The 72089-nt window shown below is 39.5% G+C and overlaps 2 protein-coding genes across 8 annotated transcripts; both read left to right on the forward strand.

Annotated features, from left to right (window-relative positions):
* Positions 1-39118: 39118 nt before the first annotated feature.
* On the forward strand, positions 39119-43097 carry pim3 (Pim-3 proto-oncogene, serine/threonine kinase). The gene is made up of 6 exons (XM_017713628.2): positions 39119-39534; positions 39796-39905; positions 40058-40108; positions 40378-40741; positions 41722-41898; positions 42029-43097. The coding sequence occupies exons 1-6, from the start codon at positions 39447-39449 to the stop codon at positions 42214-42216; spliced, it is 978 nt and encodes a 325-aa protein (XP_017569117.1). The 5' UTR covers positions 39119-39446; the 3' UTR covers positions 42217-43097.
* Positions 43098-43779: 682 nt separating this feature from the next.
* brd1b (bromodomain containing 1b) lies at positions 43780-53047 on the forward strand. 7 transcript variants are annotated; one of them, XM_017713719.2, is made up of 14 exons: positions 43780-44185; positions 45106-45261; positions 45359-46731; positions 46991-47147; positions 47394-47525; positions 47722-47850; positions 48014-48326; positions 48530-48781; positions 48923-49399; positions 49773-49911; positions 50109-50260; positions 51048-51157; positions 51463-51617; positions 52166-53047. In XM_017713719.2, exons 3-14 carry the CDS (start codon positions 45377-45379, stop codon positions 52332-52334), a joined length of 3540 nt encoding a protein of 1179 aa, XP_017569208.1. In that variant the 5' UTR covers positions 43780-44185; positions 45106-45261; positions 45359-45376; the 3' UTR covers positions 52335-53047. The 7 variants fall into 7 exon arrangements, with proteins under 7 accessions (XP_017569208.1, XP_017569207.1, XP_017569210.1 ...); XM_017713718.2 differs by lacking the exon at positions 45106-45261 and having other exon boundaries at positions 43781-44185; XM_017713721.2 differs by lacking the exon at positions 45106-45261 and having other exon boundaries at positions 43781-44185; positions 50130-50260.
* The last annotated feature ends 19042 nt before the right edge of the window (positions 53048-72089 follow it).

The following is a 72089-nucleotide window of genomic DNA, read 5'->3' on the forward strand; positions in this document are numbered from 1 at the left end:
TCCAGTGCCTGTGATAAGTCACATCTGCAGCATCTGGCAGCGGGTGGGCAGCCTTATCATGCTGACTCCCTAAATGGTCAGCTGGTGCTGCTGACCACAAGGCTTCATGTGCTGCTTGTGCTTGAGGGAGAGTGAGGGGAAACATGCCCTTTTTTAGGGTTGAGGAGGACTGTAGACGTGGCCTCAGACATGGGCTAAATGTCATAGAAGCTGCTGGGAAGAGTTGGCTCGTCAGAGAGTGTGCAGCTCTGGTGACTAAACATGCTGGAACGCAAGACAGGATAAAAGAGAAAGGAGAGTAGAGAAGCTTGCTGCCTTGACATGCTCATTTTTGGCTGTGAGGATACTTTAACATTCTTCAGCTACAGCGGAAACTTATATGGCGTATATACTCACCGACTGCTTAATTAGCTACCTTTTATCTACATTCATTGTCCACTTACACACTCATTGACCACTTTCGTAGCTATTTCTTATCTACAACCATTGTCCACTTTATCAAGTCCACTTACCATACATGTGCACTGTGAAGTTTTGCAATTCCAGATTGTGCTCCATCTGTTTCACTGCATAATTAGCCTATATGAGTGGTGGCTCATTCACAGCACTGCAGTGACCCTGACTGGAGTTTAAACAGCTTAATGTCACTACTGGACTAAGAATAATCCACCAACAAAAACACTCAGCCAATAGCACCCTGTGTCCAGAAACTGACCACTATTGACTAACACACACTCTGCAGCAACAGATGAGCTATAATCTCTAACTTTAGATTAATGACTATGTTTTTTGCACCACTGAACTCTCAAATGTACAGCTGTGTTTATAATATGGGGTTTATGCACTATGACTCTATTATAACATCCTTGCTGACACAGTTCTTGCTGACACAGTCTGATCACATCCTGCACTGGCATACTCACATCACGTGAGCAACATTTGCTCTTCTGGTTTTCCTTACTTATTACACTAATGTATGCTTTTGACCACAATTTCCAGCCTTTTTACTGATGTCTTCACCATAGACCTAATCGACATGGCATCAGGTGTCAGGAGTACAGCTAGGACATCTGGGCCCCCGAAATAATACTGTTATTTGACCAGGGGTGGCAAAACTTTTGCTTAGAACTGTATAAACAATAGTACTGTACAAAAGTCTTAGGCCACTTAAGAAAAAACATTACACAAAGCCATGTGTTTGGGCAGGTAATTAGGTACATTTCAGTTTGAGTTTCATTCATACAGCAGCTGTACAGAAAATCCAGGTCTAAACACCAAAAGAGCAAGTCAAGCCAATGGTGGCAAGAAAAACTGTTTAAGAGCAAGATAACAATAACAAACCAATAATAAAACAAGAGTGATACAATTAAAGAATAAATGTGACAGTAGATATGCAGTAACGAACGTGGAATGAAGAAAATAAATGAACCTGTCATTGGAGAGAAGTTTACTTGTGAAGTGTTTATTTGCTCAGAAAAACCCAGTTAGCTTGACCATTTCTGCAGCTCTCCTCAAGGACGCTCTCTAAGATGAATAAGTTGTGCTGGTGGAGGAAGTAAACATATCCATGCAATGGCTGAGCTCCACTAAGCAAAAGAGGAGCCAAGCCTGCATTCTTACATGCAGCTCATAAGATATTGATAATGTTTTGGAAACAAAAAAGTTTTTTTTTCTAGTTTGGTCTTGTTGATCTCCTTTCTCAAGCACTCCGGATTCATCTCATCAGTATAATTACTAGCTTTAATAGGTATGTTAGAGCAGGGAAAAGCCCATATGCTCTGGACTTTGGCCATCCACTGACTTCAACTTTAGACTAAAATCCTTTTGCTTTGATTTTATACTTTGTGTTTTTAAAATGTTAACAAATAATGGAACACTCAGTTTTATGTAGCTGATGTATTAGCACTGTTATGGTGCTCTGTTATCTAGCTACCACTCTCATGAATGATGCTAATCTCTAGGATCCAGCAACAGGTGGCTAATGCAAGTACCAATTCAATAATGTTTATATAGTGACAAATGTTTCAGTGGTGACTCTTTCTGTAGTGACCATTTGCTAAACCTGAGCAGAGCTAAAAACTGCTAGCCAGCACATGACTAGCACATTGACTAGCAAACTAGCAAATAGTGAGCTACCTGCTCACTATGTGGCTATTAGGAGCAGGGATGCAGCCTTACTTCCTTATGATAAGTCTAAACACACACACAGACACACACACACACACACACATATTCATATTTATGTATGAAGGCAGCAGACATATTCATTATGGTGCAGTAATTAAAAAAAAACATGATATATCTTTTTATTTAAAGTTGTGCTCTACCATGTTGTGTGACACTGTGATCTAAAATATTTTTAGATCTTTAGATGTGAAGCACCTCAGAGACCTGGCATGTATGTCACATGGGTGTTGATCACTCAGGTGCTGATGAATCTTTATGTCATGCTAAGATTTGATTTAAATGAATGTTTTCTACTCTACAGGGAAACCACCAGCAATGCCTTCAGTACTTGTACGAAAGAGGCATTCCTCTCAGCAGTAACGTGGGAAGAGCTCAAGCCATCCATCAGGAATTCCAGCTGAGCGCTGCCAGCTGTTGCCATAGAGACCCTGGCAAGTGTGCTAGTGCATGTCCTCTTTTTTAAAATGAGTTCTGAGGAGGCAGTGCCTCCAGAGAGCCAATCAGTGTCTAACTCTGTGAGTTAATGTTCCTTAAAAACTCCTGAATTAAGCAGGTTGCACAACACTTTCTCAAACTACTTAGTGGACCACAGCATGTGCACCAAGACACCACATCACCAGCAAAAGGAAAGCCACCTTTTCCAGTCATCAGCGACAGAATATAGCACTGTGGGTTGAATGAAGGCATAAATGGAGAAGAAAGAGCTCTGAGAACAAGTTAACGTCCATAGGCATTAATAGAACCACAGACATGCAGAGATAATGTCAGAAGCCCTTCTCCCCCACTGTGTGTCTGTTTTGAAGTCAGAGAACACTGTGCACTGGAATGGTATACTGGCATTAGAACAGACAAGCTGCTGTCATTGATGTAGTGTGACATTCACAGCATTTAAATCTACAAGCAAGCTGCAGTTTTATCACTCTAGTGAAGATTAAACACAGCAAAAGTGTCCTATTATTCAATAACTCTGCAATGTTAAAATCCAGCCAAACAAATGACATCAAACAATAGAAACCATCCTTCCCTCTTCTTGAATGTCACCTCAATCTTTTAACATTTCAACAAAAGCAGTTCACTCAGTGCATGATTAACAAGTTCCACGTTCACTCAACAGACAATACGTCCTCAATAGAAATTGTTTTCTACACCAACAAATAAAATCTCCTTTGTGCATAATCATTCATGCATGTTGTGTTTGTTTTTTTGTTTTTTTTTGGTGAAGAACCCATTTTGGCCCTCAGTTCTGACTTCTGTGATCACATCTGGGCCACTGGAGGCTGAAGCCTGTCAATCATCTCCTTTACATTTACATCCAATACAACTGTCATGCTGCTTGTCAATCAAATGTCAAGCAGCTTTTATCAGGCTTCATGTCTCGCTTTCAGTTGTTCATAGGCATGAACATGAACTTAGAGTTCAGTGATGAAACAGTATAATTTATTTAAACACAACAGAAAAAGATGCCAATAAACTGTAACCCACTTTATTTGCAGTGAAATCTACCTGTATATCTGGTTGCACTCTTAAAAATAAAGGGCTGTTTGGAGTGATGCTATTGAAGTGATGCCATAAAGAATCTTTCAGTGGATGCTTCATTAAAACAACGTTTCTGTAAACGAGATGTGTGGAGACATTTTAAAGCTAAAGAACCTCAACATAACATAAAGATTCTATACCAAATGTTTTTTTTTTCCTAAAACTGTTTGCTCAAGCAAAAACCATTTAAAACCTTTTTTTAAGAGATGAGGGAGATTTTACTGTGAGATACTGAATGTAATAATATCTAATTGGTTACACTGAATAACATCTCACACAAAGTGCTATAGTAGTCACAGACAGTAGCATATATTGCCATTGCAAAGAGGGGCCATAGGGGCATCACCAACCTTTTTAAAATCTACAATAAATCATAATACATGAATAATAATAATCATAATAATAAAATAACACTGCCTCCCATGTTCTATTGTTTAATATTTTCCCAGTCATATGAAAGTATTTTTGAATGGCAATTTCCCAAAAACCGAGATTTTTGGATGCTGTAAATTTTAACTGGCTAATTCAGGTGATGAGGGTGAGAAATAAGGAGTGTACACCAGTTAAAGAGTTAACTGGTCTACACTCCACATTCTCCATAACTGAAATATATTTTGCCCTCATTGTCTGAATGCCAGAATAAATGCCATAAAATGTGAAGATACACCAGGGAATCCCAAAGGATCTCTAGCATTGCTGTCAATTAGCATTTGATAGTAGTGGTAATTTGATAAAAAAGGCAATTTAAAAGTAAATAGTATATGTTGATTTTATGCTTAATATTGTCTGGTGTACACAAAATGAAAAGAAAAATACTTTAAACTTTTATTAAACAGTTAAAATATATAATTTATGTAGTGAAAAATGATTAAGTTGTCAATAAACCGGGTTGGATGGTCCAAAACAACAAGAGGTAAAACCACATTATGGCATCATTAAAAGACACATTTGAGACTATCCCTGTGCTTGAATCTGAAATATTTTAAATTCATTTGATAGACTCAATGTTAGAGGTTTGTCATCTTTCTTTAAGATTACCAAACAAGGTGTGCTTGACATGTTTACTAATGCCAGCTGGTTCTGCTAAAAGCTTGAGACTCTCAATGTGGTTATGAGCAACTGGTTGTCCTCTGGGGAGCCATTTACCAGCTGCATATGAATCACTGTTTGTTTCTCTGCCAACCGTACCCTGTGTGAATGTGATATGTTAGAAAGAATCAACTGATATTCCTAGATGTATTTTTTGCTGCATCCAGCAGAGCCCATTTTTTCTGGAGCAAGCTTCACTAGGCCTAAGTTACCCTACAGTGTTAATGTCTTTAGTTACCTTTGATTATGGGTGATGGGTAAATAGCTTGGAGGTGAAGACAGTGACGTTTAATAAGTATTGAGAGATGAGTGGTTGCACACCAGGGTTTGGTAAATTAGCTGATAGCACTGAAATTCTGCCATGTATGTTTTGGTAATTTTGGTCTAAAACATATTTAAAAATCCATTCAAGTTGGAGAGGTTCCACAGCTCTCGTAAGGCAAAATAGGCAAAATAGAATACACAGACATTATAGAAATTTAACAAGATGGTTATATTCATAGGCCCTACACGACTGAGCCTCCCCTCCATCGAAAAACAGACCACATCGCTCTTCTTGACTGCTCTCTGAATGGTGATTAAAAAGTTTAAAAATTTAAAAATTGGAGAACACGCTGTTTCTAATGGTCATTTTAGAGGTCACATGTTGCATATGATGCGGAGAACTCCTTCTTTCATTTTATGACTGGTGGATCATTTATGATAAACATATATGGTATAGTAACCTACAGCTAGCTAGGTTATCTAACTGACCATGCTTCTGAAATTGAGATCACACTGGCTCCCTTCATCATTCGGCATTGTCATACTTGCAGACACGGTGGAGAAATTTCTGTGAGCAGCACATCTGTACAATAGTACAATAGTGGGGAGCTCCTGTCAGTTTTGATGTCAGGAAAGTAGCTGATGTATTAGCACTGTTATGGTGCTCTGTTATCTAGCTACCACTCTCATGAATGATGCTAATCTCTAGGATCCAGCAACAGGTGGCTAATGCAAGTAGAAAGCAGCGTCTGGCTTCAACGATGTATTAAACCTTCATGATAAGCACCGTTAACACATTTAGAAAAGCTCAAATGACCTTCTAGCTGGGAGTTCTGTCTGGGACCCAAAGCAGTGGGAGGCCAGTCACTGTATGAGAGGGAGAGGAAGGCGAAGCACTGACGTTACATATGGACAAATCTGATTGGTAGATCTGACAGATCTGACGTCCCCTGCGATCCAAACTCAACACAATAAAACTTCAGTAAAAGTAATTTCGGAAATCTCTCAGCAGAAAAACATTCTTTCACTGCTCATCTTAAAATCATCACAAGAACGACAGACGATTATATAAAATCAATAAAATGAGTAGACAGGGGCTGTAAACTTTGTTTTTGCTGACTATCTAGGCTGTACTGATTTGCAATGTACACAGTATACAATGAGAACTGCAGACAGAATCATGGCCGCAGCTCCTGTTTTGTCCAGCAGGGGACCTGGCTCTGTCTCCTCGTTGCTGCGTTTAGCGTGTGTCTGGTGTGGAGGGAAGGCGTGTCTGGGACGGTTCAGGGAGTTCGTTTGGTCATGGGGAATGCAGCTCCTGCAGCACCGCCCAGACGCTCCGTTAACTCATTCCACAGCACGCGTACACACGCAGTCTGCTCTTCCACAGAACCCTGAAGGACAGCGGAAAGAGAGAGAAAGGATTTCATCATTAAACCAGACCTCCAGGCTATAATATGTCACCAATTTAAAACATGTCACTTTAGATGGGAAAGGATTTTCCGTGATTGATTAGTCCTATATTACACAAAAATATCACAGTGGACAAAATATGGACAGGAAAATTCCCACAACCATCTTTAGTGTTGCTGAATGCGTTAACAAAGCGATGGCGCTACCATACGAAGACTGCTTATTATAGCAGTCATTTGAGGTGTATCTGCAGCCAACTGTGGAGCGTGTGGGCGGCAGTGGAAGCGTGGCTGTGTGAGAGACTGAGTGTGAGTGTAGTAGAGAGCGTGACTGCATCTGAAAAGCGTGTGGAGGGAGGAGGCAGCCGGAGTGGAGAGTGCTCCTTTAAGACGGAGTGCTGCAGTACGGCACTCAGGTGAAGTGAGGACATGCTGGCACTGGATCAGCGCGAGATGAGAGAGAGAGAGAGAGAGAGAGAGAGAGAGAGAATGTTGCACCCCCTCATTTTAAGACACTCCAGTAAAACCACATAAATGCTGAGAGAGGAGGAGGAAAGAGAAGACTGGGATTCTCCATTAGTCAGCCGCTTCACACACCAAACACACTCAAGCTGCACAACTAACTCCGCTTAGTATAAACCCTTCACAAGGCGAGCTGCTCAGAACTGCTGGTACAGTGACACTAATACTTAAGGGTCTTCTGTAGAAGACTTCATCATCATCATCATCATCATCATCATCATCATCATCATGTCATCTTTTTCTTCTTCAGTCTTCTCTTATTTCTTCTTATTCTTCTTTGTTATCAAAGTAGTCTTACTCATCTTCATCTTCTTTTTCTTTTTTTAGTGTTCTCTTTGTTCTTTGTCATTAGCCTTCTATCTTAGTCTTTTCTTTTTCAATATCACGGCAGTTTTCTTTTTCGTCTTCTTTTATCCTTTTAGTTCTTTATTACCTCCGACACTCTGGCATGCTTTTATTTAGGCTTTGCTGTCAGTTCTCTGTGCTCCTGCCGTGAGTGTGGAGTCATTCAGTAACATTCAGCCTTGCCATATCCACATATCACAGCCTGTGCACTGTGCTCTTCTTTTCCTGTGATAGATATGAATGCGTGATAAATACTTATGTTGGCCAGGCTGTCATTTTTACTGATAATTCAAATAAGACATGTCTTATTTTGTACTTTTGTTTAATACACAGTGATATTTGATGACACAGCACCCTTTTTGAGCTGATGAGAAACTACTTTGTCTGAAGTTTGGAGAAGCATCAAGCAAAAAGTGGCAGTATATAACAGAGTGAGACATCTCGGCTATTCTCACTCACTACACTATACTGTAGTAAATGTTTAATATACTTCAGGAACAAAGAAACGACAGCAGTCTGATGCTCCTCATTCTCAAACAGTATCACGTGATAAGTCATTGCAGTCTACTTTGAAATATTTTCCAAAAATGTGCTGATGTGTTCATAAAAGCATATCCCCCTTCAGGAAGTTAAAGTACCTGTGTTCATCAGGAATTCTGCTAATATCCTTTACAGTATGTGAGCTTTTCTTTGTAATTAAATCTGGTAACAAAACAAAGAAAAACAAGACAAGCAAAAAACTGTCCGCAAAATAGGAATAATTTGGGCTGTTGTTCATTGTCTCTTCCCATCTAATGTGTTTAACTGTGTGAGTGCCCTTTGTCTGGTATCATATTTCCTCTGTGAAGCAAACCATTCATTTGAAGTTAGGAGTTCATGCTTTGTGAATATTTGCACGGGAACTACATTGTTAAAACCTTTTGTTTAATGCTTAATGTGCTTTTCTGTCCTTGTTATTCCATGTTGTTCAGATGAAGGATGGGGGAAGTGAAATCCTGATCCTGTTATTCCACTCTGACATGCCCCCTGTGTGTGTGCCATGGCTTTGGATTCCTCAGGCATTATGTCATAGTGTTAACATGAATAACAGGGATTGGCCAGTGTTGCTCCCAATAGCATTTTAGGTTTTGTAGTGCATTAACTGATTCCAAGCACTGCTATCAAACCAAAGAGAAATTATAAAGGTCAGATAGAGCAAACAGACTGAGCGTTATTTTCTCTGTAATACAAATTATTTAGTCACACACACACACACACACATGCACGCACGCACGCATGATGGAATTTACAGCAGCACTACAAAAGCTTTTGTTTGCTTTTGTTGAAAGAAGTAGCTTTACTAAGTCAGGAGAAAAAAATCAACACGTTAAAATAAGGTGTCTGTTTATGGGGTTTTCACGGGAGCTTCATATTAACTTCATATGCAGAAACTCAAAAGAAAGTCTGAGTTGATGTTTAGGTCTTAAATTTAAAGTTAACTTTATACTGATGAAGATATGATGACGATAGTAGATAATTCACTTACATCCTCGGAAGACTCATTCAGTACTCTTCATCCACTTGTTTTGATCTAAAGCACAACCTTACAAAATGTTCTTCTCCATGTTACATGCAATTACACAATTACACCAAAGAAGTCTCCAAATCTTCATGTTACACAATGCAGCTTTAACAAAGTGATGGGATGATCGGGGTGTCTGACTAGGAGAAATCTGTAATCTAGCTCATTAGATATCTTAAATTAGTAAATTTTTAAGTAAGAAGTTTGTGTTATTCTGTGCTGTGTTTATTTTTATTTGCATTTATGCAAAAACACTTATTGCCACCATAAATCCTTGTAAATAATGTATGTATGTATGTGTGTGTGTGTGTGTGTGTGTGTGTGTGTGTGTATGTATGTACATTCATGTCATCAAGTCTGTCCTGATATTATTAGTAGTAATTATGAGTTGTGGTGCAAAAAACTCCTTGTTACAAAGACAAATCCTTCATCCTTCACCGTAGTCTTTAAAATGTGAGCAACTATATGTGCAGGGTACATCATGTGTACAGGTCTGAGTGCTTGACCCCTGCAGTGAGGGAGTCCAGTGGCTCTATTAGGCTGTGAGGGGCTTTTTGCTGGCATGCTTTGGGGTCTACTTGGCCATTTAGAACACACAGACAGGTTTCATGAGCATGAAAATTATTTTTTTTAATTATTCTAAATTCCTGTGGACTTTGCAATCCTTAGATCCCAACCTAATTGAACATGAATGAGAGATTTGTATCTATGTGCCAGACAATGCTTTCCACCAGCATCAACAAAACACCAACCAAGGGAATATCTTTTGGAAGAACAGTGTTTCATCCCTCCAGTACGATTCCAGAGACTTTCAGAATCTGTGCCAAAGTGCATGGAAACTCTTCTGGTGTAATATATATTACAGAGATTATATATTTACCAAAGAAGCTAGTATGTCAATTTCCATGGGCCACATTGCTGAGGCTGGGAGGTGACTGAGTTCTTTGTGCAACTGAAATCATTGGCTTAATATCATAAAGCTTCACAAGCTGTCCTGCTACAGAGCTGTAAAACTGATCCATTTTCAAAAGGCGTGAAAGAGATGACTGCTGCTTGAGTTCTCCATCAGCCTCTCTTCTCATCTTTCCTCTGTGGAGCAGATCAAACAGACACTGACTGCAGCATCTTAATACTACATTTGTTTAAGGCAAACACATTTCCTATTACCCCAGGGAACTCCTTTAAATAAAGCTTTTTTGTGAGAGAAGCCGAGGCATTGCTAGCAAGAACACTTTGCACATTGTTTAGGAGGGTACTTGTGAACAACACACAGCTTGTCTGAGGCTGCTCACAGCTCAGAAGAAGTTGATGGATGAGGGTTTTGTTTCTAAACCTGACAGGATCTGTTGGGTTTAAACTGCCTCTTGTTGCTTGGTGGAACTTGCCAGACTTGCTGGCTCCAAAGAGGTGGCTTTGTGCCTGGCTCCCTCTATACCTTTAGGACTTAAGAAAAAACACTGCATAAAGTGGAAATTTAAAAATGTACACCGACACCCACCATGTAAGAAGTGAAGTCATTGCTGCTGCCTCAGAGCAACCTTTGTTTGGATTACATCTGGAAAGAGGAAAGCATTCCTGGAAACTTGCCTGAATCCAGTTACTGCTCCTCTTATGGGAACCAATAGGTCTCACCATAAAATCCCTTACATTTTCATTTAGTTTACATAGCATTTATATGGAGGATGATTTCGCCACCCTGTGTGTTTATATAACAAGATTTAACATGAAAAAAACATAAATTTAGTAACATGCATTGTTAGTACAAAGTTGGCAAATGAGCATCAACCATCTACATGCAAATTAGGGACAAATAAAATTTTTATGACTCTAGTAGCTTATGATCCTCCCAATCTTACTCCACCACTCCACAAGTGTCCCAATCTTACTCCACCACTCCCTCCTCCCTCTTTCTCTCACTCTTCTTTTATTCATTCCTCTCGCGCTCACTGTGGTTGCTTGGCTGGGTGAGAAAATCTCTGGGCTGTTTGTTGAGGGGCCCTCTGTGCTCAGGAACAAAAGGCCTCCTCTCTCAGGGAGGCAGAATGCTGAGCTTCCGGCATGAGATCATTTTGTTGGAGAGCAGACGAAGGGATGTCACTGGGGGCATGAACTACAGATTTTGCTGGTGGTCTGGGATAGCAGGAAGTAGAGTAGAACAGTAGTGTATACATTTGTTTGTGCATGGCGTGTGTATGTTGTGTGTGAAAGGCTGGCTCAGGGTTGTTGTGTGCCACAACTACACCCCCTTTCAGTGAGATCTAAATAACAGGCCACTGTTCTCAGAACATGGGCTGCTCTTCATAAAGGGTTTGATTATGCAAGCTCTTAAAGACGCAAGATGGTTACTGTCTCCTCAGAGATCTTCTGGATATTCAGCAATGAACCAACTTTTTGACATAAGTGTTCTCTAATATAAAAGTGTTCTAATATATCTCTGAAATAGTAACTTGATTGAAGAAGGATACATTTAGCTTTTCTTCTATGATTTTTTGGTACCATTTTCATGTTGCAGTTTTTAAACTAGAACAATGAAACTACAACTGTGAAACTGGATCCTAAAGAATAGTGTGCTTGTGCTTTTGGGATTGATTGCACGTAACATTTTTATACAGCATTTATTCAAACACTATTTTTTTCCAGATAGTGACTGAAAGGTGAAATTCAAATCTGGATTTCATAGACATTACATAAAGGCTTGCATACTAGCACACATATACACTGCAAAAATGGTAGCTTAAGAAGAGAAAGCATCTTAAATCTAGTCTGTATATTTATCATTTTGAGGTATTGTATGGATATTAAAAGATTATTCAGTTTATTTGTAGATTTTGTTTACTCATTTAAAGTCATTTTATTGAGAAAATGATCTCGCTATACTGGCAGATAATTTTGTTTGCACATTTCTTAAAGTAAGCAAAATAATTTTTTATAAGAATTGTACTCAATAAAAATACTCAAAACACCAATAACATGTAAAGAAATGATTACAACACTTGCCAAGATATTATTTTTTGCAATGTACACACACACCTTAGCAACCACCTGGGATAACATAACAATGGTCTAGCAACACCAAAGCAACCATGTGGGATTCCCAGCAATGGCTTTGTCAAGCCAACTTAAAGTTCTCTCACAAACTTTCCCCTCTTAGTTCTATTTTCATTGAGGACCAGTTTGTGTGTCGATTAATCATGGAATGTTTGCACAATATATAGATCAGCTGGTTCTTTGTATTGTTGAATTTGAAGGTGATCACCATGCGCAAAATTTTCAAAGATCTCTCAACAGAAATCTTCCAGCTGCATTTTTCTCTCCCAGCTCACTGTAAATATGCCACAAAATCTAAATATAACAGTTAGAAGAAAATCATGACAATATATAGAGAGGGGCTTTAAGAAAATAATGTGTTAATATGTCTTGTATTCTGCAATGGACTGTCCAGGGTGTATACTGCCTTCCGCCCCGATGACCGCTGGGATAGGCTGCAGCATCCCCCCCGCGACCCTGATGGAGAAGCGGCTTAGAAATTGGATGGATGGGTGGATGTCTTGTATTGTTATTCACTGTATTATTACAGCAGTTGTTTACAGTGCATGCTGAATGTACATGTTGTGTATCTGCAATACTCAGTATAGCAGATGTAAGCCTGGCATATAGGCTCAAATGCCTGGAACTGGTGTCATTGGATCTCTGCTCTTGTCTCAGGGATACAGATGAATGAATGGAAGTGCAGACGGGTGAGGGAGTTTAGGGCAGTCTATCACTGTCACTTGCTGCCTGGTGGTGCCAGGCTGAGTCAGGCAAATCCATTCTCTTTCTCTCTCTCTCTCTCTCTCTCTCTCTCTCTCTGAAGATCTGGCACTAAGATCACCACTGCTTTACTTTTCAGTGTATAGTACTGAGTAAGAAAGGAGCAGGGCTTTAGAGTCATATTGGTCTAATTAACAAAACTACTGAGTTACTGAGTTTGATTTCCTACTGTAAGAGACTTCAGTCTGTCTTCAGTCTATAATCTTTATCCCACTAAGCTCTAGGCTTATCATTCAGGTGTTATTCTTGAGGCATATTACTCACAACTTTAAATATTTCAGTATGTATCATGAAACAGCCACGGTATGTGATGTGAGGAATTAACGGCTGGACTCACAAACAAGCTTTACAGTCAAAAAAAAGATACTTTTGCAGGAATATTATGAGATTAACATTCCTACGCATTTTTACTTCTATAAAGTGATCTTATCAAGTGTAACTATTTTACTTCATGAGCTGTAAGTGTACTAATAATTTTATGTCCTTCAAACACTGTTTCTTAAAAAGTTATCAGGACATTTACCCAGATTTTACATGATGATGGTGAAAATATTGAAATAAAGGTTAATATATTGTATTAAATTATTACAACTGTGACATAATGTTCAATTCATAATGTGTTGCCTACATTGAAATATATGTTAGATAGTGTCAATTGCCAGGATATCTTTTTTTGTAGTGTAGACTTTAAGCTGCCTCCTGTGGGTGTGTGAGGGAGGTTACAGGGTTCATGGTGAAACAGCTTATTTACGTTCGAAGATGCGTCATTGGACCACCTTCTTGGATTTCTCTGCAATATCCATGTCACATTAATCTAAGCTGAACCATTCATTACAAAAGGAAGCAAGACTTTCCAAAGCAATAATTTCTAAGTGAAGATCAGTGAGAGAGGAGTTATAGTTAGTACTCAGAATGGTGCTGAAAATAGAGCCAGCAGTGAAGCAGATCAATGAAATAGTTCTTAAGCATCCACGAATAGCATCCCCTTTGAGGTGTTAATAAAGCATCTGCTGAGAACACAGTGGTAGGCAATGATTAGCTCGCCAGTGGATGATGAGAGATGGTGAGGGGTCTAGTGATGCTGTACTGTAAGGCTACTACTGGAGAGTCAGTGAGGTTGGGGTGGCATCATTAGTGACAGTTGCTGATGATTTGATGTTCATTTGGGGTTCTAATAAGTCACAGTTTAAAGTACAGATAACTTTCTCAGCTTTCTTGATCTAGGTATCTGTCTTACTAAGCAGCATTTCTTTCTTACACAGTTGGCCACTCGTGGCAAACAGCATTGCTTTTTACTATTACAAATGCTTTACTGTCCACATATTTAGCTAGAACAATTGTAACAATACAATTAAGTATAACAATAATTTTTTACTTAATTGGTTTCTTGTCAAAAGTGTCATTTTTTCATGCAGATGCAAGTTGTTATATACATATATATACACTATTGTGAAATGAGTTAACGCCTTAACAGGTCAGGGCCCAGTGTTTTATTACACAATTCTATAACCTAAGAATAGCTCCAGCAGTTTGCATTGAAGTCCTTGTAATTACTAAGTAATAAGTCTTAGTATGTAATAAGCCTTGGATTTTAAGGGGTTAACTGTGCCTGTGTTTGTTAGGTTTAGTGAAGTTGAGACGTAATCAGAAAGCCTAGCTAAGTTGAACTTGCTTTCTTAGACACTACTTGTTGTTGTACTGCAATCCAAAACAAATTACATCATGCTAACACAACAACAAATAGAACATACATGTATCTTTAAGCTTTTTCTTCTCATCTTTTTATGTCCTTTTCCAATTTTTTTGTACATACAGTTCTTGATGCATGATTAATCAGTTATTTTTTTCCCTTCACTCAAGCTTCTTAGACTAGATAATGATACAAATCAGAAGTTGTTAGGAGGCCCCTGGTGGCTTATTAGTAGTTATAATTAGTACTACTACTGTTATCTCATATCTGTTTACTCTTTATGGCTACAATGTACCTGCATACGGCATTTCCCTCTAAGCACTCCTGTTATCAGTCCTATTTCTCTTAAACAGCTTAATCTCTTTGGCCTGGGTATTATAATCTCAGCTAGACTATTTGAAACTCTTAGCAAACATATAGGTCAAACATAGAACTCATAGCATTTTCAATAATCTCAACCACCGGATCGGACTAAGACATAAACTCTGCTGGTTCAAATAATATGGATCTATTTTTGATGTCAGGATAGTGTCACGTGGAGAGGCTAGCCTATGGCAACTTTTGGGGTCAGTGTAACACAAGCCAGCATGACAGTGTGGCTAGTATGACCTATACTGCAGTAACATCAGCTTTATTTAGAATGGCCTAATTCCCTACTTTCCTTTCCCCCACACCAAGGCAGTGGGCTTACTACATGCTAGTTAGCATCACTTCCGGTGATGCTTGTCCCTAGCACCTCTAATGTAAACAAACACAGAGTGAATCTGTGCATCGTTACAGCTGTTGATCCAATAGGTTGCACTAAAACAAAGCAAAGACCTTATTGATGACCCATGTTAACAATATTAAGTAGATGTAGAGATTATTTATATGAAATAGATGCACTACTCTAGATGCAATTATATATAATTATACATTTCTAGGGCATAAAGGCAGAGATCTCTGACAGTTAGGATGGTCATTGTTCTTGAATAGCCCACACAAGGCAGACCGAACCTAATGACCCATCAAAAACACAGCAGCTACAACAACCACCACCCCACCCCCCACCCCCCAACACTTCCTGTAGTGAAACAGGCCCCTAAATCCCTCTGTTGATCAGCACTTCTTCCTGTTTTCCACACGCCTGATAGGAGTTTGTTTTTATCATCTGCTACAGCTGGACTCTGATAGGGCAGATTGACCGGACACACATGTACATACACACACAGCCGAATAAACACATTCACACTCCATTCATCTCTCTTAACACCAGATGTGTATGTTTGGGGAAAGAGAGGTCACTGTGTCACGCTAATTTTCCCATCCTCTTCCGTTGCTAATAGGAAACTAATTTGACAGCAAGTGAAGAGGATGTTTAAAATTAGCAGCATCTGGATCTGCACCATGGAAAGAGGTCATAGTACACACTTTTTCTACTTTGATTTTGCACATAAAACAGGAGTCCTGTTCACAACATATCTTTGTATTCTTGCTTTTTGTGATTATATTAACAGCTCTTAATCCTGACCACTGACCAGCACTTCCTGCTTGCCTGAGGGCAGTTGACATCACTCACATCCACTAACATGTCTTGACAGCACAATAGTCAATAAACAGAAAATTATATTGTGATATATTGTCTATGGTGAAAAAATATATTTACATTAAGGATATATTTCAGAGCTATATCAGCCATATTATTATTTTTTTAAAGACATTCAGTCATGGTTTAGACATTATAGTTATAGTATTTTGAGTAAATTTCAAGCAGTCATCAATGATGCTGCTCAATGAAATGAGGTTGCCCACTGGGACATCATACGAGAGGACCAGTTTCTCAGCTTAAGCCTTGTTGGTAAATCCTTGTTTTCCATGCACCATATATGCCTTGAGAGGCCATGATTCCAAATATGTTTGTGAAGAGGGATTACACTTGTGTTTATGTGAGGTATGCTGGGCAATTGGATCATAATAATAACAATTTCATTGCCTGAATGCATATCCAGAGAAGTGCAAAACAGTATTTCCACTTGAAGTACTGGTTTGGTTTATATGATTGGCATACTGTGGTTTCTTCCAGACAGTTATTAGGACGTGTGCATCTGTACCGAGTTACACTATATTGCCAAAAGTATTCACTCACCCATCCAAATCATTGAATTCAGGTGTTCCAATCACTTACATAGCCACGGTTGTATAAAGCCAAGCACCTAGGCATGTAGACTGCTTCTACAAACATTTGTGAAAGAATTGGTCACTCTCAGGAGCTCAGTGAGTTCCAGCATGGTACCATGATAGGATGCCACCTGTGCAGTCATGAAATTTCCTTGCTATTAAAGCCAGGAGAACGGTACTTGACTGATTGCATTTTGCCAAGTGTAAAGTTTGGTGGACGAGGTTTATGGTGTGGGGTTGTTTTTCAGGAGTTGGGTTCTGCCCCTTAGTTCCAGTGAAGGGAACTCTTAATGATTCAGCAGACCAAGAGGTTTTGGACAATTTCATGTTGCCAGCTTTGTGGTAACAGTTTGGGGACGGCCCCTTTCTGTTCCAATATGACTGCCCATCAGTGCATAAAGCAAGGTCTGTAGAGGCATGGATGAGTGAGTTTGGTGTGGAAGAACTTGAGTCCTGACCTCAACCCAATGGAACACCTTTGGGATGAATTAAAGTGGAGACTGCGAGCCAGGCCTTCTCGTCCAACATCAGTGTCTGATCTCACAAATGCGCTTCTGGAATAATGGTCAAAAATTCCCATAAACATACTTCTAGACCTTGTGGAAAGCCTTCCCAGAAGAGTTGAAGCTGTTATAGCTGCAAAGGGTGGGGCAACGTCATATTAAACCCTATGGATTAAGAATGGGATGTCACTCAAGTTCATATACGTGTGAAGGCAGACGAGCAAATACTTTTGGCAATATAGTGTATTTATTGCAATAGAGAAACCTTGCTTACTCTGAAATGATAAATCACAAATCATAAATCAAGATAAAAACCCTTAGTATGTTCTTGACCATACAATGGAATAAAGTTTTAAATTTCCAAATTGATTTTAAAATTCCACAGTCCTTTCTACCATGGGTTTTTTTTAAATAAAGGAGTTTAAATTAATTTATAAACACTGTCAAAGTTTCAAAGAGTATCACTTACTACCCTGTCCATAAAGTCCATAAGTGCAAACTATGCTGCAAAAGCAGTTTGTTTTGAATTTATTGTTTCTATGGTGTCACAAGAACTAATCAATCCATATATCCACTTGTTCAGTTTACAGGAGTTTAGCTCCACCCATTGATACTGAAGTTCTTTATGAGCTTTGGTACATAAAACCACACAAATGTTACAAAACTGAGCTGCTATTTATCCCTGGAATTACAGGTCATCAGCACGGTCTTGCTTCTGATTTGAAAACTCCTTGCTTATTCTGTCTGAAGATGCAAGGAACCTTGATATGATCCTGGATCACCAATTATCATTCCCAGCTCATACTGCCAACATGACTTTTCTCTCTTGGGTGGCACCCAGGTGCTAGTCTCTTCTCATCTCAAGCTTTGACTATTGCAATTTACTCCTGGCTGGTCCTCCTGTGCAGGTCATCAGGCTTGTCTTCAGTTTTCCTCAGTTCATGCCACTCTACTGCTGTGTTCCCTTCACTGGCATCCTGTAGCTGCCTGCATCAGATTTAAAAACCTGATGCTTGTCTACAAAGCTAAAATGCACCAGTTTCTCCCTACCTGATGGCAACAGTCAAAATGTAATCTGTAATCAAGTCCTTCAAGCTTTAAGTACAGCTCAGCTTGACCCACCATTCTTTAAGATGCATGAAAAACAAGCATCAAGACTCTTTTCTGTCCAGGCACCTAAGTGATGGAATGAACTTCCACTGGCTGTCCAGACTCACTTGTGCACTTCAACTGCAAAGTGAATACCCATCTCTTTGTGAAGCACTTAAGTGAGCACTAATCTAAGTACTTATTGAACTGCCTAGTATTGTATTGCACTTATGCTATGTTTAATTATGTATCTTTCTTTAGGCTTTAGCACTGGCTTTTGTTTCTGGCAGCCTCTCTCAGTTTGGACATCAATCTATTTGTACTAGCTAGGATACATTCTCCAAGTGGACAACAAAGCACTTTTGTAAGCTGCTCTGGGTAAGATTGTCTGGTAAATGCAAGATTGTCTGGTAAATGCTGTAAATATAATACATTTAATTACACAAGTGTAATTAGACATCAACAGAAACATTGAGTGAGTCTACATGATATTTCTATTCACTAATGACTTCATTCAATGAAAGGATTGCTCCAAATGTTATGAAGCACTTTATGAAGCACATTTTAGGCCCTTCATTCTCAAAATCAATCATCAATCAAGTGTTTTCTATTGACTATAAAAGTTTGTAAAAGGTTTGTAATTTAAACCCCTTTTCCAAAAAAGTTGGTACGCAATGCAGAATGCAAATAAAAGTAGGATGCACACACACACACACACACACACACACACACACACACACACACACACACACACACACACACACACACACTTAGCCACTTATCCTTCTGGGCCTTGGGGAGAGCTGGAGCCCATCCCAGCAATCATTGGGTGGAAGGCAGGATACACCCTGGACAGGTCAGAAGTCAGTCACATGGCAAAATAGGATGCAACGATATGCAAATATACTATATACTATACTATATATACTACAAAACAACACATCAAATGTTGAAACTGAGAAATTTTATTATTTTTTGAAAAATATATGCCAACAACACGTTCCAAAAAAGTTGGGAGAGGGGCACGTTTACCACTGTGTTTCAGCACTTCTTCTTTTAACGACAATCTGTAAGCATTCAGCGTTAATGGTGCCTACAACAGATGTGCCAGTCACCCCTGCCATGTGAACTAACACACTCCCATTTCAGACCAAAGGATGCTTTTCCACTTCACCTCAGTCCATTTTAAATGAGCTCAGGCCCAGACAAGGTGGCAGTGTTTCTGGATCTTGTTTATATATGGTTTATATATGGTTTCTTCTTTGCGTTTTAGTTTTTGTACAGCAATGGAAGCAGACAGATTCAGCAGATGCAGCTGAATGCCCCCCTACAACCCTATTTGTCACCATTAGAGTGATTCTTTTTACCAGTTTAAGAGAGCTACTTCACCTTCATCTACTACTCATGCCCAAGAGTCATAGATGGTGTGTAGCCATAGACTGTATAAGGCAGTGTGTCTTCAGTTAGACTCATGCTCTACTGCGGAGGTGTTTAGAAGAGGCTGACAGTCTGTCACTGCGTTCTAGGCTGACCTACATTGTGCTATTTGAAGTCAGAATGGTAATACTGAGAGCATCATATTCCTTAGTTTACTCACAAGCCTTCTGTGTATATGCATTATACAAATAAGCACAAGGGGATGAACTGTGAACAAACTCACAAACTCTTTTTTTGTTAATGGAGTCTTAACTCCCCAAGGATATTCTGCTCTGTTAAAATTTGCATATTTATTTTACTACTACACTTACTCTCCCAGCGCAGAAGGGCATCTTTGTAGAGCAGTGGTCTTTATTTAATATATTAGGAATGAGAAACATTTGTGTTAATGTCAACATAATTTTTTCCTTCCCCTTTATTTACAACTTTGAAACATTAAAGAACATATATATATTTTAGAACATGTAGGATAATAGGATAAGTAAGATGACGCAAAAATCCTTTAGGAATATTTTAAAATGTATATGTATACTACATGGTATATGAAAATCACATAAGATTATAAGAAAATAATAAATTACAGGCTAAGTTGGCTTAGTTTTTAGGAATGGGGTTGTATTTCTGAGTGGAACAGATTATCTGGGTTGGTCACTAAGCTGCTTTGGAGGTGCTTGGGAATGGGAGGAGAAACATGACATTCTTGATTAATATCATTTCCCTTTGCCTTGTCTTTTGAATGAAATGACATAATGCTTAATATGACCAGGCATATGAACTACTAAGGTAAGTTTTGTTTCACGGTGGCTTTAACGTTATTTCTGGACCTTAAATAATGTGAATGTGAAAAAGGCCTTTAAAGCTAAATTACTTAAAAGGTGATCAAGGCCTGTACTTAATTTCTAACTTAATAACTGATATAACTGCACTGGTATTAAACCCATTTGTCTTATTTTGATTCCTGTATGGAAAAAAAAAACCCAACTGTTTCTCCAAACTGATCCATTGTAATGTTGGCATTCCACAAATGGGAAGTAAGCAAGCCATTTTATAGGGATCTGTCAAGGCTCATAGCTTTCGATGACTTCTGGGGGAAATACCACACGCTCTTCACATAGGCTATTAACCTATGGAGTCAAATTAGGGTCTTTAATGGTGAGGAGAAAAAAATATTATATCGCAAATATAAGATTAGCGTTTTGCATTTTACGTTCCTATTTTGTTTCTGCAATACTTTCCCTCTTTTGCGTTTCTTTCTTTTGTTTCCCCGCCCCCACACAGAGGGTAAAACCGGAGCAAAGAAAAGAGAGAAGCGCGAAAAAAATGATGAACGTAAAATGCGAGACGCAAAGAAAAGCAGTGTGACGCGCAAACAAAAGAAAGAAACGCAAAAGGGAGAAAGTATTGCAGAAACAAAATAGGAACGTAAAATGCAAAATGCTAATCTTATATTTGCGATATATTTTTTTTCTCGTCACCATTAAAGACCCTAATTTGACTCCATATTAACCACAGCACAACTAGTCTGCCACATAAATCTGACTATGATTCTTGTGCTGACCTATCAGATATGGCAAGACCACTTCTGATCCAAGCGCAAAGAGGTTACACTTTCCAGGAACTGTCACACCAAAACCCTGAACACATCCTGTGTCACAGTGTATAGCTGGCATTTCTAAAGCCTCAATGAATCAAATCACAGACTAAAAGCATTTATCAATATCTGAGATCTTGAGCTTTAAATGTGATACAACAGTTTATCTGCTTATGTATTTAAAACAATAAAAAGAGACCCAACAAAAAATGCATTGAATCAGTAACAAACCTGTATGCTTTCAGAACAGCTCTCTGACTGGTGCACTCCAATGTCATGATATGTTTCAGTGTGTACACAGAACCTCCTCTCAACACTCATGTGAATGGAGTTTTTTACTCTTAGAATAGTACACTGGCACAGATTGGACATTGACTACTCGTAACGTAAGCTTGAGGTCAGTGATTTTTCTGACCATTGTGTGGTAGCTAGTTTAATATACTTCCCTGTGCTCGTTGAAAGACATCTTTGATTAGTGGGGATTGGGACACCATAATTCAGCTTTTGTATAGTTTGTTTAACTTGAGCTAGAATTGTTTTTTAGCTTACTATTAGAACTGGGGTACCACAGGGTTTCATTTTGGGGCTCTTGTTGTTCACGATATTCATTATTGACCTTTGAAATAATGTCTGAAATGCTGATATGCACATTTATGCAGATTATATCATTATCTATTGTTCTGCTCCATCACCTGCAGAGGCTAAACTGCTTTTGCTTTACTTAACAGGCACGAAAAAACTAGTGTAAGTTACCTTTTTACCTTATGGTACCTTTTTACTTTACAGTATGGTGGCATATTTCAAAGACAATGTTTCACTCACCCCTGCGATGGGCTGGCAACCTGTCCAGGGTGTAATCTGCTTTCCACCTGATTAAGATGTGTTTCACTCACTGGACTCTGTTTAGCATTCTGTATTAAGATTTATAACAGGTGTTATTCAACATATCACTGTGAATTAAATGATTGGTTGGCTTCCACTTTTTGTGTGCTGCCTTCTTGGTCAGGGCTCACTTGTAAAAGAGATTTTTAATCTCTATTTACCCTGGTTAAAATGGTTTTAAAAGAAAGAAAGAAAAAAAGAAAACGGGTTGCTGAAAAATTTCTACACAGTGAAGTTCAGAAGTATAGTACACTGTGTGATGTATCCACTGTATGGTGGTCTTATGTGTTGGATCCAGAGTCCGACAGCATGAAGGGCCTGCTGGGAATTGCCAACTACCAACCAGAATGAGGCAGGATGTTTCTGAATGGTAAGGGTTTACATTCATCTTCATAGCCCTGTTTTGCTTCACTTGTATCTTGATGACTAAGCAAACACACAGAAATTTTGCATTAACTGTCCTACGTAGAACCATCAGAGACTTCTAGGTAATGTACACTTATCTTAGACGTCTCCCACATATCAGTTCTATTAGTCAGATAAAAGTCAGAAAACACAGTGCTCTGGGTTAAACCATTACCCATGCAGCATAGTAATATTTGTTTTTGTAATAGCTTAGCCAAGAAGTGAGGTCTTCAACTGCAAAGAAGGATGCAAACATTCATCTGGAGGGCAGATTGTGTTAACAGTTCAATTAAATTACAGAAACTAAGCTGTTTACTTTCCTATACAATCTAGGGCCTGAAAACAAGACTGGAAACCTGGCACGTTGATTCTTGTTTATGTCCAAAATATGTTCACTGTGAAGTCATGTTAGAAGCGTGCTGCAAACATAGTGCTGTAAATCAGCATAATAACACTGTTAATTTTGGAAAGTTTTGGGTAATTTATTTTAAAAGTCATCTTTTACAGGCTACTAATTATTTCTCTCAGAATGTAAAGGGATTAAATAATTTATTACTTCCTGGAAAAAGTAATCTCAGTGCTCAATACTTTATTGCTACATTACTGTATAACAAGTTATCTCAATATGCTGTCAGATCATTTTGCTTTTATGTGTTTTTTAGGCATTTTATTGTTTGATGCACATTTCTTAAAATAAGCCAAATTAACTTGCACAACATCTTACATAAGGTCACTGGCCTTGGCAAATATGCACAAGTAAAACATTCAATAGTGTCCTCTCTCCCATTGCAGTCCAAACTTGGTTTCTCATTTCCTACTACAGTCAGCATGATTAAATAAACCCACAGCATTATGTCACCTTTAATTGGTTTAGTGCTTTGAAAAACTGAGAGCTTCTTTGAAATAAAAACTCTGTCTTAGAAATGTCTTACTTGTCTTATGCTTATCCTGACTACATCATTTCTTTGTAACCTGGAGTTTATAGAGCAGGTCTCATTACTTGAATCCATGCTTAGAATGTGTTCCCTTAAAGCACATAAAATGATCATCCTTGAAATTTTTACTGAATACTTTTAGTAACGCAGTCTTCACTCAAGAAATTTTCTTCCTGTGTCAGAAAACAAGACCTGCCACGAACTGTTACTCTCCATAAGACCATTGGTGACCATCAGTCACTGATTTAAGCCTACAGATAGTACAAAGGCTATTTGACAACCATAAAGAAGAAACCACAACAATTGACATGAAGGTGAAATTAGCACTGAATTCTGAATTCTGCGCTTATCTACTGTACATGTTGCTCACAGTATTACCACATACTGTAAGATTCCAATATGTCCTGACTTTTTGGAGATCAATTGGATTTTAAGGCAGAAAACAGAGATGTGATTTTAACTTGATTGCTTTTATCACTGTAGTTTATTATAGTATGTCTACTCCACCTGAGTCTGTTAGGGAAGCACAACTTTAAGAAAGACAGGCAACATTTACCAAGTAGACTAAATATCTAAATTAACCCAACATCCCTCTGATGAGCAAATTAACATATGCTCTGAAAGGCAATTAAGTCTTCTAAAGGGCAAGGTAAAGGGTAATTGAGGGTGAGCGTTTATGCCAAGAGTCATTAACATTGCCTCAAGAAATCAGCCTCCAACCCAGATTGCCCAAATTCATTAACCTTAGTCACGTACACATAAAGGCTCAGTGAGAACCACATGGTCTTACAGTGGAAACCTAATTAAGATGTAACCACGTGCATTCGCAAAGGTCATGAGTCAAACTCATGGTCTGTTTAAGCAGTAACTAGAAATAGAGGCTAGGACTGTTGAACTTATGCACATGACACTTGATATAACCACAGTCACTCACGTGCCTGAATGTTTCTCAGTTGGCAGTAAGACGAATGCTTGAAACACATTCACGTGATGAACAAGGTCCTGGCTTTTATACAGTGTGATCTCTTTGGATGATTTATCTATAATGTCACTAACAGAGACTGCTGTAGGTCGCCTAGACCAGGAGTTCTTACATTTTCCATCTTGGAAGAGGCCTAGGTGTAACATTCCTTGTGTGCTGTGAGCCAAAAAGACAAATTAGCTTGCTAGCTTATTAGCCTTACCTTTTTGGCACTTGGTTAGAATATGTGGAAAAAATAAGAGTTATTGTGCCTTCATACTTTTGATGAATGCTGTATTCTTTAAACACTATGACAGGTTCCTTACATCACAGTCAGACTGTTTTGTCTTTAAACTCCCTGAAAATACATTCTTCACTACAGCGCCTAATTCTCCTCTTAACTGTGTGACTGTTCTGACCACTGTCCATAAATGGGAGCTACATACAGTGGAATGTGATTAGGCACCCTGGTCAAATGACATGTTTTGTAAGTAAGCCGTAAGTTAACACATCCTCTACAGAGAGCACACTACTGCACATTTTGATGCACAATTACTGTTTATTTGCTGAGTTTAACATATTAGAAAAAAACATAAAATGTTGCATGTGCAAAAGTTGTGGTATATTTTATATTTTATGTTTTATTTTTTCTAACATGTTAAACTCAATATAACTCAAATAAACAAAAATGATTCCCCAAAATTGGCAAAGTGTGTTCTCTGTAGAGGGTGTGCTAATTTATTATTTATATAAACACGTCATTTGACGAGAGAAGTGACTGTGTGTGTTAAATCTGAGGTTAGTGATGACTGTGTGGCATTAAGGGTTTTGTTATGAAATGAATTTGAAAAAAAAAAAAACACTGGGAAAATAAATATTCTGTATACTGCTGTATCAAGATCGAGATCAAGAGGAGCTTTATTTGCATGTACAAATATACAGTGGAATGAAACAATGTTCCTCCAGGGCTTCAGAAAAACATAGAGAAGGCCAGACAGGACGAGTTTTAACCCAGGACAAGCGATGAGGACTTAGGCTACAAATAAACAAAACAGTGCAGTACAATACAAATTTACATTATGATAAATGCATAACAGCGTACAAGCCCACCAATAAATACAATAGAATAAATACACAGGACATTTATGGCATACAGTAAAACGTGTAAGAATATGAGTAAATCAGAGCATTTATTGTTGGACAAAAAGGAATCAACAATCCAATGCGGTCAGTGGCCAGTTGTGTGGAGAGAAGTAGATGAATGACCTGCTGTCTAAATATAGGCCCTGGAAGGAGCTTCATGTGTTTACACTGAGCTTGCTGAGTCATGCTGAGCCATGTGGAGGATCATGTGACTGGTTTGTTTTGGTCACGTGACATTAAATCTGGTGGGAATGTGGTTGAGGTCAGAGATATCAAACAGGATTGAGCTCTTGCTGAGTCACGCTGAGCAATGAGCAGAATGAGAGTCGTGACACCTACTTGTTTTGGTCATGTGACATTAAATCCAGTGGCAGTTCAGGTAATGGGCATCAGACGGATTGAACTCTTTGTGACGTAAGTCCATTGTGTAAGGTGGTTGTTACAAAACCTTGTGCTCTACATACCAACCGCGTCCAAGAATATTCTGACTCTTGCTAGAAGTAGTAAAATACATAGGAGAAGTAAGAGGTAATATGTAGAATTACTGGGTTTATTTTTAAATGTAGTGCACTTGTACGTGTTCAGAGCAGACTGAGCGGGCTGCTTATGAAAGAATAAATGCTTTGCAGTGTCAGATTTTTATCCTCAACTCTTTTGCTCTTGCTTCCATTTATATATATAAGACAAAAGAGGAGAGGTAGCTGCGAGAGAGTCTAAAATAGCCTCTGTGTGTGGGTTACAATAGCTGAGTCAGACAGCTTAGTGAAGCCTGTAATTTTCCTAAGAGTGGAGGCAGTGTGTGAGCAAAGGAAGAGAAGTATATTATTATGTTATTGACAAAGAGAGAAAAAAGCTAAAACTCAGTTAGTTGTATGGTTGCTATATAAAATTGAATTTACTGTGCATAAAAATAGTATAATAATAATGTTTCTGTGAAAATATGGGTGCATTTTCTTTCATCTTTTACTCAGTCTTTTCAAAGTATACAAAGTCATCCACAGCTATATTCTACATTCAGCCAAGAAGCCAGCTAGATTTCCGCCACAATGGGAGAATTTGTCTGGTTGACTGGCGTTCTAGTTCTAAATGTGTGCATTCTTATTACTTTTATTGTCTTGTCAACAAGAAGTGGTGAAACTAACAACTAAGAAAAGGAAACATATCACTCTGATCTGAAGAAGGTGTGGGTTTAAAAGATTTTATAATGGACCGTGGATGATAGAGGGAGGCTATAGTCATAGAGGGCCACAGGTCAGCACAGTTTGGTGATCTTCCTCCTCAAATACATCCTTAAATATACCTGATTCAAATCAGCAAGTGAGTCATTAGGTTCTGCAAGTTGTCAGAGAAGGAAAGTCACTAAACTATGGCAAACTCCATCCAACCAGGACCAGAATGTATGTGTGTGTGTTAGAAACAGAGACTGGTCATGCAAGTAATAATGCTTTTATGTGCTTTGCATCAGTCCAAAAGGTAACATATAATAAAACCCCAACATGCAGTGTCTCAGTGAATAGAACTCCAATATACAGTGTCTAAATAAATTGAAACTCAAAATGCAGTGTCTTAATGAATGAAACTATGACACTATGAAGTGTCTACAAACACCAAATACATCCGTGTAAAGAGAGAAGCTGTGTTGCATGTCCAAATGTAATATTTATGCCCTATTATAAATCCTGTACAGGTTACTATTAAAGTCAATGATATGTCAAATGTATATTTGCGTCTTATACTATAAAGTAACTGATGTTATAAATGATGAGTTGAGTTTGAACTGGAATCATAAATCATGAATTATATAATTAAAATGAACATCCAGAAAGCCAAAACTCAAAACACCTCTAATTTTCTTTCTTTCTTTCTTTCTTTCTTTCTTTCTTTCTTTCTTTCTTTCTTTCTTTCTTTCTTTCTTTCTTTCTTTCCAGTGCATTAAAGATTGCAGTCATAATGCTAGCCTTAAAACTGTAATCATTTTATACTTTTATATAATCATTTTTAGATTGCCTTAATTAGAACCACAAAGACCTACTTATAGGATGGTTATTCTAATGAAATCTTGCCTAAATCCTTAATCCCTATAATGAGTTAATTTGTTAGTTGAATAGGAGAGTCTTCTTTTTGATTGCTGTCATCGTGACTGATATGTCAGTGTGACCGGGCTGTCAAATATGCCCTCCAGGTCTTCAAGAAGGTGGCACAACATCTTCCATCATCACACCGACAATCATAAGTGACTTTTTAATTATCAGCAGGGTTCAGAAAGGTCCTATTTACATGATTAATAGCTCATTCAGTCAATATGACATTGATGTATTTGAAAATGATTTGTCTTGTTTTATCCTATTATAATGATATGACTATACTCAAAAAGAACACGTCTATTGTCTCTATTGTTTTCTCTGTTGGCCCATATGTTGAATGCATTAATGATATTGAGATGTCTGTTCTTCTCTGGGTGGTGTGGAAGGGTGGGGGCTGTCTTTGACTGGAAGATAAATGAGATACTCAAACAAAGAAATGTGTGCCTGCCCCACACACGAGAGCATCACAAAAAACCAAACATCTTATGTGAGATGTCAGGCACTTCAGACACATGCTATGGGTCTGAAAGTTGAAATGTGACTGTTATTGCTTATGACAATATTTCTGTTATGATGCATTTACTTAGTGAGTGAAATCATCCTAAATCTACTCAATATATCTAACAGTTCTCGTTATGAGTCTTTCTAAAGTATATACTTAAATTATACTATTACATAAGATGAATGTGCTTGTTTCCAGCATTATGTCTTGAAGCAAGCAAAATAATCTGGCAATGGAAAGCACTTTTATGACAAGAAAAAAATGTCAATAATCTCATATTGAGAAATATTATATATATTAGCTAGATTTTTTAAGATTTTGCATTTTTTGCATTATTATTGTTATTATTGTTATGCTGTTGTTATATTCATATTGTTGTTATATGACACTTGATACTTCTTAATATACAGTTGCATATCAAAAGTTTAAATACCCAGTCGAATTACATGTTTTGTTGATTTTCTAAATGAAAAAAAGCTAGCACATCCTCCAACAGGGGCTTTAATATGACATTTTGTCTGCCAATTTTAGTGCACAAACCTTTGCACAGGCCACATTTATTTATTAATTTATTTGTTTATTTACTTGCCCCTTAGTTAAATTCAGTAAATAAACAGAAATTGTGTATTAATTGTGTGCATCCATGTGTTCTCAGAGATTCTGTTAACTTATTTTGACTTAGAAAATCAACTAAACCTGCCACTTGATTAGGGGCATCCACACTTTTGGATACAAGTGTAAACTATGGAGTGCCTCCATGTGTCCTGTGCATAGCACCTACCATTTATTTCATTTAATCGCTGTCACTCTTTTATGTACCGTGGTATTTTGGAATGTTACGGTCTTGCTGTGTGTCATGAGTGTGTTGTATGATTAAGCCTATCCTGAAATCATAATCATAGATTGGAGAACAAAATTAAGTCATGATTTCCAATAAATGGATGATTCTTTGATGCTTTATTTCTAATCTGAAGTGCCACTATTGCTATATTATCTACTTTCTTATTACGGACTCATGCTACCACACTGCTACAGATACATCTTTGAATGACTGCTCAAGTCTAACTCATGCTGATGTGATTAATGGGAACACCAGCAGTCATGGCAGGGTGGGGAAAATCATGACTCTTCCACAGTACAATTACTGTCTGGTATGCTTATCACTGTAATGATCCTGTCTGCTTTCTAGTATGACTGACTATTTCCATATAGTCAGATAGCTATTTATATGTCTTCTATGATGATTTCCAGTCTTCTGTAAGTTCACCTACATAACTACATTATTAGTTTCATACCAGCTCCAGTAGTTAGTGAATAATATGTTTTAAGATCAATAAATGAAGTTAAATACCACGCTGGCTCTCCCCTCTGTTTCATTTGAATGCCTCCATTTGTAATCCTTTCTGTGCAGATTTCAGCCACATCTCCTTTGTCTGAAACCTCAGTGTGTTTCTCCTGCCACTGTAGGGAATATTTCTTTCTTCCCTCACTCCAGGCTTGATCATTAGATGTCTGGGCACAGATCTCTGTAAAGCTGCGTTTTTGACAATGGCTATTGTTAAGAAGTACTGTACAAATATTTGAACTGAACTGAGTTGAACTGCATATCTTGCCCTAAGCAGTGCACACCCAAAAGTGCTCACTGTGGTCATTGGTGAGTACATACTGTGAGTAATTATTTGTCGGTACAAGCTGTTACAGACGACTTCTATTTCTCTTTCTCTGTTTCTTGTGCTGTCTTTCTCTCTCATTCTCTCTTCCTCCTTCCCTGTTTCCCTCTCTTTCAGCTGATGCATGTGAGAGATGAAGAAAATGCCATTCTTCTCAGGAGTGAAAGAAAAGAGCAGGTCTCAGAGTGGGGCAGTGATTAAAAGAGAAGTTGGGTTTTTCTTATGGATCCCGATGAAGGAGGGATCACCATGACCTAGATTCCACAGCCCCTCAGTCACAACACTGGAGCCTCACGTGATCAGGGTCCTCAGTCAAAACAATAACATGAAAACTGCATGAGGCTGAGGCTGAGGCTGTAGGCGAGGTTCTGGAAGGCCTGCATGCCTGACTTTGATCTCTTAATGTTTCACAGGTGCTGAAGGATGGTAACTACTGATAAACTCACTCATGTACATGGCAAGCACCCGACACAACTGTTCCTAATTATTAAGAAAGCGTAAAGAGACCATTAACAAGAAGCCTGCGGTGGTGGTCAATGGTGGTGTTTTCGTATCATGACACAACAGTTTTGTTTGTCTTCTGTGGACCAGCATGAGTCACCATTATGAGCTTTTAACTGCTCCCATGTTCCTACCTGAGATCTGAGAGGACAGTACTCAAACCTAGCATGACCCAAGTAAATATCTTGAAAACCCCTGTTTTGCACAGATTTGCCTTCCATTTATTTGGTTGAACAGAAAATAATGTGTTTCTGGAATATGTTTTAGAGTATATATTTATGGTAGAAAAAAAGAGTTAAATACAAAGCATTTCCTTCTGTGGAAAAAGGAATATTAGTGTTACTTTGACCAAAAAATGAGAAGCTATCATTTGTCAACATTAACTTCATGTAATTCTATTAGCAATGGATGGTCAGAGTGTCTCCCATCTAGCAATGATCGCATGTAGACTCCACTCTCTTGCTAAAATGAAAAGGAATCAATGCCTTAATGACACATTTTAGCATGTTATTGCTCTCTATGGACTTACTAGAGTTGCTGCCTTGTATCACAATGTGTTGTATATTCATATTTATAATTACCACATCCTTTTCCTATATAACTCGTATGATCTCATTGTTACTGTATTAGATTAACTTCTAGTTTGGCACAATGCAAGAGTGTCACGATTGGCCCCTCCCAGTCTCCTCGTGTGCTTTTGTTTACCTTTTAGTCCTGTCCATGTGCTTCTTTGTTTGGTTTCCTACCGGTCCTGCCCCTTGTTTCTTGTCTCCGCCCTTGATTGTTTCCACCTGTTTTCCACTTGTGTCTTGCGAACCCTCGTTAGCCCTCTTGTATTTAAGCCCTGTGTTTTCCTTAGTCTAGTGCTGGTCTTTGTTTGATGTTTGATTTGTTGGATATGTTTGGTGTGTTGGATGTTTTGCTTGTTCTGTTCGAAGTGTTTTGTTAAGTATTTGGATTTCTGTGTTCTTTGTCATGTCTGTCCCTCCAGCTCTTTGTATTGGCTATCTGAACCTGGACTGTCTTGATCCTGATTTTAGATTTGCCCATAATAAATCTCGCTTGTCTCCGCACATGCGTCCACCTCAACATCACTCCCCAGCATTACAAAGAGTAGGGTAACTGGGGGAAGGAGTCCCCCCAGGGTAAGATGCCCCCTCCTTATTTCTCTCTCCTGATCAAATGGTGGGGCCGGATTCAATCTCAACACATTTACTAAATGACTATGGTCTAATTAATCCTGAAATTTCCTCTGGATCACTGTATTCCTGGGATTTATTCTCCCATTTTGGGGTTAGTGAATCAATTTTTTTGCCATTTGATTATAATCTTCAGCATTTATATGAAATTGTACAGGAAAAGTTGTAAAATATATGATAATGAGTGGCGGTTGTTTAAAGAGAAGTACATTTGGTTTTGAGAGAAAAGAGATCATGACACAAATAAACAGTTATTCACTGTTTCAATGTTTTGTTAGCATTAGCATTACATACTGGCTATAGCGATCTTTTTTAACCATCTTGCTGAAGATTTGAAGTTTGTATGTGAGTTTTTCAGCTCGATAGCATTACATCAACACCTGACTTATTTAGTTGTGTAAAGTAATAATTTAAATATACCAGTGAAATCTTAAATGCTGTTGGTCAGTTTAAATTTTTTGTTTTTATTATTGCTGCAACAACAATGACATAGCTTATTAATATGAAGTGGAAACATTGCCATAAAGTGATAGATGCCTCAGTTTCATTTTAATAGAAAAATGCAGAGACTAGAAATGATTTGACATATAAATTATGCATTCTGTAAAACTTAGATAAAAATTCATGCAAGATTCACCAGGGAGCTGTTTTTACCCCAGGCAGGGTTAGGGTCAGGGTGAGATGCCCCCTTTAAGATTTTGTTCGTTGTGCTATAAAAAAAACTGGCAGCTGTCCCAGGTTTTTTCCCCAAATTATGCCCAAGGTTTAGGCATCATAATCTTGTACAAGAACTGGGCAATATGACAATATTTATCGTTGTTGTGATGAATTAGTGCACATTATGTCACAATATGCTTTTCTGAGCATTTCATGGATCTCATTGCCACTTAAACTACTTCCCAACTGCATGCTTGATTAAAAGGAGAGCAAAATCAGTCCTGTTTAACTGGATTTAGTGCAACCCAGTGTGTAAAATGTTGAATACAAGTAATTGGATTCATAGTTTTTCACAGTATTTTTAAAATGTGGCACTACTTTGTCTGTTCCAACTTATCAGATATCAGACAAATATTGTGACACATCATGTGCCATATCGTGATATTACATTTTGCAGTATCGCTCACCTCTATCTTGTACTCATGCACTTTATTTCCTCCAATTTGCCATACTTTTTTAAGAATAGTAGTATAGTATGGTACTAGTAATGTTGAACTATTACGCTTGACTAAGAGTAACTGTTTATGTTACCTATATGCTTTACAATTCCACTTAGAAATAACATTAATATTTAAAAATTCTATATACACAATTTTAAAGCCAGTGGTAGTTTTAAGGTGTTGTGTGCAAAACATCTTGCTCATAAAAGCATAAACACAACCAGATTCATAACTTCATACTTGTCACACTACCAGTGACTTACTACATTGTAATACCTGGAAACGCAAAGGTGCACACATGTACATGATTTAGAAACACAACTGAACAGTTATGCTCTACCAAAAATTCCTAAACAGATGATACTACCTCATTAGGAATTTATAGACCTGCATGAATGAGAAGTTTTAAAACATACCTTTACAGTCTGTATATGAAACTTAACCTGCTAGAATTGTCAGCTGTTTTTGTTCTATCACAATAAAAGACTATACATCTACATAAATACACCAGCAGTTTAGCCCTGCCCATTCACGATGAAGTTATAAGCAGTGTTATATTATTATGGTCTGTTTTTTGAACAAGACACAATAAAGGATAGAGGGGAAGAACAGAGATCATTTACTTATACCACTCATAAAGGCTCAATAACAAAAAAGCCTATTTAATTCTAAGCGATAAAGAGAGGTTGGGAAATTAATTATGACTATTTTTAATACACAGAACTGCACAAATGTTATAAATGGACTTTAGGGAAAATACAAGAAAAATGTAGAATAACATAAACATAGAATAAAAATCCTGCAGTTCAATAAACAGATAAAGCAGTTTATGAGTTTGGAATCAGTGTATTTCATCCATTTCACTTAATGACTGAGAGCTTACCAAAAATTTTCTTGCTATAATCTACTTACCTATTTTAAAGTAAGTCTGGCTATTTTAAAATGAAAACCTGGGGATCCTTTCCTTTGAATTTCATCCTCTGTTGCTTCCTTCCTGTGGTGGCTCTGTTTATGATGTGAGATTCTTTGGTCTTTGCAGTGTGTCATTTGGTGACCTTCTCCATAAAAGTATATAGACAGATAAAATCCCCTTGTCACCCAGAGTCTATCAGGCTCCTTTTAAGTCATTTGCACCAGTGTGGTCTTTACACTTACTGATTTCTTGGCACTATTTCAACCAACCATTTCCTCCCATATTTGGCTTGATCCTCTTCTAACTTTGAACATGTGCACACATATTCTTAAAGAAGTATACATTCACACAAACAGGGTCTCTGCTCTGCCCCATACTGTCTCATCAGATCTACTTGTGATGGAGGAATTCTAGCAATGTATTATATGCATGCTACCTGAGCTCTCAGAAGGGCCAGACAGACCCTTTGATCCACAGCACAGAGATTTTAACCTCGCAGCTGCTGAAAGTGCAAAACCTTGAGAAAACTCTTCATGATTGCTTCAAGGTGTCTTATAAAATACTCAGCAAGTGCCTTGAAGTCATTCTGAAGCATGATTTAATGGATCTGGCATGAGATGAAGTAAAAGTGCTACTTTGAGAAAGCAAAGAGAGATGAAGAGTCATACGATAACGATACAAATCTATCTATCTATCTATCTATCTATCTATCTATCTATCTATCTATCTATCTATCTATCTATCTATCTATCTATCTATCTATCTATCTATCTATCTATCTATTTATCTGTCTGTCTGTCTGTCTGTCTGTCTGTCTGTCTGTCTGTCTGTCTGTCTAGCTATCTATCTAGCTATCTATCTTGCTCTCTCCATATACAGTGGGGCAAAAAAGTATTTAGTCAGCCACTGATTGTGCAAGTTCTCCTACTTAGAAAGATGAGAGAGGTCTGTAATTTTCATAGGTACACTTCAACTATGAGAGACAATATGAGAAAAAATCCAGGAAATCACATTGTAGGATTTTTAAAGAATTTATTTGTAAATTATGGTGGAAAATAATTATTTGGTCACCCACAAACAAGCAAGATTTCTGGCTCTCACGGACATGTAACTTCTTCTTTAAGAAGCTCCTCTGTCCTCCACTCATTACCTGTATTAATGACACCTGTTTGACCTCATTATCTGTATAAAAGACACCTGTCCACAGCCTCAAACAGTCAGACTCCAAACTTAACCATGTCCAAGACCAAAGAGCTGTCGAAGGACACCAGGAAGAAAATTGTAGTGTATATATATATATATATATATATATATATATATATATATATATATACGCTGCTCAAAAAATAAAGAGAACACAAACAACACAATATAACTTCAAGTGAATCAAACTTCTGTGAAATCAAACTGTCCACTTAGGAAGCAACACTGATTGACAATCAATTTCACATTCTGTTGTGCAAATGGAACAGACAACAGGTGGAAATTATTGGCAATTAGCAAGACACACTCAATAAAGGAGTGGTTCTGCAGATGGGGACCACAGACCACTTCTCAGTACCGATGCTTTCTGGCTGATGTTTTGGTCACTTTTGAATGTTGGTGATGCTTTCACACTCGTGGTAGCATGAGACGGACTCTACAACCCACACAAGTGGCTCAGGTAGTGCAGCTCATCCAGGATGGCACATCAATGCGAGCTGTGGCAAGAAGGTTTGCTGTGTCCAGAGGCTGCGTAGTGTCCAGAGGCTGGATGCACTACCAGGAGACAGGCCAGTACACCAGGAGACGTGGAGGAGGCCGTAGGAGGGCAACAACCCAGCTGCAGGACCGCTACCTCTGCCTTTGTGCAAGGAGGAACAGGAGGAGCACTGCCAGAGCCCTGCAAAATGACCTCCAGCAGGCCACAAATGTGCATATGTCTGCACAAACGGTTAGAAACCGACTCCATGAGGATGGTATGAGGGCCCGGCGTCCACAGATGGGGGTTGTGCTCACAGCCCAACACCGTGCAGGATGCTTGGCATTTGCCAGAGAACACCAGGACTGGCAAATTCACCACTTGCGCCCTGTGCTCTTCACAGATGAAAGCAGGTTCACACTGAGCACATGTGACAGCTGTGACAGAGTCTGGAGACGCCATGGAGAGCGATCTGCTGCCTGCAACATCCTTCAGCATGACCGGTTTGGCAGTGGGTCAGTAATGGTGTGGAGTGGCATTTCTTTGGAGGGCCGCACAGCCCTCCATGTGCTCACCAGAGGTAGCCTGACTGCCATTAGGTACCAAGATGAGATCCTCAGACCCCTTGTGAGACCATATGCTGGTGCGGTTGGCCCTGGGTTCCTCCTAATGCAGGACAATGCTAGACCTCATGTGGCTGGAGTGTGTCAGCAGTTCCTGCAAGATGAAGGCATTGAAGCTATGGACTGGCCTGCCCGTTCCCCAGACCTGAATTCGATTGAGCACATCTGGGACATCATATCTCGCTCCACCCACCAACGTCACATTCAACTTTGTACAGAACAAAGTATTCAATGAGAATATTTCATTCATTCAGATCTAGGATGTGTTATTTCAGTGTTCCCTTTATTTTTTTGAGCAGTGTATATATATGTGTATGTGTGTGTGTGTGTGTGTGTGTGTGTGTTTTATATATATATATATATATATATATATATATATATATATATATATATAAAACTGGTTCAACTTACTATTTCTACTATTTCTATTTGGCCCATCTGAATATATAGACACTTATTAATCAGTTAAGAGAAGTACGAGGGATCCCACGTGCCACAACAAAGCTCTTGTCTGGTTGGAGGCTGACTCAGAGATGAGAGTCTGTGTTTTCAGGAAAGCAAGATGGCTTAGTCCAATGTTTGACAACTTTAGATCTGGAGGTCCACGTACACAGCACAGTTTCATATTTTCCTTCCCTGATTCAGCCCATTAAGGGCTTTATTATTAGCTAATTGTACGACTCAAGTGTGTTACAGTGGTAAAAAAGTATAAAACTGTGCTGTGCAGCTGAATAACAGCTGCAGTAAAAATGCAGCAGTAAAAACTACACAATAAATACATACATACATACAGTAGCTTACTAAAGTGAGTACATCTGTCACATTTCTGCTAAATTTTATATCTTTTCATGGGACAACACTATTGAAAAGGATATAACTTAAAGTTGTCAGTGTACATGTACTTACATAGTAGTATAGATTTTCTGTCCTCTGAAAACTCAACACACAGTCATTAACGTCTAAATAGCTGGCAATACAAGTGAGTACACATCACAGTGAACATTTCCAAATTGTGCTCAAAGTTTCAATATTTTGTGTGACCACCATTATTATCTAGCACTGCCTTAACCCTCTTGGGCATGGAATTCACCAGAGCTGCACAGGTTGCTACTAGAATCCTCTTCCTCTCCTACATAATGACATCACAGAGCTGGTGGATGTTAGACACCTTATGCTCCTCCTCTTTCTGCTTGAGGATGCCCCACAGTGCTCAATTGGGTTTTGGTCTAGAGACATACTTGTCCAGTCCATCACCTTCACCTTCAGCAAGGCAGTTGTCATCTCGGAAGTGTGTTTGGGTTTGTTATCGAGTTAGAAAACTGCCATGCAGCGCAGTTTCCGAAGGGAGGGGATCATGCTTTGCTTCAGAGTGTCACAGTACATGTTGGAATTCATGTTTCCCTCAATGAACCACAGCTCCCCAGTGCCAGCAGCACTCATGCAGCTCCAGACCATGATGCTACCACCACCATGCTTGACCGTAGGCAATTGTCTTGGTACTCCTCACCAGGGGCCACCAGACATGCTGGACACCATCTGAGCCAAACAAGTTTATCTTGGTCAGACCACAGGACATGGTTTCAGTAATCCATATTATTTTACTGCTTGTCTTCAGCAAACTGTTTCCAGGCTTTTTTGTGCGTTAGCTTCAGAAGAGGCTTCCTTCTGGGACAACGGCCATGCAGACCAAGTTGATGCACTGTGCAGCGTATGGTCTGAGCACTGATAGGCTGACCTCCCACTTCTTCAATCTCTGCAGCAATGCTGGCAGCACTATTTTTTGAAGCTAACCTCTGGATATGACGCTGAACACGTGGATTCAACTTCTTTGGTCAACCCTGGCGAGGCCTGTTCTGAGTGGAACCTGTCCTGGAAAACTGCTGTATGACCTTGGCCACCATGCTCTAGCTGAGTTTCAGGGTGTTAGCAGTCTTCTTATAGCCTAGGCCTCTTTGTGGAGAGCAACAATTCTATTTCTCACATCCTCAGAAAGTTCTTTGCCATGAGGTGCCATGTTGAATATCCAGTGGCCAGGATGAGCAAATTGTACCCAAAACTCCAAATTTAACACGCTGCTCCCCATTTACACCTGGAACCTTGTAACTCTAACGAGTCACATGATACCAGGGAGGGACAACGACACAATTGGGCACAATTTGGAGATGTTCACTGTGAGATGTACTCACCTGTGTTGCCATTTAAACATTAATGGCTGTGTGTAGAGTTATTTTCAGAGGACAGTAAATCTATACTGCTTTACAAGCTGTACACTGACTACTTTGTTATATCCAAGTTTCATTTCTATAGTGTTGTCCCATGAAAAGATACAATAAAATATTTGCAGAAATGTGAGGGATGTACTCACTTTTCTGAGATACTGTACTTACATACATACATACATTCCTAGAATATTGCACTGTTACATGGTATGTTATTATTATGACATATGACATAGAGCAGATGATAATGTTTCTGGTTTGCTATTGGAGTTTAGAAATATCATAGATTTGTATCTGATGTAAACAGGTTTTCTAATCAAGTGATGTTTATAAATGCCAAATGTAAAGGACCTATCTCTTATGGTTTTATTCACTTCTAACGTATAAAACTCTTCCTCCCTCGATCGTATTTTATTATTCCTTGTCTTTATAGTTTTTTTTTTTACTTCATGGTATATGAATAACTGATGACAATGAAAAGTATGCTATATTAAATTACAGACTAATTTAAAAAATAATGATGTATTATTCCGATTTCATTCTTCCCTGCGTGTTTCTTTCTCAGGCCGGTGAGTGTGTGGGGTTTGGTCGCATTACATTCTATGCAAACTGTTTTTTTTCTGTTTGGCTAATAAAACGCAGCTGAACGCTCTCAGACATGGTATCCTTGGGCGCCGCGCACTACAATTCACTAGAGCGCGTTTTTCAGGACCTCAGACAGGGCTAGTTTAACTTCAGAGAACTGTATTAAACATTGGGCTGTTCTATCTGTGCTTTTTAATTTTCTTCGTCAGTCAGAGTCCAGGTTTTTTGAGTATTCTGTCGATGTATGTGTGTGTGTGTGTGTGTGTGTGTGTGTGTGTGTGTGTGTGTGTGTGTGTGTGTGTGGAGAGATAGAGAGAGAGAGAGAGAGAGAGAGAGAGAGAGAGAGAGAGAGAGAGAAAGCCTTAGCTGAGGAGTGGCGGAGGGATCTGTGTCCTGTGTGTGTGTGTGTGTGTGTGGATTAACAGGGTTCACTCTCTCTCTCTCTCTCTCTCTCTCTCTCTCTCCCTCTCTCTCTCTACCCCTCTACCCCAAAAGCGGACTGTACGACAGCAGCGCGCGGACACACGCAGGACATCAGTCAACTGGCTCCGCTATGGATGCAGAAGGAGATCAGAGTGAATAGGATATTCAGCGAAGTTTCACACCAGAACGGTGCTGAAACCTCCGGCAGGCTCCCCTTTAACATTAACGTGATATTTAGCGCTCTTTAACGTTTCCGTAAAGGATATTCAGTCTTAACACGGCCGGAGGATACTTGCGATTTGTTTTTAACCACGTTTTTTTCTCGTCTGCGGCGTTTTGGAGAAGGAATTTATTTGGGACATCGTCAAAAATGCTGCTGTCCAAGTTTGGATCTTTTTCTCACATTTGCAGCTCCACTAACATTGACCACTTACCAGTGAAAATTCAACTCCAAGCAGGTACTTAACATTATCGGGAGCCAGTTTTTGTTCTGGTTGCCTTTTCAATATAAAGCCTACTTTATCTCGTGTGACTCTGAAACATTAGAAAGGTGTAAAGCTGAATTGTGGCGGAGCTACTCCAGTTGCATTCCTGTGTCCGTGACCTTAACACTAACATTTGGAGCCATTTTGGCGCTGGTTAGTCAGCGCGCGCATTGGAGGGTGCGTCTTCTTTTTGGTCCACATGTCTGTGAGGCTCACAAACTCTGTCTGTTACAGCTAAAGCCGAACGGGAGCCGTTTGACAAGCTCTACCATGTGGGCTCGGTGCTGGGCAGCGGAGGTTTCGGCACGGTGTACGCCGGCAGTCGGCTCGCGGACGGTCTGCCGGTAAGTGAGTGAGAGAGGGAGAGGGTGGGTGGGTGAGCGGGGGGCTTTGTTGTGGCGGCGGCAGCAGCACATGGCAGCGAATCGCGTGTCAACGTGGCCCGCGCGCGATGCATCTGAACTAAAAGGTGTGCGTTTGTGTTTTATTCACTCAGGTCGCCATCAAACACGTGGCCAAGGAGAGAATCACCGAGTGGGGCACGATAGTGAGTATTATGTACCCGTTATTTAGAGTCTTTGTCCAGCGCGCCTCGAAACACGAGGCTGAAGTCGGCTTCGTGTTCGAATTTTCCCGTTCCACCTTCAGTGGTGCAGCAGCTACATTATGCAGCCTCCGGCGACAGAATGTAACTGCTGCACCATTTAAGCTGGAACGGGAAAACTCAAACAAGAAACTGGCGGACAGGAAACCGACCACAAAACATATCAGCCTGTCCGCGCTACCTCTGATCAGAGTCCGCCATCTCCTTCACAGAACGGCTCCCTTGTTCCTCTGGAGGTTCTCCTGCTGAAGAAAGTGGGGAGCACCTTTCAGGGGGTCGTTAAACTGATCGACTGGTATGAGAGACCTGATGGCTGGCTGATCATCATGGAGCGGCCGGAGATGGTGAAGGATTTGTTTGACTACATAACCGAGAAGGGTGCGCTGGATGAGGACGCGGCCCGCGGCTTCTTCGGCCAGGTGCTGGAGGCTGTGCGGCATTGCTACAGCTGCGGGGTCGTTCACCGGGACATCAAAGACGAGAACCTCCTAGTGGACTTACGCACAGGAGACCTGAAGCTCATTGACTTCGGCTCGGGGGCGATTCTCAAGGACACCGTGTACACTGACTTCGATGGTAAGTCCTTGACTTTCACACTCCCACCCCCTCCACCCCCAACGGCGAAGGACTAAAGGGAATCAAATAGACCTTTTGTATTGAGTTTGCCTGTTCTTAAAGTGGGCTGGCCAGTTAATGTCCACAAGATATAAAACGCTTAGTTTACTCTGAAGAATACTTTCAGATCCTCATTTATAAAGAAAGAAATTTGAATCCTCTGTCATCTGATTTTATCAAATGCACAGCCCGTTTCTGTGTGGATTGCTGTATAATGATAGTAATAATGTGCTAATAATAGTAAATAACAATAATGGGAATACATTCTAGTGAAATGTCCCATCTAACAAAGTCAGAGTGCCTTTCAATAAAAATAGAGCTGTTGCTGTGTTGTGAAATGTGAGTTGTGAAACCACGTGACAGCTGTTTTTGTTTGGTATCCAGGCTGATCTTACCCTTCGGGGCTCGTACACCACCTCTGGTGCACTGGTGAAGAGACTTTTGTTATGGGGAGTGACTCATGCTGAGCCTGTTTGGAGTTGCTTTAGCATATTGCTTATCTGCACTGGGTGCATGTGAAAGGGTGTAGATGAGCCTCTAGTTTCAGTTGGCTTTAATTCCTTTGAATTCTCCTCGCTTCCCTCAGCCGGCTGTGAATATAGTGGAGGAGGGGCTGTGTTGGAGAGAGACGTTGGCGCCCGCCTTTTCCAGTCAGCTGACAGAGTAGCTCTTACAAAACTGCAGTGTAATCCAAATGTAACAGAAATCTGTTACAAAACCTGCCAGTCAGACCGATTATGAAATGTTTCCTCAGACGTCTGATGAATATTACAGAAAACAGTTGTTTTATTCATAAATCTTTGAGCCCCAGCAGCTGTGAAACAGTTTGTAAATATTTAAAATTCTGCATTTTAAAAACATTTTGTTTGTTTTTATCTCTGTAAGTCTTTGATTGAACACTTGAATTTAACAGTGTGCCCCCTCCTCTTTTCTGTGTGCAGGTACAAGAGTGTACAGCCCCCCAGAGTGGATTCGCTACCATAGGTACCATGGACGCTCAGCAACAGTGTGGTCACTGGGTGTGTTGCTTTATGATATGGTATGTGGGGACATACCGTTTGAACACGATGAGGAGATTCTCAAGGGCCGTCTTTTCTTCAGGAAGAGAATCTCCCCTGGTATGTCAAGTGTTGAGGGCACTTTGCCGAGCTTATCTAACTTAAAACAATGTCAGTATCAGTACTTTTCTGTTTTGTTTGTAATCGAAGATCTGCTAAAGTTCACCCTTCCTTGCTTGGTTCTCCACAGAGTGTCAGCATCTCATCAAATGGTGCCTCTGCCTGCGGCCCTCAGACAGACCTACACTGGAACAAATATTTGAGCATCAGTGGATGCGTACAGAGAAAGACTCTAATCCAGAGAAAGGGGACATCACTCTTCTTGTGCTCAGTGCAGACTCGTCATCAAGCACAAGTTCAAGCAAAGAGAGCCTCTGACGGCAATGGATATATATACTGACTGATCATTCACAATGCAAAATTAATTGCCGGGACTTCTTTAAGTTACTTTAATTTATTTTTTGGTCTTTTTCATTTCAAAGGGATGGATTTTTCATGGGCATTGTATAAGCAGTGATGCTAGCAACCCTATGGTCATACTTGTTGCTCTTATAGAGCTTAGACTTGGACTTTACTTATTAAACTATTAGTTCAGTGCCTTTTTTCTCCCCCCAGAAAGCTGCTTTTGTGGGACCTACATTCTTTTTATGAGGTCTGTCTCTCTTGCCCCCTTGTGGTGGAATTTCCTCTTAACAGGCGCGCACACATAATACCGTCGACTCCTGAGCATGTACTCAAAGCGGAGGGTCGCAGAACTCCTTCAGTGTTCATGCTGTTTCCACATATTGGCCTTTGGTTACCAGATACTTGGGTGATGTGCACAATCAATGCAATATTCATGGGTTATAGGTTTTTGAATACAAGTATGTGTTGTATTTAAGTATTTTCTCTCCCATGTATATTATTTATTCATACAAACATTCCACAGTATGTGGCTATTTATTTATTTATTTATTCATTTTATACCATCTGCAAAAAGGAAAGAAGACTAGAGTTGATGCCCCTGGCTTATTTGTAGCTCAATCTAAAGGCTTACAGGTGAGCTAAGCCTGACTAATGCTGATATACATTTAGGTGGGACTGAGTTGCTTAAGTGAGTCCATTCTAATGTAACATGGCTCTAGAAGTTGTCATCTTCCATACTAGATGGAAGTAGCGTCCTAGTTTGTCCTACTTCCACTGTGACTGTGGAATTCTTTTTGCATTTGTAAACAATGCTGAGTTTATTTTTTATAACAATAAATTCCTATAATATGAAACTGTCTTGTGTTGTTCCTGAGCGTGACAGTGTTATTCTCATCTATTAGCCCTATGAATTCTCTCACATGTTGTAAATGTTGTATGCGTTCTTGTCTGAAAAATGTCCATCTGATTGGACATTTAAGTCAGTGTTAAATCGTATTTTACTCTTTGCATACATAAATATAGCATTTGAGGGAGCTTCTTTGCTACCCAGTTTCAATCTCTTTCAGATATGAAAAAAGGAGGAAACAAACGTCCTTTTCACGCGTTTCTCCCACTCCCATTTTCCTGTGTATGGTGCACTTTCAGATCAACAATTCAGTAACTGCGCCTATGCTGCCCCCTAAAGATTTTGGATGACTCGGGGTCACTTAGGCATGGGTGGAGAAAAGGAAGTGAGAAGATGGACAGCAGAGAAAGCAAAATGTTATCAAGACCCATTCAATTTCTGTTTCTCATCAGTAATTCCCAACTCATTAATACACACCAGGATTCATGCGCTAAGTAATCCTTAATCAATATACTCATGAAGGCTGGCTAGCAGCGTGGGTTTCCACGAGTAGGAAAGCACCAAATATATAAGTAATTGTCACATTTCAGTCTTCATTAGGGTTTATTTGTTTGTATTTGAGGAGTGGGGGAGGGGGGTTACTCCTGGGCTCCCGGCCTCCTCGCTGCTTCCTCGTTGTAGAGCGGGACGTAGTGAGTCACGTTGTGCGCTGGGCAGGATCCGTACAGCCGCATTGTTGTTGGGGGCAGGAACGGCGAGCTAGCCTGCTAGCACCGATAAAGATCGCATCTTACCACATTAAACCGACCGACCACATAAACAGGCGAATGTTCGTTTTAAGGCGCGGGTTAATGCGGCTTACACAGCTCCTCTCGGAATCCAGGCGGCTGTCTTGCCGTATCCTTCAAACACGAGTAAAAGCTCGAGCGGCTCTCGTTGGATGCTAACGCTGTCCTAGCAGGCACTGGCTGCGTGCTTTAGCCTCCTGTGCTCTACCACAGGCCCTACACGGCGCGGCCGCTTTTAGCTAAGTTAGAAGCTAGCGTGCTACAGCATTGCTTTGAGGGCTTACTCTACGACACTTCGAAGCCGAAGGTAAGAAAGATGGCTCTCTTTTTCTTTTAGTGTCTAGTTCGGCATTTAAGGAACTTGAGCATGTGGCGTGGAAGTGGGAGAGCGTTAACGTTTCCCTGAATGTTCCCCTTTAGACCTTGTTTGTTTTGTCTGACGCCATCTTTGCCTAATTTCGAGTACTAGTAATGTTAGCACCGATTAGCCCGCTAAAGCTAGCCGGGAGGAAACCGCCGATTTTCGTGCTTGTCCTTGGCCTGTTTGTGTTGTGGGTAATGTTAGCTAGACGGCTAACACCCCAAGTTACTTCAGCTGGCTAGTGTTACGCTCCTAGTTAGACATGTCTATGTTTTACAGTGGTTTTCCACCTAAAGTGTCTTTATAAAAGTTGCCCTTAGGCTCGTTTGTCTCCCACTAGAATAACTTGGCTAACGTTAGCTTAATTCAGCAGTTCTCAACTGCAGTCCCGTGGACACACTGCCCTGCAGAGTTTAACCCGAACTGCTTCATGAACTAATTATTAAGTTCTTCCTGAACTAGATCAGGTGTGTTGGGCGGGGAAGACCTGAAACGATGCGCTGGAGCTGTGGACTCCCGGGTTAATTCAACAATAGCTACCGTAGTGGTGTTTTAGCGCTTTAGTGAGCTAACTAGCTAGTTAGCTTAACTTGGCTTGTATGCTCCACCACTTCTTGGGGAACACAGCCGTAACGCTAGGAAGCGCTTTCGTTTTGGTTGTTTAGTTAGCTAGCGTTAACTAGCTAGTTATATTTTAAGCACCCAAATAACGACACTGCCATGCAAATTATAACGGTATATTGTCCACGTGCGTTGTATTCGGGGAGCTGGAATATAATACAGAAGTTATACACCATATTGCACGCATAAGGTGTAAATTACAGGACACTTAAGCAAGTTTTAACAGTCTGGGGGTTTGTTGCCAGGCTTTGACGAACCGTTTGATGAACCGTTTCAAGCTTGGCTTTCCGTTGCTATGGGCACAGAGCGAGTTCGTTACAGATAGGTTTCTGTCGGAGGCAGATTGGATACATTGCTAGGTTTACAGTAATCAAAACAGAGAGAGCTGTAACATAAGGAACGTAAGTTGTTTGACTAAATAGAATATATTTTTAATACTAGCTGAAATTCTTCGGCGCTGTCTTTTGATTTGTTTTTATATGAATGTCTCTCCGTTAGTTCCTCCAGGTGTTAAAAATGAGGAAGAAAAGTCGGAGTAATCGTGCAGCCACTACGCAGAGGTCTCCATCACCCATCAAACCCTCACGAAACCGTGAGACTCTCACCTATGCCGAGGCCCAGCGTATGGTAGAGTTGGACATTGAAGGACGTGTTCACCGAATCAGCATCTATGACAAGCTTGATATCATCAACAGTGATGATCCTTTAGCTCAGGAGATAAGTGAATGCAACAGCAACAAAGAGAACACAGAGAAACCTCAGCAGGTTTTAGTGCGCTCTGTACGACTCAAAAACAATCAGCAGAAGAAGTGTGCTGCTCTCACTGCAGGACAGGCCTCTCCAGCTCAGGGGAGGTTGCCAGAGCCAAAAATTCGAACGGTTGAATATAATCTTCCAGCTGTGCCACGAAGACCCTCCTGTTATTACACTTACATGGAAAAGACATTAGATGAGCTGGATGAAGAGGTGGAGTATGATATGGATGAGGAAGATTATGCATGGCTGGATCTGATCAATGAGAAGAGAAAGAGTGATGGTTATAGCCAGGTGTCCCAGAATGTTTTTGAGTTTCTGATGGACCGCTTTGAGAAGGAGTCCTTTTTTGAAAGCCAGGGTCAGGGGGATCCACAGTCCCTTATTGATGAGGATGCTGTGTGTTGCATCTGCATGGATGGCGAGTGTCAGAACAGTAATGCTATTCTTTTTTGTGACATGTGCAACTTAGCAGTGCATCAGGAGTGTTATGGGGTCCCTCACATCCCAGAGGGCCAGTGGTTGTGCCGCCATTGTTTACAGTCTCCTTCCCAGCCTGCAGTGTGTATTTTTTGCCCCAATAAAGGAGGAGCACTTAAGAGGACAGATGATGATCGTTGGGGCCATGTAGTCTGTGCCATTTGGGTCCCTGAGGTCGGCTTTACCAACACGGTCTTTATTGAGCCCATTGATGGTGTCGCTAACATTCCACCAGCTCGTTGGAAGCTGACTTGCTACCTCTGTAAAGAGAGAGGAGTTGGTGCATGCATACAGTGTAGTAAGGCCAATTGTTATACTGCCTTTCATGTGAGCTGTGCTCAGAAAGCTGGCCTGTACATGAAGATGGAGCCCATCAAAGAAGTGACTGATACAGGATCCACAACATTTTCAGTGAAGAAGACGGCATATTGTTGTTCGCACACTCCCAATGGTTGTGTTAGGAGGCCTCTTGCCATTTATGAAGAGGCCCAACCCAAAAACGGACTATGCCAGAAGGGCAAACAGAAAAATGGAAGGACAAGGGTAAAGGGATGCCAGAAAAAGAAGAATAAAAAAGTAGAGGCAGAGCCTGTTCAAGTGGTTCCAGCTGTGTCTGTGCCAAGTATAACACCTAAAAGGTAATCCACTTGTGATATAAGAACTGAATGATGAGTACTTATTTTTTTTGTCCACATGTTTTACATAAAGGTATGTTGTACAAATCTTTTTTCAGCAGGCTTATTTGACTTCTCAGTCTGCTATATTTGGTAGATGTGTAGCATTCCCTTTGACAGCAGTAGATTTTATTTTAGAACTTATTATTATTATTATTATTATTATTATTTTTATTTTATTATTATTTTTTTAAACTTCTAACTCTCATTTTTATTTTTTCAGCTTCAACACTATCCTCAACCAAGTTTCTGTGCAAAGGAAAAGGCTGTTTGTGGAGCGTGTTCTCAGTTACTGGATGCTGAAAAGGCAGTCAAGAAATGGTGTGCCTCTTATTCGACGTCTGCAGACCACCATACAGATTCAAAAAACACCACAATTGGTAAGTGCTTTAATGCACTACATACTGTTAAGCAATTAAATATTAATCTGTACTTTTGTAATCCTTATGTTTTCACTGTTTTATTTATACAATGGACATTATTAAAACCACTCTTCACTAAAACAATTTTTTGAGCTATATGTCTAAAATAAAATCCAGTGGCTGTTCAGTAAATGATCATCAGGGGTTTTGCTTAGGACTGCCTAGAAGGGTTTGGGTGAACAATTCCTGTGTGTGTAAATTCAGGAGCAAAGAGAGGATGACTGCAGGACACTGAAGGAGCAGCTAAAGGACTTGCATCGCTTGCGGCATGACCTGGAGCGGACACGCTTGCTGCTGGAGCTCATTCGCAAGCGAGAGAAGCTCAAGAGAGAGCAGGTCAGAGCAAAGCAACCACTTTCTGCAAGCTTCAAGCTTTCTGCACCAAGATGGGCATAAGCTTGGACAAGTGGACAGAGCCTTTGCTATTACATAATGAATAACACATCACCATCTGCTGTGTTAGTTTTATGCAGTTGCTTTGATCTGATTGTTTTTAATTGTGGTATTCATATTCTGTGATTCCTCTCCTCAGATGAAGCTTCAGCAGTCAGTGCTGGAGATGCAGCTTACTCCGTTTACTCTTGTGCTGCGAACTGTGCTGGACCAGCTTCAAGAGAAAGACCAGACCAGAGTGTTTGCTGAGCCTGTGAACATTAAGGAGGTAAGACCCTCATAATTTTCTTTACCTGTCATGTGGAGTTTTAAACTATATGTAAATGATAACACTTGGTCCATGTTGGGTCCTATCTGAAGCTTATTTTTGTCTTAATTGGGCAACTGTGTTCCTGTCATGTAACTGTTTTTGAATCATTGTTGTTTGTAAGGTTCCAGATTATCTTGATCACATCTCCCACCCAATGGACTTCTCTACCATGAGGAAACGCATCAGTGCCCATGAGTACAATAATTTGGATGAGTTTGAAGATGACTTCAACCTCATTATCAATAACTGCATGAAGTACAATGCCAAGGATACTTTTTTCTACCGTGTTGCTGTGCGCATGCGAGACTATGGAGGAGTTATCCTCAGAAAGGCTCGACGAGATGTGGAGCGGATAGGCTTTGACTTCCCCAGTGGGTTGCATCTACCAGAACCACCTAAAATAGAGCCTCCTCCAGCCCTGACATGGGAAGCAGGTATGAAATGTGTATCAATAAAGCAATAAGTCTTTTTTTAATAAATTGAGGTTAATTAGTGTCTAATTAAGGGGAGAATAGATGATATTCATGATAGCACTTGTCAGTTGTTGCATTATGATTTAGCTTTATAGATTTGACGTGTTGAATGTAAATGGGGAAACGGGATGAGTGAAGGTTCTACAATGTTTTCTCTGTTGCAGTGGACCGGCTGCTGAATCCAGCAAATCGGGTGAACATGTCTTTGGAGGAGCAGCTTAATAAGCTGTTAGAGATGCTGGATTTAACCACTGCTATGAAATCTAGCCCATCACGGAGCAAGCGCCTCAAGCTGCTAAAGAAGACCATTGGTGATGTCCGATTTGAAATGAGCCAGCAGACCAATTGCCCTCCTCAAGAACGACCCCAGGAGATGGACGCAATATGCCCTGTTTCAGAGTGTCTAGATGAAGAAGGTTGAATTATTCCTTTTTTTTTTTACTTGTTTGATTGACATAAATGCAGAATGTTTACAAGCATGTACATAATCTATTTGCTGCAGACAGTGAACAGACATTCTGAAGTGTATTCATACTTTCTTTTTTCTTATTTCACAGTTGACAATTCATTACCTCCCAAACTGGAGCCTTCAGTTTCTGTTCCACTTGTTCCAAATTTGGACAGCCCTTCAGAGCCCCCTGCACTGAAACCCATGGAGCCTAGCCCTGATAAGTGCCCAAGAAAGGTCAAATTTGATGGAAAGATGCTCTCTACCTCACTCTTAAATGGACTTTCCAATGAAGTGCAACCCTCTGAAAGCAATGTTGTGGTAGCTACCTCCACACTCACAGAACCAGCAGGCACAGTTAACCGAAGGACTGCAGTGCTCTTCCGAAAGTCTAAGAGTGTTAGCCCACAGAAGCCAGCAAAGGTTGGACAAGCTTCAGTGGACTGCCCTCAGCTGGGCTCCAAGACAATTTTGTCAGTGGTCATTCCTCGTCTAGAGACCCTGCTCCAACGAAGGAAGAGGACACGTAGTGGAGACAGCCAGGATGGAGATGAGGAGGCACGCCCAGTGAAGCGTTTTGATAATGGTAAATATAGCACACTTATTAGCACTGCTAAGAGGGTTGGTGTTAACGTTTTATAAAACATCAGTTAATGTTGAAAACACATCCTCAGCATTGTTATTCTAAGGCTGCTATAATATCACTAGATCAAAGTCAAAGTGTTTTAAGGTGTTAAGACCATGAAATGAAGATAAAAAAATAATAATAAAAATCCTTGTATTTTTTTTGTCTTGGTGAACTGCAAAAATTAGTGTTGGCAGAAGGTTTCTGCACAGAGTGCTTAATTTTTGTTTGGGGTGTTTTGGTTACACCAGTTTTGTCCACTAGGGTTGATGCATGTGATAAATTAATGCATAGAAATGCATTCTCACTTAAGTGGTTTGTTGGTGTGTCTAAGGGCTGTCTAATGGCTTTGTATTGGGGCCAAAGAAAGAGCTAAGTGGCAGAGTGCTAGAACCTCGCCGCCGCTGTGCCTCAGAGTCCAGCATCTCCTCCAGTGGAAGCACCAGCGTGCTGGGAAATGCGGGGTATGAACAGTAAGAATAAGATTTCCGCCATCAGTCTTCATTTAGTCAGTGCCTTTAAAATGTTGTTTACATTGCATGATCTTTGAATAGTGTATCTTCAGACAGATTACGTACTGTAAAATATCAGCAGCTTAGCTCAATGTTTATATTATTATATAATGCAGACGCCTTGACAGTTTGTTTTTGTCAACGCTAACTCGGAACAGCTCTCCTCTTGGCTTGCTTAGCACTGTCAGCCAGCCTAAGAGTGGGAAAGGGAAGCAGGCGATGGCACGACGAAACACGACGGATGACAGAAATGAACTGACTGCGTGCATGGAAATGGGGAGCATTTCCAAAGCAAGCAAGTTGGCAGCTGGTGAGTTGCCTGCTTTTGGTAAATATGGAATTGTAGTGTTTTTGTGTTGGAAACAATGGCCATTTATTAACAAAATAACCCAGACTTTCAGTTGTATATGTGGCTGTGCTGCTGCCAGGTCAGCTTTGAGAAGCTTGCTTGCCCCATCCTTCTTCGCTTGCTTCAGTAATGCTCTGCTACATGGCTTCAGCTGACACTCTGTGATGCCTTTGCTTTTGCTTCACTGTCTGCATGAATAATTTCAGCTTCAAGTACATCTGTCTCATAATTAAAGCCATCACAGCTAATCCTGTTTTAAACGTTTCATGTTTGCCTGCTAACAAAACAATGACTACTCCAGTTCCATCCAAAAGTCATTTTTAATGTTCTTTATAATATGTATCACTTATTTCTGGTGGCATTAGATTTCTAAACACACTTGGGCTTCATAGTGGGCTGACTATAAATGACCTGTTTCATAGTTCTTAAACAAAAGAGTTTATCTAATAAGTATTAGAATTCTTAAGCATGGCTTTTAACAAAGCAGTGCTTAAATCATTTTTCATCAAAAATAAATGTTTTTACCTGATTTTTGGATGGAATTCTCTTAAACTATGTATGATAAATACCCACTGTGGAGGAGACTGCACAGGTAAACTGCCTTTTGCTTCATGCCTTTTGCATCTAAGAGATGGCCCGTGCTACTTAATGCTGTTTGGAATTGCACAGCCATGGCTCTTGCTCTTGAGGTGTTCTGCCTCATGTTTTTGGTGAACCCCTCATAACTTATCATTATTCCTACTTCTAGAACTTGACAACAGCAATATATGGATGCCCTCTAATACTACCACACTAACTCTGGAACCCTTTAAACTAGTCTGGGCAAAACTTAGTGGATATCCCTCCTACCCTGCCTTGGTGAGTGTGCATGTGTGCATGCCAGACAGAGACTTCTTTTTCTTCATCATCCCATGCATCTGCCTTCTGCCATCCTGTGACTTGTGTTCATGATGACACAAGTGTCATGCTGCCGCACAAATCAGAGGTGTAGAAGCCAAAGCATTGTTTGCCAGGTGACTCAAACAGAGTATGTGGGTGTGTCTTTGTGTGGGTGTGCATGTGTCAGTTTAGTGATGAGCATTTCCATCCTCGAACTACAGCTCTCGCTGTCACGGTCTGAGAGCAAAAACATTTATTTACTTCTCACTCACTCATTTGTGTAGATCATAGACCCGCAGATGCCCCGGGCGGGTTATCATCGCAAAGGCGTGTTCATCCCCACTCCTCCACGGGACGTGCTCAGGGTCGGCGAACTGATGCAGTACAGGTCAGAGGAGAAACTCTACCTCGTCCGCTTCTTCGACAACAAGCGCAACTGGTGAGACTCCCTATCTTGATTTATGTTCTCATATGCAGTACTGTGCAAAAGTCTTGGGGAAATTGTCTAAAATAATTTGTCAGGACAGTAACCATTTTTACGCAGTTTAACATTACAGTAAAAGCAAACAAACATTAATGCTTTTCTGAGAACAAGAAACTGCTGTTACTTCTTACATTAATGCTGTAAGAAGTAACAGCAGTTTCTTGTTCTCAGAAAAGCAGTTGGTATCTTCTGAGCTAGGTCGAAGGACACATGTTTGGTTCCAGATTTATATAATTAAGAGTAAAATTTTTTCCAAACAAGTAACAACACATACTGCCCTATTAAATAGCTTTTTAAAGTACTGTGTATGTTCATGGCTCTGCCAGTTAATTGGGGGGAAAGCTAAGTGATTTGCATATGGTAACAGAAATATTATGAAAATGCTCATTGAAATGTTTGCTTTAAGCCTGAAGACTTAAACAACCTTTTTTTTCCCCCACTGACTAATGACGAAGGTAAAATATTTGGTATTAACTACGTGCATGTTTAATTTTTTTTCTTAGGCAATGGCTTCCTAAGTCCAAAATGGTACCTTTTGGGATCAGTGAGACTTTAGATAAAATCAAAATGTTGGAGGGACGCTCGTCGAGCATTCGCAAAGCTGTGCAAAGCGCCTTCAGCCGTGCCATGAACCACTTGAGCCTAGTCCAGGACTTAAGTGACGGGGACTAAAACCTCATTTAATGGATCTCTCCAGGGCTCATCAGCCCCATGTTTACCTAGTGTTACACTTGCATATCGGGGTGGCCATGTTTATGAGGAGCCTGATTGGGGCTTCTTCTCGATGGCCTTTCATCAATAGCAAGATGAGTTTCTCAAATGAATGCGAGAGGATCTTCACCCTCCACTAATGTGCTGCAAGACTGCTGTGAACCTTCACTGCCATCACAACTCTCCCATTCACTCCAATCATCAACCATTCACAAAAGCCACGTATCCAACCTTGCCTGTAAATACCAGACTATTGTAAGTTATCCAACACTAATTTATTTTTTGGTTGGTACCGCACATGACCTCATGGAATATTTCTACTCCAAGGTGAATTCTCAACTTCGCACTGAGGTGCGGATCCCGCTGGTGCTACAATGCGAGAAAAGCCTCAAGATTTTTTCCCCCAACCCACACCCCCCAGAGACATGGATGAGGCTGTCGCACTTACTGTATGAAACAAAATTTCTTTTTAGCAGTTAAGTTATTTAAATTTACCAATGCAAGCTTCTCCTCCTTGGCATTAACATGTTATCTACTTTTTTATATAATGACAGATATTCTTATGGGACACAACTATGTGCTGTTTGTAAATATTTATATAAAAAGCTATGAAATTCTATACTGTATATGTAATGGTCAAAAAAATTTTGAACGGAGGAAAAAAAAAAGGTAAAGTAGCGATGAAAAACCAGAAGTGCATCACTCATGCAAAACCAAAAATTTTGCTGCCCTGATTTTTCTTTTCTTGCTTTTTTTTTTTTTTTTTTTTTTTTTTTTTTTTTTTTTTTAATTTATTTTATTTTTATTTACAGTTTTACGGTTTTCACATGAGCGGGTGTGAAATATGAATGTGTGTGTGTGTGTGTGTGTGTGTGTGTGTGTATAGTGTGTAGTGTACAGAAAATAGTTGAGAGATTTTCCAACTTGTTGCATTTATTTCACCGTGTTGTTGGGACCTGTGTTATAGATTTATGAGAATGTGCCTGTGCAAATGAATTGTATTAGAACAAAAAAGTATGCAAAACTTTATATTCAGAGTATGTTGGGACAGTTTGGTTAACGCTGTGGTTGCCTGTTGTTGCTTTCCGTGTGTGTGTGTGTGTGTTTTAGTCATAGCCATCTATTGTGACGGTTGAACTTTGTCTTTTTTCCATAAAGGATTTTGGGTAGCAAAGGGCATATTCTTATGAATACTTTATTTTGTATGAATGTCATGTACTTATATTGAGTGGTACTCTGTATTCTTTTCTCTGGGAGGATCACATAATAGCCAATGGTAGTTAATGCTGGCAAGATCCAGTATTTTTTGTAAGTACACTGAAAATAAAAAAAAAAGAAAGAAACAAATCAGCTGAAGTAAAGCTTGATTTTTACACTGAACAGTCCTGTTTTCCTGAGGTAGGTTGGGTGTGTATGAGGTATTCTAAAATGTACATTATCAGAATAGCCAATAGATGGAGCTCTAGATTAGCAGTTACCTCTGAGCGTTGCGTGAAGTTCCCCCTGCATATGCTTAGAATTTGCAGTTGATTTATTAGATACACTTACTCAGTAGCCATAACTAATGTTGCTTTAACTTTTACACTTAATCAAAAATGTTAACACACCTTCTTTGTCTTTTGAAGTCACTGTGTGTTAGTCTTATGCCTCATGTAAATTGTCAACATTTACATATATTGATGTGACCAACAGGAAGTTGTTAGCAGAAGAGGTTTTAAAGTACATTTGTAAAAGCTGTGCAGTGGGACTTCTATGAGGTATCTTGCCTTTCCATAAAATTTTATGCGGTCAGTGAAGCCCTAAAGACAAGATTTTATGTGGGTAGGCTTCTGGTTGAGTATGTAAGCAATTCAAGGGGTGAACCGGGGCTTTTAGTAATTTATTAGTTTTAATCTCCTGTGTTTAGTAACCCTTGTTTTACAATTTTATTTGTAAATTGTATAAATATGACCCTAATTACTAAAAATTGGGGACATTGTAAAATATAAATAAAAACAATGTAGTGGTAAGCAGGTCATTTAATATTTAATTGAAAGTGATAGAAAGAGAATACATCAAATGTTAAAAATATATATTCCCATTTTGAATTTGATGTTTTAAAAGATTGATACAAGTTGTATAATGCAAAAAATAACACCTGGTGGAACGTCTCACAACTTATTAGGTTGATTATCAATAGGCCAGTCGCCACCTTGAGGGAGAAGCGGCTTAGAAAATGGATGGATGGATCAACAGGCCAGTAACGTTTGGTGTAAAAAGTTCATCTCAGAGAGGCTGAATCTTTCAGAAATAAAAGATGGGGAGGGGTTCACCACTCTGTGAAAGACGGTGACAACTAGTGCAACAATTCAAGAATAACGTTTCTCAGTGTAAACTAGCAAAGAACTTGTGGGTTTCATTGTCTGCAGTAAATAATATTAAAAGATTCAGAGAATCTGGAGAATTTTTCTTTTCAAAGGACATAGCCGAAAACCAATATTGGCTGGCTGTGATCTTCAGGCCATTGCTACATTAAAAACGGACTTGAATCACTGCATGGGCTCAGGAACACTTCCGAAAATCACTGTCTGCGAGAACAGTTCGCCACTGCATCCACAAGTGCACGTTAAAACTTTGCCATGCAAAGAAGAAATCATCAATCAACAGGATCTGGAAACACTGCCACCTACTCTGGTCTGAGCTCATTTAAAATGGACTGAAAGGAAGTGGAAAATTGTTCTGTGGTCCAACAAATCAAAGTCTGAAAATCTTTTTGGACGTCCTCTGGGCTACAGAGCTACAGCTTATTTTTAGTGCACATTTTAAAAGCCAGCATCTTTGATGGGGGTGCATTGGCATACATGGCATGGGTGATGTGCATATCTGTGAAGGCACAATTAATGCTGAACAATATATACAGGCTTTGGATCAACATATGCTCCCATCCAGATGATGTCTTTTTGAGGGAAGGACTTGCTTCTGCAGGATTGCTTCAAACCATATTCTGTAGCTATTACAGCATATAATAGCATTGGTCTGTAGTAAAAGAGTCTGGGTGCTAAACAGGTCTGCCAGCAGTCCAGACCAGTCACCCACTGAAAACATTGGGCACACAAACATTATGAAACAGAAATACATCAAAGGAGATCTTGAACTGTTGAGCAAATGAACTACTATATCAAAACCTTAGCAGTTGGTCTCCTTAGTTCCCAAATACTTAAGATGTGCTGTCAAAAGAAAGGGTGGAACAAGGTGTTGCTGATATCAAATTTAAAATGGGCACATACTTTTCAAATAAACAATTCTCAGTTTCAACATTTGATATCTTGTCTTTGTAGATACTACTTTCAATAAAATATAGGATTTAAATGATTTACACATCATTCATTTTTTTTTGTTTTTATTTACATTTTGCACAGCATCCCAACTTTATTGGAAACAGGGTTGTAAATGCAAAAGTGCCTAGTCTTTGAGTAATTTACACTGCCCAATGGTGAATCAGCATTCTAACCTTGGCCTTGATTTGAGTCTAGTAAAACTGACCCTTAGTGTCACAAAAGCTTTACAGATGTCTGCCTAATTTCCTTATGAGCACGTTGAAAAAAAATCCTGGAGAGATAGAAGTAGGACAAGTTCACATATATCAAAAAGAAATGCAGCAGCTTTTCTTTATATTGTGTGAAACCTTTGTGATGAATGGAATATAAATAACCCAAAAACACTTGAAATAAAACCTCTTTACATTAGCTTATGAATGATTTGTCTTCTGTAAAGTTATGATTTTGGAGATCCATGTTTTTCTTTGGACAGTGACAATGAAGGTCTTCACCCAAAGGCTTTATTACACCAGTAGGTTTTCAGCTTGTGCTTAGAGATCAAGACTGGGATGGAGTTCTGAACACTCACAGGAAGGATATTCTACAGCTGAGTCCTTTGTAGAGCTCCCTTCTGCTGTAATTTTCATAAATCTAGGTACTGATTAAGAGCCTGCACCTTCAGGCATGGTAGATCATAATCACTAATTAGTCTAGTGGTGCAGGGCCATTTAAAGCATTATAGGTCAGTAGAAGTATCTTGCGATCAAGGTGGAATTTATTGGAAAGTTTAAAAAGGCCCATATTGTCAGATGTTTCACAAGGACTTTGTCTGATTAGTTCTGGATTAACTGGAGTTTATTTAAGCACCTCCTGGATTGTTATAGTGTAGTGGGGAACAGTGTAAATGATTTAGAACATAGAGATGACATTCCACTGGTCTAATCTAGAGGTGAGGCATTAACCATTTTAAACATAATGTGAAAAAAAATTATTAATCTACCAAAATTTCACAGGAGGAAGACAGTTATTTTAATTTCACCTGTCATCTTGTTTTAGCTTGTACACACTGTTTTCATCAGCATAGTGAATGACAGTTCCATGTTTATGAATAACCAGTATCATCACTATTAACAAAAACAACAGTGATCCTACAAAAGAGCCTTGTGGAACACCATTTACATTTATAAGATGACTGGTCAGTTACGTAAGATCTGAACCAGGACAGTGCAATTTTCCTGACCCTGACAGAATAGAACATCATGACCTGTTGTGATGTGAGAACTATGGATAAATCAACCAGCAACAAACTTAACTAACACGGAAAGCTCCAGTTCCCCTTGAATAAAAACATAACATAGCCCAAGAGCACCTGAACTTGCCAAACCACCGGAAACATAAAGCAATTAGGCAAAGTACAAGACAAGTACAGTCAGCCAGTGTTTCCATGTTGTTATTGTTGTAGTGTAAATATGTATTTTTTTGTAAAGAAAACTATGTTTTTCTATCTAGTGACAGTTTTTCTATTACTATATATTGTCATCTTATGAAAGTACTCCTTTTGTATCAAAGAAGAAGGTGTGATTTTTTTTCCAAATGTGCACTTTTTTACTCTGCTCATTTGCTTGTCATTCATTTTCTCACATTCTCTTTTTCTCTTACACCCTCATATATTCACTCAGCATGAGTGCCATGGTTTGTTTTTGTTTAGCCCACCAGGGGGTTGGATACTTCCATCAAACATCCCAATTAACCACAAAACTCTTCAGAGCTGTGATGTTGTGTCTTCCTCAGCTGTCAGGATAAAACTCTTTCTGAGCACTTTGAAGTGAAACTAATTAGTTGTGCAAGACTGATCATTAACAGGGGCCACCTCTTAAACTTCAACTGATTGCCATGATTAGTAGCACTTACACCTTCATCCATTCTAATGTTAAGTTTACACTTAAATAAACTGTTTTTAGAAACCTTTACACTAAACCTTTACACTGTTAGAAATTAAGGTTCTGAGCAGGTACATTTGTTGTTCATGAAGGTACATATAATGCAAAGGTACCCACAAAGGTTCACAACCCACAACAGTTGTTTTATACACTGCTACTTTATAAATCTGCTACTTTTAAAATCATTTTATATGTGTTAATTCTTGTAGTTATTATATTATATATATTATATATTATTATATCAAGTTAATATGGAGATTAAGGGACATGATAGCATATATAAATATATATAACCCCCCCACCTAAGAAAAAAAAGTAAAAGTTTAAGTTACTTTCATTTGATCAGTTTGATTTCAAACCATGACAGGATTTAGAGTTTAAGTTTAAACCATAAGGTCGCTAAATCTTTAAGTGCTTGCATTAATCTTGTGTGTATTTAACATGTCTATAATTCAGCAATACCTCAAAGCTTTTTTATAATGAACTAATGACGTGAATATGAATTAAAAATCAAAAAGGGGATTCTTTAAGTGCTCCACTTTTCCAGAATTCAGTCCATATGTTTCAGAAGTTACTAAATTATGTATGGTTTCTGTTTTAAAAACATGTGTGTGCTGATTGGGTCATTATACAGAACTTGATGTTCATTATTGTTGGAGCTGAACTTTGTTTGAGGGTGAGCCCCACAAACAGGCCTGAACTGTCCTGCTATAGTGGGGGGTTCAGCTTTCTTTGCAGGTCTCACTGGACCATGGCAGAATGTTTGACTCAAGAAAAAAAGAAGTATTATGAGACAGGCTACCTTGCTCAATTTCAAGAACACAGCATCATTATTGCTTGTTCTCTCCCAACATGAGAGAAAATACTCAAATAGCATCTTGTAAATCATGCCTACAATGATCAACAAAGTACAATCTTTTCATGGACAGTTGTTTTAATTTGATAACTTCCAGATACACACAGATAGACACAGAGTAGAATACTCTGAAAAAGTTGTAATGGATAAATACTGAACTCATACAATAATAAGGGACCAGAATATGCATGTAGAGTATATTTAGAATACATCTCAAAAAGAAAAAAGGGGGAAAAATGCTGTTATAATTTTGACTTAATTTAAACTCTTCCTAATGGTTACATGTTTGACAGTTTTCCTCATTCCTAATCTAATTATTCTCATAATGATTCGTGAAAAATACCCTTATTTGAGAGAAGTTCAGAAATTCTTAACTTTTTTTGAATACTGGTTCATTAATAATTTATTATGGTTGATTTTTTGATTATTGCCTAGTTCAGTGCACCTCAGCTACCACCCCTGAGCACGCTCCAGTGGACATCTATACATAGACTCATATAGTTGTATGCAAAAGTTTAAGCGCCCTGGGCAGATTATATGTTTGTTGTGAAAACACATTTCTGCATGTTTTAATACACTGACCTTTAAATGCATTCGGCTGAATGACTTAAATCATTTACAACCCCAATTCCAATGAAGTTGGGACATTGTGTAAAACATAAATAAAAACAGAATACAATGATTTGCAAGTCCTTTTCAACCTATATTCAATGGAATACACTACAAAGGCAAAATATTTAATGTACAATTGGATAAACTTTATAGTTTTTGCAAATATTCACTCATTTTGAATTTGATGCCTGCAACACATTCCAAGAAGTTGGGACAGGGGCATGTTTACCACTGTGTTACATCACCTTTCCTTTTAACAACACTCAATAAGCGTTTGGGAACTGAGGACACTAATTGTTGAAGCTTTGTAGGTGGAATTCTTTCCCATTCTTGCTTGATGTACAGCTTCAGTTGCTCAACAGTCTGGGGTCTCCGTTGTAGTATTTTGCGCTTCATAATGTGCCACACATTTTCAATGGGAGACAGGTCTGGACTGCAGGCAGGCCAGTTTAGTACCCACACTCTTTTACTACGAAGACACACTGTTGTAACACGTGCAGAATGTGGCTTGGCATTGTCTTGCTGAAATAAGCAGGACGTCCCTGAAAAAGATGTTGCTTGAATGGCAGCATATGTTGTTCGAAAAACCTGTATGTACCTTTCAGCATTAAAGATGCCTTCACAGATGTGCAAGTTACTCATGCCATGGACTTTAACGCACCCCCACACCATCAGAGATGTTGGCTTTTGAACTTTGCGCTGATAACAATCTGGACAGTCCTTTTCCTCTTTGGCCCGGAGGACACGACGTCCATGATTTCCAAAAACAATTTGAAATGTGGACTCATCAGACCACAGGACACTTTTCCACTTTGCATCAGTCCATCTCAGATAGAGCTCGTTTCAGCGGCATTTCTGGGTGTTGTTGATATATGGCTTTCGCTTTGCATGGCAGAGGTTTAACTTGTACTTGTAGATGGAGCGATGAACTGTGTTCACTGACAGTGGTTTTCTGAAGTGTCCTGAGCCCATGTGGGAATATCCGTTACAGATATCCGTTCTGCCTTGCCGCTTACTTGCAGACATTTCTCCAGATTCTCTGAATCTTTTGATGATATTATGGACTATAGATGATGAAATCCCTAAATTCCTTGCAACTGCACATTGAAAAACGTTATTCTGAAACTGTTGGACTATTTGCTCAATTTACCTGTTCACCGGTGGAATGTTCCAAACAGGTGTTTTTTGAGCATTCCTCTACTTTCCCAGTCTTTTGTTGCCCCTGTCCCAACTTCTTTGGAACGTGTTGCAGGCCTCAAATTCAAAATGAGTGAATATTTGCAAAAAACAATAAAGTTTATCTATTTGAACATTAAATATCTTGTCTTTGTAGTGTATTCAATTGAATATAGGTTGAAAAGGATTTGCAAATCATCAAATTCTGTTTGTATTTATGTTTTACACAACGTCCCAACTTCATTGGAATTGGCGTTGTAACTGAAATGGAATATTTTTAAAAACACTTTCAAAAGTACTTGTTACAAATCTTGCATGTTTCACTAGAAAGTGGGTATTTATGCCATTTTTGTTAGTTGTTACATAATGCCTTGATGAGCACACATAAAGTCTAGAAAGCACAAGATTTATAAAGAAGCCATTTGTTGAGTTCCTTTTTCCTGTCTGCATAATGAGTGTGTTTCCTACACTACTGCACCAGTCTTAGCTTTGTTTTTAGTAATGAAGCAGCTGCTAACAATCTCATCTTGTAAAATTAACTAAAGACCTATCATGCTAATCATTGTAATCCATGATTAGATGATTGATTAAACCATATGCCAGTGTGTTTATTTGAAATATGTTTAGGGAACATGATGTAAGTCAGCTTGCACTGCAGTGTAAGATGGGAGCATGATGGACTGTAGCAGCAGTTTCATCAGTTGTACAATGTGCCAAAATCTGCATCCCTGTTTATACTCATAGACCCAGTTCTCATAGACTTGAACAGCATTCATACTCCACTGTAAAGTGCACATTAAGCTTTTTACTCTCAATATATTTCTATGAGCTGCAGTAGAATTCACTGTGCAGTGATATGGAAACCTGCATGAAATCAAAAACAGTCTGAAAGCAAGCAAGCAAAATTTATTTATATAGTGCTTTTTACAACAGGTGTTGTCACAAAGCAGCTTTACAGAACAGTCAGTATTACAGAAAGAAAAAGAAAAGAAAAATCCCCAATGAGCAAGCCAGTGGTGATGGTGGCAAGGAAAAACTTTCTAAGAGCAAGAGGAAGAAACCTTGAGAGGAACCAAGACTCAGTAGGGGAACCCATCCTCATCTGGTCAATACCAGATAACAAACATCGTTAGTATAAAGTATTATAAAGTATTACAAAGCGGGAAAAACAGGTAGGGCAGTGGTTAATTTGATCAGTTTATGATTATGCAGTGGCAGCAGCAGCATCTGAGGGTGAGGATTGCACAGTGTTGTACAACAAGAAGCTCAATGGTGGTCAAGGCGGTCCAGAGGACTGGCGAGCAGTGGCCACCCATCAAGGCAGAAGAGGCAGCAGCATCAGACACACAGGATTGGCAGCTATTCAACTCAGCAAAGAAAGGATAAAAACACAAGAGTTAGTTCTGTAATGAGTGACTGATCCCAGATTATAGAATTAACAGAGCAGCAGAGACTCCAGCAGGTCTAGATCTGACAGGGAAAACTAATTATAAAAGGCTTGACTATACAACTAAGTTTTTAGCCTAGACTTAAAAACTGAGGCCATGTCTGAGTCCCGAACATCAACAGGAAGATTATTCCAAAGCTGGGGGACTTTGTATGAGAAGGCTCTACCCCCTAATGTAACTTTATTAATTCTAGGTACTAGTAGTAAGCCAGCACCTTGTGATCTATGTAGGCGGGGTTCATAGTAGGAGAGAAATTCACTCAGATACTAAGGAGCAAGGCCATTTAGATCTCCATTTAGAAGTCAGCAATAGAATTTTATAATCATTGTGAAATTTAACTGGTAACCAGTCTAGGGTTGATAAAACTGGGCTGATATGGTCAAACTTTTTGGTTCTTGTGAGGACTCTGGCTGCAGCATTCTGGACTAGCTGAAGCTTGTTAAGACTTTTGCTGGGACATCCAGACAGCAGGGCATTACAGTAATCTAGCCTTGAAGTAATAAATGCATGAACTAACTTTTCTGTGTCCTGTAGAGATAATGCATGTCTTAATTTAGCAATATTACGGAGATGCGCTGAAGCACAGATCAGGGTCTATCACGTCACCAAGATTTTTTTATAGATGAGCTTGATGCAACTGAGAAATTGTTAAGTTTAAGTGTTAAGTTAGACAGTTTGTTTCTAGCTGCTTTTGGACCAAGAAGCAGTACCTCTGTTTTATCCGAGTTAAGTAGGAGAAAGGTACTCAACATCCGGTCTTTTATGTCTTTTATACAGTCCCCAATCTTGCTAAGTTTAATTTTATCATCTGGTTTGCTTGATATAAATAACTGAGTGTCATCGGCATAGCAGTTGAAATTTATCCCGTGTTTACTGATAATGGTGCCCAGTGGTAGCACATATATATTGTGATTAATATAAATCCTAAAACAGGGCCTTGTGGAACACCACACTTTACTTTTGTGAGGACAGATGATTGACTGTTTACATTAACAAACTGATAGCGATCAGTGAGGTAGGACCTGAACCATTATTCCTGCCACCCCTACAAGGTTTTCTAGTTTATCTAGTAAGATAGTGTGGTCTATTGTGTCAAATGCCACACTAAGATCAAGGAGGACTAGGAAAGACACATTTGCTTTGTCTGAGAATAATAAAAGATTATTTACAATTTTTACTAGTGCTAGGAGGGTGAAGGCTAGCACGTGAAATCAACCAACTTTTCGAACTGCCGCTCATGCAACATCACAAGACAGCAAAACGCGCCCAAAGGAAAGCACCAACCACCAGATCTGTTACATCAGCTAACAGACTAGTATCGCATTGAGTGATGGGGGAGAAGGGGGGCCATCCTACCCACCCAGAGAGCGAGGCCAATTGTGCTCCCTTGGACTCCCAGCTACAGATGGCTGTAGCATCACCAGAGATCGAACTCGTGATCTCCTGATGATAGGGTCAACGCTTAGACGCTTGTGCCACTTGGGAGCCCAGAATGAAATTTTTCATGTATATGATTATATGACTAAATTGTTTTACAACCGCTTTTTCAAAGATGTTACATATAAAGGGGAGATTCCAGATAATTTGATAGTTTGCAGGGATCAAGGTTAGCTTTCTTAATCAGCAGTCTAATTACTGCTAGTTTAAGAGTTTTTGGGGTGTATCCAAGGCTAAGAGAGGAGTTTATTATTGACAGAATAGGCTTGGTTATTTCTGGCAAAATTTCCTTGAGTAAACCTGTAGGAATCGGATCTAACATACAAGTAGAAGATTTTGTAGAAGAAAGAATTTTAACTACAATTTTAATTCTACCTAATTTTTTCAATTTTATCACTAAAGAAATTCATAAAATCATTGCTGCTATAGGTTAATGGTATCTGGGGTTCAGTAACTGTTCTCTGTTATTTTAGAAACTGTGCTAAGTGGTAGTCTAGTATTATTCTTATTGTTTTTTAGAGAGATAGGCTGAGCGTGCTGTAGCAAGTGCTCTTCTATAGCCTATAAGGCTATCTTTCCAGGCAGACTGGAACACTTCTTGTTTAGTCAGGTGCCATTTTCGATCCAGTTGTCTGGCAGTCTGTTTTAAGTCTGTCGTAGCTCAGGTATGATCGTTATACCAAGCGACAAGTTTTTTTCTGCTGTACTATTTTACTTTTTAATGGAGCCACACTATCTAGAGTAGATCAAAATGTATGCTCTAAGAACTTGGTCATAATATTTAACTCGGTAGGATTAGATGGACAGGACAGAAGCTAATAATTGAGGAAGGTTTCGGATAAAGCTCTCAGCTGTGGAGGAAGTTATAGTCTGCTTAATATGATAACATGGTGATGCATGCACGTTACCACTAAAGTGAATTTCGTATGAGATTTAATAATGATCTGAGACTACTGTGCTCTGAGGGAGAACAGCTAAGTTTTCTATGTCTACACTAAAGGTCAGAACTAAGTCTAAAGTGTGGTTGTGGTACAATTCTTGTAAGAAATGAGAATATGCCCTGGGCAGCCTGCAAATTGTTATTAGTGAAAAGAAATTTTTATTTATTCCTTAATCAAGTATATTAAGTAAAAGAACTTCAAAAGAAGAGAATGTTTAGCCTACTTTCTGGCTCACATTTAAAGCTTTAGCATGAATGGTTGCTATACCTCCACCCTGGCTGCTTAAACGAGGGTTATGTGCAAAACTGTAGTTTGTTTGGGGCTTCATTTAAACTAAGGTATTCATCGGGTCTAATCCACATTTCTGTGAGGCACAAAGCAACAAAATCATGATCGGTAATAATTTCATTTATAACTGGACTGATATTAATCAGGTTACTAGAGCAAACTTTGTGAGGCTTTTTGATGCTTTGTTTTATTCGGGGAACAGACAGTGTCTCAACTGGGAGGAACCTATGTGGTGTCTCAAGGCAGTTTGTGGTATGAGCATTTGTATTTATAGAATAAGTATTTTTATTAGCACTTCTCTTATTTACAGTATAAGTGCTAGCAATTGCCTTATTTTCAGCAGTAACACTAGCATTATTAGCTGTAGTGTTTCTGTTTTTGGTGTTACTTATGTGGCCTTCGCTTTGTAGTTAGTGGATGGCCTTCTCGATGTTCTGTGACAGAACAACAGATCCCAGAAGACTGGAGTGAAGCCTATCCCTCCGGTAGAGTGCTGGATGTAAACGAGGACTAGTTGTACATGTGAATTTTTATTGAAAAATGAAGGAGCATACAGCTGTAATGTATAGACATTTTATTTGTCTTCTTCCCACGGCAGGTGGGACTATGCCCACTGGCCTATGATTTAGTGTAACAACTGTCTCAGAATTCTGAAAACACTATAAACAATGCTTTCATTTAGCTACATCACTTTATTCTAAATGTGTATTGACCAAATTTATAGGGCCACCTTTTGAAACCCATTTTGAGAATTTTCAGTGATGATTCTCTATTGGCACTTCTGTTTACATTCATCCATAGTTTCTTTTGAAATACAGAGTATTAAAAGAGAGTTTGTCCCCCCTTTTCTGCAGATATATATTCTACTGTTCGGAAAAGTGTTTAGACGAGATGTTGGAACATCTCCAACTTTTGATTTTGATTGCATTTAGCTTCAACAGCCTTAGTGAGGTCCGGTACTTATGCTGTATGATTAGTTCTGGATCACAAATGCCACTCTAGCTCATACCAAAGGTGTTGAATGTTTACATCACTCCAGAGAATGTAGCTGCACTGCTCCACAGCCAGGGTTGGATAGCTACTGAAAAAGTAGTAGTTAGCTACTTTGTAGCTACTTTCCCAAAATTTGTAGCTAGCTGCAATTTAGCTACTCAGAAAGAGTAGTGGCTACTTTTTCATCGCTGAGGATGTCCTAAAACGAACCCTGTAGCCCCGCCTAGTGCTAATTAACATATATTTGCATGTTGGTCAGTTAGAAAAAGGAAACAGGAAAAGTGAATGCCCAGCAGGTGGTGCTGGTGTTCGTTTTCATTTTCCTTTTCATTCTGACAGTTAAAGCGCATCAGCGCCGAAAACGGAATCACAGACGGTCACTTTGCTGTTGATTTATCCACTTTGCATTTTCATTTTAATTTTGTCAGATTTGCCGTGAAAAACCAGAATAACAACTGAAATGACAAATAGGCATTTTCAATTTATATTTATTTTCATTTCATTTTCAATTTTGGCAGGATATTTGCGCAGATGTTTGGAAAAAGAAATGGCAAAAAGAGGTTTGCATTTACATTTTATTGTTTTCATTTTCATTTCCTTTTTGGCACGATTTGCCTCCCATACGTGCAGACGTCGTGCGCAAACATACAATTAAACTAGAAACAATAAATACGGTAAATTAAATAGACATTAGACACAGACAGGACAGTGCAGCACGGACACAGCGCTCATTCTGGATATGAGGTAGTGGAATAAGGTGCAGAGATATTTAACATGCTGTGATCTGTGAGTCAGATATAAAGACAGACATAAACACAGCAGTTACTGAGGTAGAAAAACCTGAGTAAAACAGTGTAAAGACAGTGTAGCAGCAATGTTCCAGATAGTGCAAGTAGAGCATCAAAAGAGTTGTGTGTGTGGACTACGTGTGTGAGGGAGGCGGTGGGGCTTAGCTCAGTCCTCAGTCCTTGTGAGACTACTCAGCTACTTCCCCATCCCTGTCCACAGCCCAATGCTGGGGGCTTTGCGCTCTTATAGGGGCTGCTTGGCAGTGATCTTAGGCTTATGTGCAGCTGCTTCAGAGTGTCTTATTAAATTGGCAATGGCTTTCTGTTGAGATTTGACAAGCTGTGTGTTCCGTTTGACACCTGTGTCAGCAATGGATGCACTTTAAAGTACATACACATAGACATTTGGAATGTGTTATATATGACTAATAACAAAACCACTGATTATAATTTTTTTTGCGAAGTTTGATTGATTTCCGATAAAGGTTGCAGAGAATATGAAGCCAAACCTAGGACATTTGAGTTTGCAGTTGTCTCTCTCATTGGCATGACTGTTGAAAATTCAGGATATTGATCCAACACAGACATCATATTAATTTAATTGAAAGAGCATTCACAATCTGTCTCTTACAGTCCACATACTCTATCCCCAACAGAGGCCTACAACAGCTGTTATATTAGGTAATCAAAATTCATGATCATGTGATGATCAATGTCTGTCCAAGGTGGCCAAACAAAAGTATAAAAGTTTAGGTCAAAACAGCTAAATTAATCTGCAGTAATATCCTAATGAATTAATGAATGTTGCATCTATTGCCGATGAAAAAGACTTGTACAAGACAAGTTAACTGTACTGAAAACACCTAAATGGTATTATGGACCACTGTAAATACAGTCATTAAAACATAAAATGTAAAATGTGTCCTAACCATTGCATAATTCACATTTTCTGTTTCTTTATGTTACATTCAGCAAATGAATACTAATTGTGCATTGAAATGTGCAGTTCTCTGTGGAGGACCTGTTAACTTAGAAAATCAATGAAGCGCCATCTGATCGGGGCACCCAAACTTTTGCATATGTAACGGACGTGACTGGGCAGTCTACTCAGTTCACTTGGATGACACGCGACCGTTAACATGTACTCTGCGTTGTGTTCTGTGGTCCACACTTTGGTAGTGAGCCGGGGGGCGGGGCAGACTGAGGCAACACTGATGCTGGTAGTGGTTATTTACTGGATTTTCTGATCTGGATCCTGGATCCCAAAAAAATAAAACAATGTATAGACAATGTCCACAGCGAATCTCTCCCCATACATGCAGGCTGTGAGCTGACACACTCGTAAACCAGTACGCATGCTGGCCTGCAGCTCCCTAGTAGAGAATGCACGTCTGACACAAACTCAGAAAATAACACTTTCCTCCAGGTACTTTCACTTAGCTAATTCAATACTAGCTCAATACTGTTTTACAAACGCTTTTAACACCACAACACTATATTAAAATCATTTTAGACTTCATAAAACACTTTTTTGTCAGGAACACGAACACTAAAGACCTCCTATCAGTTCATGAAACCGCGGACTGAGGGCTCCCGCGAGATGGCGTTGGTATAGCTACCTCTTAAAGACACGGTACACCTTTTAAACTCCAGAGTATCTAAACTCATAAGAATAGTAAATACTGCAGCCATATATCAGGATATGGTGGAATTTCATCAAAAATTCACTTTTAAATCATGTATAACTGTTAACCTTGTTACACATACGACTGTATAGTGAACCACTGTTGAATCTATAATCACACCACCACCACATCAGTGTTACTGCAGCGCTGAGAATGATCCACCACCCAAATAGTACCTGCTCTGTGAGGGTCCATGGGAGTCATGAGCATTAAAGAACAGGGTAAAAGGGGCTAACAAAGTATGCAGAGAAACAGATGGACTACAATCTGTAATTGTAAAACTATACAGTGCACCTATATAGGAAGTGGAGCTGATAAAATGGACAATGAGCGTAGGTGGTCTTAAAGTTATGCCTGATTGGTATATGTGTCAATGTTTACCATAAAATAGTACCTTCATGCCAGCCAGTCAACCAATCAAATGCAGTATCTATCATTTGCCCCATGACCTTTGAAGATGTAAGTGAATTGAGCTAAGTGAGAATGTGATAAGATTACACTAGCTGTGTAGATCATCAGCATGTCTGGCATATTTCCTCAGGACTTCAACTGGCCATTCCTGATTCTACTGTTTATCTCTGAGTCTTGGGAAAGATGACATAATGAGTATCATCAAACTCTGACGAAACATATAATTAGTCAGATGGGGATTATATGGATATAATTATAGTAGATATGTCTGTCTCTTTCAATTAGAAATTATTGGAAAATCATAAATGAGAGTTGAGACTACCAGGCCTCTGTTTGTACCAACAGTTGGATGGTGGCCTGAATGTAATAATGAGGGGTTTATAAACCCTTTTTATTGGTTTGAAGTACATAGACACACGTTTTTGTCTCTTAAATCTGTAATTTTATTTATATAATGTAATGTAATATTTATTACAGCAGTGAAGCTGTAAAGAGCTTATTTTTCGCATTAAGTGTGGATGTACAATGAATTGGAACAGCTTCCTCAGCACTTTAAATTCTCTGTGAAGAGTTTTGATGAGATTCATCCCCAAGCTTCATATATCCTTGCTGTTTTCATAGAACCTAATGAATATTAACAGCACTGTGTCTTTGATGTTAATACTATTACTGCTGTTGCTGTTTTCAAATGAAGGGCCTCAAAAGAGACATTATTACTCAGCAATTATCGGTTTGTAATGGAAACACAAACACTGTGCTCAACACAAAGATCCAGCCCACTCGACTGGCCTTAGCTTCAAACAAAAAAGAATGTTCAGTGCTCAGAAGGGGTTTTGCCAACTGTGTGGGCCACTTTCTGAATTACTCTGAAACTTTGGTGGTATGATTTAAATATATATTTGCACTGAGTCTTCGGTGTGGTTTCTCTAAAACCTGCCCTGAAACATCTATGTATATAAACTGGCCACATCATTAAGGACACTTACTTTTATCTATACTCTTTGTCCATTTTATCAGCTATACTTACCATATAGATGCACTTTGTACTTCTACAGTTGTACACTATAGTCTGTCTGTTTCCCTGCACACTTGGTTAACCTCATTTTACCCTGTTCTTTAATGGTCAGGATCCCTACATGGCCACCATAGATAAGGTATTATCTGGGAGGTGGATTATTCTCAGCACTGCAGTAACGTGGAGGTAGTGGTGGTAATGGTGGTAGTGTGTGTTGCGCTGGTATGAGTAAATCAGACACAGACACACATCACCAGCACAGCACCATTGCACTGCAGCACTGAGAATGATCAATCACCCATATAATACCTGCTCTGGTGGTCCTGTAAATCTTTTCATAGGACAACATTGTAGAAATGAAACTTGTATCTAACTTAAAGTAGTCAGTGTACAGCTTGTATAGCAGTATAGATTTGAAAATAACTCAACACACAGCCATTAATGTCTAAATGGCTGGCAACACAAGTGAGTACACCTCACAGTGAACCAATGTCCAAATTGTGTCACTGTCCCTTCCTGGTGTCATTAGACTCGTTAGAGTTACAAGGTTCCAGGCATGAATGGTTAGCAAGGCTGTTAAATTTGGAGTTTTGGGTACAATTAACTCATACTGGCCACTGGATATTCAATATGGCACCTCATGGCAAAGAACTTTCTGAGGATGTGAGAAATAGAATTGTTGCTCTCCACAAAGATGGCCTAGGCTATAAGAAGACGGCTAACACCCTGAAACTGAGCTAGAGCATGGTGGCCAAGGTCATACAGCAGTTTTCCAGGACAGGTTCCACTTGGAACAGCCTCGCCAGAGTCTACCAAAGAAGTTGAGTCCATGTCTTCAGCATCATATCCAGAGGTTGGCTTCAAAAAATAGAAGGATGAGTGCTGCCAGCATTTCTGCAGAGGTTGAAGAAGTGGGTGGTCAGCCTGTCAGTGCTTAGACCATATGCTGCACAATGCATCAACTTGGTCTGCTTGGCCATCATCCCAGAAGGAAGCCTCTTCTGAAGCTAATGCACAAGAAAGCCTGAAAACAGTTTGCTGAAGACAAGGAGTCCAAGAACATGGATTACTGGAACCATGGCCTGTGGTCTGAGGGGACCAAGATAAACCTGTTTAGCTCAGATGGTATCCAGCATGTGTGGTGACACCCTGGTGAGGAGTGCCAAGACAACTCTCTTGCCTACAGTCAAGCATGATGGTGGGAGCATCATGGTCTGGAGCTGCATGAGTGCTGCCAGTGCTGGAGAGCTGCAGATCATTGAGGAAATATAAATGAACATGTACTATACATGTATTCTGAAGCAGAGCATGATCTCCTTCCTTTGGAAACTAGTTTTCCAACACAATAACGACCCCAAACATACCTCCAAAATGACAACTGCCTTGCTGAAGGTAAAGGTGATGGACTGGCCAAGTATGTCTCCAGACCAAAACCCAATTGAGCACCTGTGGGGCTTCCTCAAGCATAAAGAGGAGGAGTGTAAAGTGTCTAACATCCACCAGCTCTGTGATGTCATCATGTAGGAGTGGAAGAGGATTCCAGTAGCAACCTGTGCAGCTCTGGTGAATTCCATGCCCAAGAGGGTAAAGGCAGTGCTAGATAATAATGGTGGTCAAAAAAATGTTGAAACTTTGAGCACAATTTGTTCATGTTCACTGTGTAGTGTACTCACTTGTATTGCCAGCTATTTAGATATTATAGCTGTGTGTTGAGTTATTTTCAGAGGGCAGTAAATCTATACAAGCTGTGCACTGACTTCTTTTCTATAGTGTTGTCCCATGACTGTGGCCCAATGGGTAGCACTGTCGCCATACAGCAAGAAAGGCCTGGGTTTGATTCCCCGGCTGGGCAACTAGGGTCCTTTCTGTGTGGAGTTTGCATGTTCTCCCTGTGTCTGTGTGGGTTTCCTCCCACAGTCCAAAGACATGTAGTTAGGCCAATTGGACATGCTGAATTGCCCCTTGGTGAGTGTGTTTGACTAGAGACCTGTCCAGGGTGCATCCTGCCTTCTGCCCGATGACAGCTGGGATAGGCTCCAGCACCCCCTGCGACCCTGAGGGAGAAGCAGCTTAGAAGATGTGTATGTGTATTCTTTCCTTTGCCTTTAACTGACAAAGAAACTCACATGCTGCAAAGCTGCAAATATGATATGTGCTATGATATGTTGCATATCACAGAAAAGGGAAGGCGAAAAGCTGAGTGATCTGTGTGTCTAACAAACCACAGACATCTAGTCATGCTGAATAGAGGCTTGAACTTGAACAAAAGGACAACGCAGTCAACGTGCTGATTAATGATAGTAGGAAACCTGGAGATAATCTTTGTCAAGCCTTTTTATCTCAATAATAATTGACTGAGAGAAAAGAAAGTCAACTCTCCTTGATTTAAGTGTGAACAAACAGCTGAGCTTGCCATCTGTATCCATGGCTTCTGCCACTATACAATAGAGGAAGTTGAAAGAATGAATTGATTACTGTCAACCTCAACTGCAGTGGTGTCTCTCAGAATGAAGACATGTCTTACAGTAATCCTAATTCAGCAGAGGCTTATCTCAGCACATACGTTCATTTGTATCTGCACTTTAATTCAGCATTAGGATTTGTAGCGTAGCAATAGGGGATTGTGCAGCTGCTGATGCATGTGTTGCACCTCATGGATTAATCCATATATAATCATGTGTATAACATCATATGTTACATCATGTTTCCACATGAATACTTGTAAAACTGTTTTTTGTTTTGCAGTGCTGGGAAATTTGCCACATCATAATTGAAATAGAAATTTACAAATGTATAAACACACACACACACACTCACACACACACACACA

This window comes from Pygocentrus nattereri, chromosome 11, assembly GCF_015220715.1.
Source record: "Pygocentrus nattereri isolate fPygNat1 chromosome 11, fPygNat1.pri, whole genome shotgun sequence".
NCBI lineage: Eukaryota > Metazoa > Chordata > Actinopteri > Characiformes > Serrasalmidae > Pygocentrus > Pygocentrus nattereri.

Excerpts from the sequence above, each read along its gene's own strand:
- brd1b (XM_017713719.2), top strand. The coding sequence starts at position 45,377 with ATGAGGAAGAAAAGTCGGAGTAATCGTGCAGCCACTACGCAGAGGTCT. Across the intron at positions 47,526-47,721 it reads AGAAGCTCAAGAGAGAGCAG|ATGAAGCTTCAGCAGTCAGT; the intron begins GTCAGAGCAAAG and ends TCCTCTCCTCAG. Across the intron at positions 48,782-48,922 it reads AGAGTGTCTAGATGAAGAAG|TTGACAATTCATTACCTCCC; the intron begins GTTGAATTATTC and ends CTTATTTCACAG.
- pim3 (XM_017713628.2), top strand. The coding sequence starts at position 39,447 with ATGCTGCTGTCCAAGTTTGGATCTTTTTCTCACATTTGCAGCTCCACT. Across the intron at positions 39,535-39,795 it reads GAAAATTCAACTCCAAGCAG|CTAAAGCCGAACGGGAGCCG; the intron begins GTACTTAACATT and ends TGTCTGTTACAG. Across the intron at positions 39,906-40,057 it reads GGCTCGCGGACGGTCTGCCG|GTCGCCATCAAACACGTGGC; the intron begins GTAAGTGAGTGA and ends TTATTCACTCAG.